We start from the raw sequence: 72,089 nt of genomic DNA, 5'->3' as shown, positions 1-72,089 counted from the left end.
ACTATTTCCATGTCTCCATAATTTAAGAAATCCAACTGATTCATTTTCATGAAGAGAATCCGAAATCCTCTTGTGTCACAAGCATTAAAAAAAAATAAAAACAATTTAGTTTCTGGCAGTGGCATGTTAGATATTCAGAAAAAAAAAAAAACCCTAGGAGTTCTGGATAAAATAAAACAAAGATTCTTTTAAATACATTGTTAATCTTGTATTGAATAGGGAATACTCCAGGGATTGAAAAAAAGTTTCTTAAAATCAAGATGCTTTGTTAACTATGCTGAATGAATCTGCCCATCTTGATCATAATAAAGATTCAGTATTCACATTCAATTATTAAGTGTTAGTTACTAATCCAAGAACAGCAGTAAAAACCTTGGGCAGCATGAACTAGAGAACTGAATCTGAAATAACTGCTTACAGTTGAAATAACTGCTCTCAAATAATGAGAGGCTAGAGTAGGAAAAAAAAGATATACAAAGATAAGTGTTGTTTTCTTTCTTTTTTGTTTTTTTCTGTCTCAAACTGAGCTCTGGCTGGGAAAAGATAATGTCTCTTAAAAATTATAACCGCAGGCTTGCCCTCACATATAGTTAGATGTCTAAATTTATACTACTTATATTATTATGGAAACCTCAAGCTGGTAAGTGAAGCTAACAACTGGATCTCTTACAGCAACTTTCCTGTGCTACCTGGCAGGAAAAAAAAATCTTATCTTGAGAAGCTTACCTTCAATTTTTGCATTATGATACTGTGATATATGAAGGTCCACTAAGCTTTAGTAGTCAATTCAAAATACAAAATCACAAAATATGAGGAAATATTTTGGGGACTGTCAGCATAAACTAAAGAGAGCAATGCAGATGACAAGACATTTATAAAATAAAGCAAATGAAGCATCAGATTTAAAAAGCATACCACACCCTAGCTTGATTCTAACAAATGAACTTAACACCACAGTGTTCTGATCCTACAGAACACTGAAGACAAAGCAAAGATCTTAAAAGAAACAAGAAAAAAAAAAAAGGAGAAAGCCATCACAAAGAGTGTACTTAGACTGAAGATAGAATTTTAACAAAATGGAAATATTCTAAAAGAGCTGAGAAGAGTAACTGAAAATTCATGATTTTTCTATCAAGGTAATATTATTCAAGGGAAGGTGTAGAAATATAGACATTTTCATATAATCAAAATTCAGAGAGATTATTGCTAATATTACCAGATGAAGGACCTTCCACAGATATTTCTGTAGAAGAGGACATTTTAAATTACATATAATATGGGTAAGTAGTAATCAGGATAAATTACTAAAAGACTAAAGGGTCACTATGTATCATTTCCAAATCAGAAAGAGAAAAAAAAAACCCTCTATCAATCTAAAGCAATACACAAAAAGGTGAAAAAAGACAAATAAAAAATTATAAGTAAAAATCACAAATGTAGAAACACACCCAGATATTTGGTGCTCACAATAAAATTAAATAAATTTAAGTCACCTGTTAAATGACAGAAGTTGTCAGAATGTATATGAAAAATATCTTCCATGGACATGCTGTTTATAGATACACGTGGAAAACACAGTGGGAAATACAGGTTGAAAGTATGGAAAAAATACATACCAGGTATATAGTAACCAAAATAAAACTTGTATAATTCTATTAATATCAAATTCTAATTTTAAGTCATCTTAAATATCAATAAACAAACAAGGACAGACAAGGGCAATTAAATATAACATGGTATAATTGGGGGACATAGCTGCTTTAATAAATTCTTTACACGGATGATGGATACCCAGGTAATTGTTAGATTCTTTATGTCTTTTTGTATACCTGCAGCAGGTCAGAACAATTCAATAGTAAAAAAGAAAAAGAAAAAATAGATTCTACAGTATAGGAGTTTCTCTGGTTTGTATAAATCTTTTTCTGATAATGATAATATTACCTGGCTTTCTTTGTGCCACGAAAGAGTAAGTCATTAGAGTCAATAGAACATTGATTTGGCAACAGCATTTTTTTTTTCTTCAATTAGCTGAAACTTGTCTAATAGGTAACTCTCAGGATGTGGTGTTATCCTTTTGAAGAAGTCACATTATTATTTTCTACAGACATTAATTTTATGTCGTTTTTTCTCAAGGTAATTAGAGTATTTTCAAATCCAATCTGTTATTCATTTGGGGGTTTATAAATTTTTTTATAGCTTGAACTGCCTTTCTAGATTTGAACTTGCTTTCAAGGGCCTTTATTCTCCCTTCCACCACAACTCTCAGAAGGTGTAGTTGAAAGAGAGCATAAATCTTTCTCTCTTAGGTTACAACTTTCAATATTATCTGCACAACCATAGGGAGAATGTTTCTGATAATATAGGAAATATAATAGTAGTGCATTATATATATAGTGCACACATGCATATATATAACAATATTATTATATAATTTTGATATTATATATGGACATATAAATATATGATTATATTATAATTATATTTTTTAGATATATATAGAGAGAGCGAGAGAGAGCAATCTTGACTAGGTTTAGTTCAGTTTTGCTTCATTTTAGTTTTTATTTCACCATAGGGATAATATTATAGGCTGGGTTTGAAGTTCCCAAAAATGTATCTTTCTTCTCTCTATCCTTCCTGTTTCAGCTCACCACTGCTTGTAGATTTTTATCTCAATATCACAATGATTGATGAATACTGTTACATATCACTGTGTGTCTATGTGTTCTTGTTCTTCTTTATATCTGATACTAATTTGATTGTTTCCTATGGTAAACCCACTGTGACGTCAGTTTACCAGGCCTGTCTCCAGGTCCCTGGCTACAAATGCAGGCATATGATCCCTGATAAATGAATAAAAGAACCCCATCATCCTCATTGATTCAATCAGTCTTTGCTATGATTTATCAGTTAAAAATATGAATACACAACCTCTCTAGCCCGAAGTATTTAAGTTCGTGTGATAAAAATATGAGACCACTGACAGCCATCTGGTTGGCTAAGAGAAGACAGACTGTCTGAGAGATAGAGATGTAGAGCGAGTGAGCGAGAGAGAGAGAGAGAGCAGGCAAGTGAGCCCTGGTGACAACATTTGAGACCCTGGACACAGTAAACGAAAAAAGATCAATAAATCTAGAGCTTCAAAGTCTGTACAAAGCCATATGGCCCAGATCTCTCTAAACCCAGCTGTGCCCTAGGAATTCCCAACCATGAGAGTAAATTTTTTTCTCAAGTTATTTAGGACTGGATTTCTGTCACTTGCTATCAAAGGGTTTAGAATGATACTGGTTATGATTTTTGTTTTATTTCTAAACTTTTAATTGAAGTATAGAACATATATACAGAAACAAACATAAATATTCAATTTGTTAGGTTTTTACTAGGTAAACTCTGCCAGTAACCCACAACCACATCAAGAAACAGAATACTCTTAACATCTCCCAAACCTCCATGTATCCCTTCTAGTTGTGCCCTTTCTAAGAGTAACTATAATGCCATTTTTCACTTTTTCAACATTTTATTATGAAAATTTTCAAACATACAAAGACTTTGAAAAACCTTTACCGTGGACACTTACATAATCACTACACAGATTCCATAATTTAAAATTTTACTATAGTTGCTTTATCACATATCTAGCCATCTGCATATCTCTCTATCCATCTTTTAATCCATCTTGCTTTTTTGATGCATCCAAGGAAAGCTGCTGACATCACTATGCTACCTTAAAGTTCTTCATCGTGCATAGCTTTAAGTAGAAACCGTATCTTCTTTTTAGGAAAAATTTACATAAAATGAAAGGTACAATCAATTCCAGTCAATTCTTGAACTCTCTCAGAAGAAAACATGCTTAGGTTTTGTTTTGTTTTGTTTCATAGTATTTGAAGGGATTATCTAAACAATTTTTTTTAGTAATTCAATAATTTATTCCTCTAAAACAGTGTGTAAAAGTATATAGCTCTCATTCACAAGGTATATGTGAATGACATTTAAAATGGAGACCTTTTAGTACTTTTTTCTCTTTATCAAAGTCTTTCAGTGCACTCACTATACCAGTGCTATACTGTAGTTTTTTAAAATGAACTTCACATATTTTTGTATGCTTTCAAATTGTTTGCTATATATAAAAAGCTCACTGCAAAATGCTTGGAGGAAAAAAAGGAAACAAAAGAAATTCAGAACTACCCAGGAATGTACAGCTTTTACGTTTAAAAACGGTTCTGAAATAAACATACAGGCATGCTGGACAAACCCACCCCTCTTCCTTCCCCATTTCCCCTCTTTAGTTCAAATCATGGTAAGAGTTCTAATTTTTGCAGACCTTCCAAAATAAAATTTTTTAAAAATCAAATAAAATTAAAAACAAGAAGCCAGAGGGGTGATATGTCTGCTGTTTTTGGCTAAAGCACATCTAAGCACTCAATGACTCCATTTCAAGTAATAATCACACTTTTTTCCTCGTTAAATAATCCAGGAAATGTCAAGGCTATTTATATTAATTATTAATCATATTTAATTGTGTTAGATGTTGACTAAGTTGACCTGCACCTTCCATTTTTACTGAATAGTTCTCTATATAAAAATTATCTCTGGGTGATCAATAATAAAGCCACAGCTGAGACCCAACGTGCTTAGTGATCAGCCTTCTTTCTATTCATGGCGCTACCTGCTGTCGATACCAGTTCACTCCAAAGATGACTAGTAAAGCAGTAGGCCTTTTGAGAAATTAATACAGTCTGTAGCCCTTGGCATTGTTACCCTAAAAGGTAAAGACCCCAGTTCTGGTCATACCCAAAAGATAAGTTTATATTCCGGAGACAGTGCATTGTGTAGCAAAAGATTTTAAACAATTTATTTAGAAAAGGACAAGCACACCTCCAAGAACGGGAGGCGGGCTGATCCAAGGGAGGAAACGAGGAGGTTTTTGTTGCCCCTTTCTCTTAGAGGCAGTCTCTTGATTGATTGACGGCTCTTGTCCCTAGAGTGCTTAGTCATGTGTGGCTCCTTTGCGCATGTCCTTGCCCGTGGTATACACAGAAAAACCCTTATGGAGAGGGGGGCCCTAAACCACAATATTAATTACAATACAACGAACACTGGGTTGTGTCCGGTTAAGCCCTTTCTGCTACTGCGCAGTCGTGGTTGTCGGGTTCGAACCAGTTTCTTGCTGGCGCCCATTTACAAAAACTAAAGGCAGTTTATGCTGGAGGTGGGCATAATACTACCTTCCATACCATCCTCCCTCCCTTCCACCTATCTGCCTGGTTCCCCAATTATCTAACTACCTAACAGTATAATATTTGGAAAGGAGTCAGAAATATCAGTACTTTATACATGAATCAGCCTTTTATTTATTGGGTTAATAATCAAGTTCAAATTATTTAAGTGAGTGTTATTCTTACTTAAGCTTTTATTCTCACTTCAAATTTCTAATAGGTGCAATATATTTATAACAGGAATGTTTTGATAATAAGATGTGTTGATAAAGCAGCATGCTTTTGAATGAGAAAATAATCTATTTCACTTCTGTCATCAGTAAGAAGTACATCAGATGTTAAATGCTAGAACGAATACTTACATCTGGTGCTCTGTTGCTATCCTTGATGGAGACACCCCTGAAAGTTAGGGATGCTGTGCTTTCATTCTCTAATATACCTGGCAAGATTCTTAGAGTATGGAATCTGGGTACTACTTCCCGATGGTATTGTAGCATTGAGTATACTCAGTGGAATCTATTGTACCTTAGAATCCATGTGCAGGTCACTTTGCCTTTCCATCCTCTTCTCTGATTCCCATTTCACTTTCTGCCTCCAACCAATGTGGTTACTTGAGTCTCTAACTTTGACTCTCTTCAGGCCCCATGATGCTTGTTTGTTATGTACTGCAGAATATGACTGTTTATGCTTGTATTCTTATTTTGCCTATATACAGTCCTTAATTGTACTTAATGAGACCATGTTTAGTACACAGGGCTAAAGTGCTATTTCACCAACAAACTTGAGTATCAAGAAGTACAGATTTCATGTGAGGGTTAAATTATAAAATCTGCTCATAATCAAAATTGCCACAACAATTCAAAGTTATGAAAAAAGATTGCCAATGAACTGGCTCCAAAACCAGCAAATTTTATCATATTGCTTTTGAACTAACTCATCCATTCATTTAGTCAGCCACTCAATTTAATTTATTCAATCAGCAAACTTTATTAAGCAACTTTTATGTGTTCAAGCACTGTTCAGAGCACTGAGGGTACAAAAGTGAAAATGATACAATGACTTTGCAATTACTATCTAAGGTAAGGAGTCTTATTCTCTGGTCATAACCAGATTGGTGGGGAAATCTACTGGGCAAAGCAAAACAATTAAAAACAAACAGCAACAGAAAAAAGATTATCTTCATGTCTTTCATTCTTTTACTCAATTGCAAAAGAGTTTTTTAAGCACCAACTAAGTGCCAGGAAGTTTAAGTCTAGATTTAAGAATCAACAAATGCAACCCATTTTTGGATACCATACTAAGTAACTCTCTTTTTTGTTCATAATTTAGATTTTATAAAGCTTTCCTACTGGAAAAAAATTGGCTATCCAAAGGACATGAGTTTGCAGGAGCCATCTTGGCATTTAGTTGCTCATTGCAACATAATTAATTTGCATTCTAGTTTTATATATCAGTGTCTTTAGCTTAGAAAATATGAATTTATCACAGATATATGGGGCCATTTGGAGATCTCTGAGCCTGAAAGACTGAGATTAGTGTACACTCAGGGGTTTTTATCACTCAGAAATTTATGGAAAATCCTTTCCATTGGTCAGATTGACGAAATGTTCACATATACATTAAGTGTAATGTCTTGAATGGAAAGCCATCTCAACTGAGAAATAAAACTGTAGTATCTCTATAAATATCCTCAAGGAAGCATTTTTGAACCATTCCACACCTGAGTTATTTTTAAAGTGTTAGGCATAGTTCACTTATCCCATGAATACCATTTAACATTATTAGAATTAACACTCACCCTTTCAGATCTTGTAGCTACTACCATTTAACTACCTTGTTGATTGGTTAATTCATCTTCCACTAATGTTTCCAGCATGCAGGCTTGACAGACTATTACCCGACTTGTAAATGGATTATTTGGTGCTTTAAAGTCAAAAGTGATTTGACATAGCATGACCTATAACTAAATAAACAATTTAAAAGCCATATGCCAACTCACTGTGCTATTTTGTTGATTTTTAGTTAGTGCTCAGTGACAGGTAAAAAGATTTTTTTTGAAATAGCCACTTCTACCACACTGAGGAATGATGTGGTGTGAATAATTTAGAAAATATTTTAGAGTAAAGGAGACCATAGATTCAATCACTGCCAGCCCCTGTCTGTCTCTGTACATCTCCTTTGGCTTCCTACACTGCACAGTTATTCTGAGGGTTAGGCATAATGTTTATAAACATCTATAGTGATCAGTAAATAATTATAAATAATAATAAAATTATGATTCCAAACAATTATTGTCATTTTCAGCAAAGCAGCTTCTGAAATCTTTTTCAGGAAAAGCACCATTTATCTGGTATTTGGGGCAGATCCAGGTTTTATAGGACTTGAATCTTATACAATTGTAGGTTTTTCTTTAAAAAAATTCACAATTACAAAGAACAAAATTAGGTACAGGGCCTTAGAAGAGGCCATGCTAACTAAGGAGCCCCAAAGCTTAAGCTTTATTAACTTCACAGTAAATAAACCTCTAATGAAAGCAGATGAGGGTTTATAATCTGGAAAATCCATACCATAACAGTAATTAATAGTTTCCACCCCTTGGGAGTGAAACAGAACTGCAGTTCAATGATGCTCATCTCTCCAGGGATGTCCATGCTCTTTCTCACATGCCTTCACTTAAATTTTGAAAATGACATCAGAGCAGAGCCCACTGGACACCTGAAGTCCCACTGATCCACATGAAGATATGCCTGCATATACAGTCTGAGACTTTAGTGACAAACATTCACCAAGAAAGTCTGGAGAGAAATCAGAGGGGGAAATTAATGAGAATTATGAGTTTAGATCTGGACTTGCATTCTGATGGGTGGAACAATTTAAAGTGTCAGTGGAACAATTTCAAATGTCATTTCAATTCAATTTAACAAACGTTATTTACTTTGCACCAAATAAACTGAACCCACAAGATATGAGGAAACGTCACAGAAAAAGTGAGTTTGGCATCTAAAGATGATTTGGATCCATCTAATTACTTTCCCCTTGCTATACCCACTGCCAAAATCGGCTTTCCTCTCCTCCTGAAGAAATTGCTGTAACAGCCCCCATGTTGTCTCTTAAATGCATCATAATAGAAGATCCTTCTTTATTCTCCACACTACTACCTACAGCTTAAAATTGTGAGATACAGGCACATTGAAATGACAATAAATCAGTATATTTAAAAAAACAAAGGAAGCAATGTCATGAGCTGGAGTGGCTACCCTGTTTACAAGATTGGGAAGTTGAGGTTCAGATGCCTGTGCCCCTTCAACTCACATGTGGCAGAGACACAAGTTAAATCCAAATTTCTGCATATCCCTCTGTTTCCAGAGCACATGCTTTTTCTACTCTCCAATTCAGTTCTCTGTCCTTCCTCATTATTTATCTGCTTCTCTCTCACCCAATAAGTATAAGCTGCTAGAATTTAAAAAATTTTATTGCACAAGTATTTAGAAAATTATCATCTTTGTTAAGATTTTTTTAGAGATATGTGTTCAAGAAGCTGATTCTCTAAACTGATTTTCTAACATGAGAACAATCTCATTGTTTAAAGTCATGTGATAAAAATTAAGATCCTTATATTGAAATTAAGGAAGTAAATTTTCTGTGAACTCTTGTTTGAGTTACCTTTCTTTAGGAAAAAGTTGACTCATTAAAAAATTTTAAGAAAATTATTTGATCAATGTAATATGCATATGTTTTCACTTGTGACTTTTGATGCATGTGACATCTTGGTAGGAAATCTAGTTTATCAGACAATCGTTAAAGTTACAGTTAGGGTTCTAAGCTAATACAGTTTTTCATGAGGAAGTGAATCAGACTTCACTATTATGCTGAACTTAGATTCATGAAATCAAGCCCTTGGTTTTTACTTTAGCTGCAGCCTTCTCTCTCTCTCTCTTTCTTTTTTTCCTTTTCTCTCAGTCATTGCTTTGGCTGATATTTTAATTCTACACAGGGGAAGGATCTTAATTTTTACTTGACTGATGGGAAAAAAAATTCTTACTAGAAGTAGGAAAAAATGTGATGTTCTTGAAAAAATGTTTCATGTCTATTTCCCAGTAGAAATCATTGAGGGAAAAAAAGGGAAGATGTGCAAATGAAGAGAAAAATCTGTTATCTGGAATATTCTATTAAATTTTTAAGACTACAGGAGGAACTCAAAATGAACTTTGGTGCTGTGCATGCCCAATAGCTACAAAGAAGAGGCACTTTACAGTGGAAAATCTGGATCTGAGGTCTCTCTGAAAACAAAATTTGTAAGGAGCAGGCAAGTGGAAAAAGAGAAGAAAGGCAACATGGTACTGTCATCGAAGCAGATGCCATAAATCATTTTCTTTGCTTTGGTAACTGTCTGGCTGGAAATCTTACTCTTTTTTTTCCCCCTCCACAGAGTGTTAGAGAAAAGAAAAATAGGTAATGGGTGAAATTATGTAAAGTGATATCACTAAATTTTGCAGTAGCCTTTTGTGAGAAAGTATAAAATCCTCACAGAAAAAAATGTCTAATTAACCCTCTGAGCATAGTTATGGGCCAAGGAGCTCACAAAATCAGCAAGTACAGTTGAAGTGATATAAATAGACACTGTGTTTTACTAAGAACTCAGATGCCGTCATGCACATCTCAACTCACTGATCCAGCCACTAGAGTTCACTGGCAGATGCCAGTGCAAGAGTGATGGCTCAGACAATGGAGATGGAAATGGTTTCTGGTTTTTTGTTTTTGTTTTTTTTTTTTTAGCATGGCTCATGCTGGGAAAGACCCAGAGTCTTACTAATTTTACTAAATTATCTACTTATTCTAGCAGTGTAGCTTTTTATTCTGAATCAACATGTAATATAGTGAAAGCTCATTGTTTTCCATTTCAATGGTTTGTATTTTGTAAATAATTTTGAAAGAGGTTGTACAGTTTCCTTTAGAGTATCTATAAAGAAAAACTTAGCAAGGAAATTAATATCAAACATAGCTTGCTTAAAAACATCACAGATGGCTATTTTTGCTTGTATATTCTTAATGTCAAAAGAGGTCTACATCATTTTAACTCATCTTGAAAAAGTGTGTTTGTGTTTATATAACCACAAAGCCACAATGTGTGTAGCTATGAATGTGTGGTTCTGTGAGAACAGAGGTCATTCTCCCATATCCCCAGGACACCCTAGATATGTTTCTTTGAGGCACTGAACACACTGGTCAGGCCCACAAGGGCAGGAACATTGCCTGGGCACTCTGATTGGGTTAGTTAGTTTCATGTTGTTGTTGTTATTATTATTTAGAAACAGCACATAATACAGGAAGAAAGAACACAGGACTAAATGAAGAAAGAAAAATGTCCTGCATCTAATAGAGCATATGTGACTTTTAAAAATAAGTCTTGACAATTAGCAAAACTTTGTCCCTTCGTGGCTCTTAAAGTATGAATTTTCCCCAGCCTGTTCTCCACTCACATACATGCATGTGCGTGAATACATGCATGTTTGAATACATTCATACACACACACAAACACACACTTCACTGTCTCACTGACTTACTGTTATCCAGAGAGGATAGGTGCTTATGATTTTCTTTGATTCCATTCAAACTTACTTGTTTACTTTTTGTATCGATTGTTACATCTCCTCCTTGCCATAATGTTGACATTTGTGCAGCACGGGCAAAAACAGAGCAGATGAGTAGGCTTGACTTCAATTTTCTGGTGATTAACTTTCCTCTGTGCAATCTGAGGGGATGTAGACTTTGTTCACTATCCAGAGAATTGCAGGATGTTAAAATTGTCACCTTTGTTTAGCTTTTAGCTCATCTATCTTTTACTTTTTGGTAATTAATGAAATAAGCTGGTATCATCATTAATAATACCATCAACTTACAGAGGCTTCTTGAAATCAAAGTACCTGGGAACTTGTGGCTGAGAATAAGGTCACACAAGTAGTGGGATCTGAAACCTCCCATCTCGTTCTCTCCAAAGCCTAAAGGTCTTCTTTGTGGTCCCTCTAGTAGACCTCGGAAAGTTCGAAATTCTAAATGGTATTTTGGATGCATTCTTCCATCATAATTCCTGGCACCTCTGGACCTTTGCTGTTCCCATACTACATTTGGGTCAGTCCTGACCCTCGCTGGGCCCTTCCTGGGGCAGCAGTGCTCAGCCTCTTTAGCCCTCAACCACCACAGATTTCTTACACAGACCTCTAGCCTCTGGCCGTCTTGCCTCCTCCTCTCTTGGGCTTTCTCTTCTCTTCTCTCGTTTCTTTCCTCTATCGTCCCTAAACGCTGGCTCCTCACTAAGCAGCACTGTTTGCTTATTGCCATTTTCACTTTGGCTGCCAAACAACCAAGCCACCTTCTTCCAAGTGATTTATCAAGACATTTTCCTTTGAAAACGACAGTTCTTTCCCCATAAGACAAATTCTATGTCCAACTCCTAAAATAGTAAATTTTCACCCTAAATGTTTAAAAAGACTTAACTCTAAAATGAAATACAAATGTATGGTAAGGTCCACTTTGAGGAGAGGATTTATGGTTTTACCCCCAAAGTCCAACCTCTCACCCCCTCCATCATCAGTTATTGAATAAACTCAGAAATCACATATATGAAAATATTTCACATTCTCTCTCTCCATCTACATATACCTTCTCATTTATTTCTAAGTCAGAATAATAAATATTGCAATATGTTGAACAGAGTACAGCATAGATACTGACTACTCAGAATGGGACCAACAACCGGTAGGAACTATAAACCAACTTTGGGCAACCTGTACTGGTATGTGATGACATAATATCTCTTCCTTTTAGTCAGCTTTTAAAGCTTTCTTCCTGTTTGTTCCACACATCTTTATAAATTAAAATGGTCCCTAAATACCTTTCTGTTTCCATTTTTAATGAGATGATTCTCTTTTATATTTTCTTACCTGAGTGTGAGTGTGTCAGTGTGTGTGTGTGTGTGTGTGTGTGTGTGTGTGTGTGTGTGTGTATCCAATTGTAAAAGAAAAAGGAGATCTGGGCAGTAAAGTTGTAAAAACAGATTTTATTCAGGGCTATTGCAATAGGGGGAAAGAGACCTTAGTATAGAACTGGCCTCAAATATGAATACAGCATGAGCAATGAGCAAGTGGGAGTTTATAGCCAAGGAGCAGGGAGGAGGTGAGTGAATGAAAAACTACCAAGAGGAAACCTGAGGGGTAAGGAGGGTTTCTGGCTAAACCTACCTACCAGCCCAGGGTGATCAGACATCACCTGGGGGATGCTGGAGAATGAAGAATTTGATCAGATACTGGGTTTGATCAGATATCGAGGGTAGAGGGTTCTGGTTAAACTGACTTAGCAGGGTTCTTACTAAGAATGGATTTTGTAAGGAAGTGCGCCGATGAGCCTAGGGGAAGTTTCAGGAGCTTGACTAAAGTTTGGTCAAGCAAAGAATCTTTGTCACCATATCACTCTAGATATATCCTTAATCGTTCACAATACTAATAGATTCTTTGGGTCTTTAAGATTTATTTGTATTATCTTCAGATTAAGAGTATTATTATCTTGATCTATGCAATACATGGTTATTCTTGGTCTATTTAAATATTAATTTTTAATTATTTAAATTAATAGTTAATTATCATTCAATATTTTCTGTTAACATTGACACATACATGTAAGAAAAAGAAAAAAACAAAAAGTCTCAGACTATAAGTGTGTTTACAGTGCAAAGAAAGTTACCCTGAAGGCTATATTCCAAAGAAGATGCAGCAATATATACTCCTACAAAGGAGGTTTGAAAGTGCCTCTTAAGAGAACTTCCCATGTATAATTAATGTTTGTAATCTTTATGAAAATAAACAGGATGTGATTGATACTATTCGCCTTTTTCAATATGAATGACAGTATATATTACATATGATTAAAATATGCATATTTCTATTTTGTATACTATCTCTGTCCTTCATATGTAAGTAATATGTGAATAATTACTGCTATAAAAATAAAATGCTACAGATAAAGCATATATCCCCTAGACCACCAGCCTCAATCCTATTATTTTCATTACAACAATGCACATATACACATACACATAGAACATAATACTATTTGTAAGTGAAGGTAAATATATTTCCATATGCTTAAGGATAATGTTAATATCTTTTTCTTAAAATTGTGTTAATTTATTTTGCCCATTTTTTTCTATAGGATTTTTGTACTTTTCCGTTAAATTAAAATTGTGTATTATGGATACTAATGTATTTCTATGATATCTGTTATAAATATGTTTTGAAAAGTTGTACCTTTTCAAGTTTATCTCTAGGCATGTGATTATTTTTGTTTCCAGTGCAAAGATTTTAAAATTATCTTAATTTAGTCAAATATTTTGATTTTTTGTTTGTCCATCTGGATTCTAGGTCATAGAAGCTTTTCCCAGTTCCAGGCTTAGAGGAATTCACCTACATTCTCTACAGGACGTACATGGTTTCATTTGTTACATTTAGATCTGTGACCTATTTAGAGGATATTATGGGATATGTTGTGATAGGGAATTTAATTTGCCCTTTTTCCAAGTGGCTATTCTGTTGTCTTAGTACCACTTATTAAAACATCTATCTTTTTCTTTATGATCAGAAATGTCTTCTTTATCATTTACTAAATTTGCATATATATACACACACACACACACACACACACACATATTTGGGACACTATGGACTCTCTGTTGATTTCACTGGTCTGTCTATTCATGTATCAGTACCACACTGTATTATTTATAGAGGTTTTAAACGCTTTAATATCTAGCAAGTCTAGCCTTCCTCTGCCCTTCCGCGTCACTTTTTTCCCATTGTTTTCTATATATTCTTATGTGTTTTTTCTTTCCATGTAAACTTCACCTTCAATTTGTCTGCTTTCTTTAAAAAGCGCTATTTCTATTGAGATTGTGTAAAATGTATAAGTTAAATTGGGGAGAACTGATCTCTTTATGACACAGAGTCGTATTATCCAAGAATGAAGGGATATTTTTCCATGTGTTCAAATCTACTTTTATGCCTTTCATAAGTGCTTTAAATTTTTCCTTATAGGTTTTGATGACTTCTTATTAAAGTTGTTCCAAACTATTTTATCCTTTTTGGTGATATTACAAGTGATACCTTTGCTATAACTACCTATCTATCTATCTATATATATGCATATGTACATATATACACACACATATGTATTTTATTGTTGCTGTTTGTTTACATTTTATTTCTGGTGCACAGTAGTAGATTTCCCATTAAAAACAGGCCTTTAATTCCTAAAATAAATTTAACATTGTCATAATGTATTTTTTCTTGCTGTGATAATATATATAATTTTTAAAATCAGTATTTATGAATGATGTTGGCTTATTAATTTTTTTGTATGTGTGCTAGCATGATCTCATTTTATTTTACTCAAAAAAAGAGTTTCTAAATTTCCCTTCATTTTCTGTTCTCTGGAACTACTTGTGTAGAGTTGCAATCATCTGGTTTCAGTGAAGTAGCAGAATCACCCTCTGAATTTACTTGGGCCTGATGATTTTTTGTAGGTAGCTCTTTAATAAAATTTTCTTCAGTGGAAATTGGTCTGTTTGAACTTTCTATCTCTAATGGGGTGGATTTTGACTAACAGCATATCTTCCTTTGAAATTATCCATTTTATCTATAGTTTTCAATTTCACTGCATACAGATCTGCAAAGTAGTGTCATAATTTATTTAATTTCTTGTGTTTTCAAAATTATATCAACCATGTATATTTTTGACTTCTCACTTTTTTAATTGATTTGGTTAGATATATGGCTTGCCTATTTTATATTTTTTCTAAAAATAAATAAGATTTTCAGTTATTTATTATACTTATTTGTTTATATTTCCTACTTTATGAATTCCTACTTTCTTCTAGAAAGATAAAAATTTCTGAAGAAAAGAAACTACTGCCAACAAAACTCAAGGGTATTACCTCACTCTGGATGAAACACTAATAAGCATTTACTCTTCTTTCACATTCTAAGGTTTTTGGGAGTTGGTGCCTATGAAAGGACATATTAGATTAAAGTGAATAAATTTTGCCAGTTTGGCAAAAAACATTCACATATCAGCAGTTTCATATGCTTAACCTTGGATGATAAAAATCTCCTTGGGACATATGCTCCACCTGCCTCAAAAAGCAGCTTCCACACATTGTTGTAAGAGTTGCCCTGTTAGTCTCGTTGTTAGATATCTTTGTTCTGTGAGTCAGAGAAGAAAGAAAAAGAAAGAGAAGGAGAGTGTTCACTTAGATTTTTTTTCCCTGAAAAACTTTTTTTTTTAATGTGCAAATGGGGTACATCAAGGAAAAAAATTATGGTTGTGCTTTGAAGATTATTTTCTCATTCTAGGTCCATATACCTTAATGCAAAGTCCTCCACTACTGAAGACAGTATCTATTTTTTCATACTGGATTTTTTATGATATTTATTTTATAATATTTTAGCAAGTTGAGAGAGGCTGTATCTAGTCTATGTCTCCTTGCCCCAGAAAACTGAAATTGGTGTCACCTGTAAGAAAAAGAGAAGCTTGTCACTACAATCAGTTTAGTAGTTGCATTTCTAGACCTGGCTGGTATTCACAGGAAAAAAAAAAACACATATGGAATTTTATAGAAAAAGAAAAATTTCCCCCAAATAGCTCTGGGAACTGGCATGATAAAGTTGGCTGCTTACATTGTTCAAAGAAACTAGGAAGGCCTCCATCTTCCTTTGCTGTATAATACTTTTTTTTTTTTGTATGTTTCATGCAATTGCAACCAGGAATTTGGAAGCAAACTCCCTTCTGTTGGAAGCATAATCCATATTGAGGTCATTGCAGATTTTCAGAAAGTCATTAGACAACTATCTTAGCATCAACTATAATTTTTATCTGTAGTACATCCATCACTGTGTTAGGAGAAAGGTGGCCTTTTGTAGAAATCCAGTAATGTGGCATTTACTTATTTCTTATGCCACGTCAAGTTTCTGAATTCTCTTAGTATTAGTACATATTGATATATAATTTGTAGGTATTGGGAATTAAGTTTATATGCATTAAATTCAAACTAACAAACATCCTTCATAGAAAATTTGTGGAAAGCATATAAAGAAGTCCATGAAATACAGAAGCAAATATGTCTTGTAAATTTTATTTTACCCTAAACTAGTATCAATCTAGAAATAACGTTTTATAGTACATTCATCTAACTATACTTTACAGCTATTTCATTTTTGGCCAGTGTTGAGGTAATGAAGTTTTGGTTTTTGTTTTTTTTTTTTTGCTTTTTATGGGTCCAGAGACCCATTGTCAAAATGGAATTGACTCTCTTAAATGAAGAGTTCTTTTAAAATGAAATAACAGAAAAGTGTAGAAATTTGGAACACAGGAAACAAACTCATAAAGTCCCATTTTATTTAGAAAGCTCTACATTTTATTTTCAATGTCTCTTTCTTTCCGCTAAATAAAAGGAAATAACTTACAATAGTCAATTTAATGTAGTGTTCTAAACGGCCAAGTGTCACAGACAATACTCTACATCATAAACAGAAGTGCACAGTAATTGTCCTTGGAATTTGGCAGTGAAGTGCATCATAACAAAGCAAAATTCATTATTCTTTCCACAGGCCTGGTAATGTTAACGTGTCTCCATTGTGTTTAAACCATAAGTAAAGAATAATTCTGCTGGGTTGACTTCCTTATGCTTGACTAAATGATTCAGGAACTAAAGCAGCTTGAACTTGATTAAGCAATTTGTTTGAATTATACAATGTAATAATTAGGATGATATATATATTTTTAAAATTTCACCTAAAAGTTTTTCCCATGATAGAAGAATTACTCTTAGTACAAAACAAAAGTAAAATGAGCAAAATGAAAGTAAAAATAATAAAGGAAGAAGGGAAAAAAGGATATTAATACCAGATACAGCACAGAATGTTTTCCAGATATCACACATACGTATTTTCCCTTTTCACCTTTTTGAGAAGGTACATCATTTCAATCTTTTTTATAGTCAAAACTGCCACTAACATTATGTAATGTATCCTTTGTTTTGTTGTCCCAGGTAATTTTTCATGTTTCCCAGTTTTCAAATTTAGTAAGTCTACTCTAAAGGAAAAACAAAATAACTAAAGACCGTCATATTAACACTACATATGGAAGAAAGTACTTGGAGGTTATTGCACCACGGCATGGAACATGGCAAATTCCCCACTGCCCTGAAAGGATGAAGTCCTTGCCAGTAAACTTCAAATAATGGGAACAATGTTTGAGAAAGTTGGTCATTAAGGTTTTCTATAGACAGTGTATGAACTCTCACCCACTTAGAGCCACTGAAGTGACAATGTAAGAGTTGGTAAAAATAACCATCAAAGAAACATATTCATCATCAACTGTGCTTCGAAGCACTGGCTTGATGATACATTGAAAAGACCTTCATCATCTGGTGGAAAGGTTTCATTGAGGCCTCATTTCTCCATAATAATTTGGTCCAGAGTTACTGGTACAGTCTAGCCCTCTGCCTTCAATTACTTCTCTTTCTGTGTGTTTTCTCCTTCAGTGGAGAAGAGGAGACTCTGACACAGGTCACAGGGATTACAGAGGGAAGACTTTATAGGGTGATAGGAATTCCACTGATTTTAGAAATGCAGCAATAATTAAAATGTGGAAGACAATTTCTCTTTTAAATGTATATTGATATTTTTTAAACATATTTTCCTCTGAGGTCACTAGGAATTATATTACATTGTATCACAGGTATTACATTTTATAAAAATGTTAAGTTTTGTTTTAATTTTTGTGTTAGATAGTAAATTGAAACAGACACTATTACTCACTGAGTATGATAACCAGCTCCCTCTGAAAGGGGCTCATTAGGTAAGTTAACATTCCGTGTAACCCACAGAATGAGCTTTACAGGTTTCCCTCTGTGAACCAATTATACCTTCTCTGTTATAAAATATGTGACTATGGAACTTGATGACTGAGTTGAATTTATCATAGATTGTATTCCACATTCAGTTGGCCTCAGGCAAACTAGGTGATTTCAATTTCTATTTTATTCCTTTCTTATACTAATGTGAGGATAATGATACTTCATATGGATGTTGTGAGGTTTAGTTAAAATTTATGTAGTTTTCTATCCAGGGCTGTAACGTTATGCATGGGAGTCTTGTTTGTTTATGTTGCTGATATGTTGTCCAAGTAGGTAAAGAAGATGAGGACACTATATTTCACACAGGACACTGTGGTTTTAGGGAAAATATTTTTGGACCTGAAATTGGAAGTCTTGGAATTGAGTCCTCATGATTTTATGAGTTAAGAAATGGAACCTACTTGAACAAGTTTTGAAGCCTACTTGGAACCTTGATTTTTCTTTTGTAAAGTTGATAAATTTTTACACTAACTTCACATGGCTTCTGTAAATCATAAACGTGGCAGCATTTATAAAAAAGAAAAATTACTTTAAGTGGCTATTACGATGTTAAAACACCTAAGGGCTCTCAGAGGTGAGGAATATGAAAGTCCAACCCAAGAGAGGATGAAGAGATGAGTCATCAGGTATACATCTATATACTCTCAGGGGAATTCAATCTATGATCTATAAAAATTAATGAACAGAAGCCTTTATTAAATAAAGTCAGGAGACCAGAATGGGGAGCTCTCGTGTTCTGCAATGACATCAGAACCCACCTGGAAGAAGAAAGAGTCCTTTTGTTCCCTATGAAAAGTCATGGACTCTGTTTACTACAGCCCCTCCATAGAAGCACTCCCCTTGTTTTACTGTGCAAGGACTTTCGAGTGGCTCCCCACGGTAGCCAACCTCCTCAGTGCAATTCTCTAATGATCTAGAATAAACCCATCTTTGCTGGAGAAATAACTGGCAGTCTGTCTGTTTTAGATCAGATCAATAATCTGATTAATCAGAAAATGAGAAGGGTTAAGAATGTAGGCTAGTGTCAGAACCACAGAAATTGCCTAGATCCTTTCAACTCAAAGAACAATCCACAAATCAGTAGCATCAGCAATAATTGGGAGCTTGTTAGAAATGCAGACTCTTGGGCCCCATCCCAGATATACAGAATCAGAATCTGCAAGTTAACAAGATGCCTGCTGAAATGAATAGTAACCAAATACCTGTAGGAGTACTGGTCCAATTAGGCTTGGTACTGTTTTAGTATTTTATTCTCCCTTCTCCTATCCTTAGAACTTCCTATTCATAAATTTCCCCAAGCACAGACCCATTTATGAACCCCTGTAACTAGTGACCAGTATATCAAGATAAGTAAGTCAGTTTAGGGATTTAGGTCTTTATGAAAACAAGGATCTCAAATAAGACTTACACCTGGTCCTATTGCCTGTTGGGTTTTTTTGTTTGGTTTTGTTTTATATTCTTATACAGGAAGACCAGCCACCTTGGTTGCTTCCTTACAACTACTCAAAAAAATATTTAAGAGTCTCAGGAAGCACTAGAGATTCCTGCAAGATCAGAGCATATTTTCAGGACATAAGAAACATAAAATGCAGATTCCAAGGCTCCAAACCCTCAAAGGTTGATTTTTCCAGAAATCTGCATTTTTAACAATGGACTGCTCTTTTTTCATTTATAGATAAGTTCACTACATCTGGTCTTATTCAACTCTGTAATGATGCCTATCTAGGAATTAGCTGAATAGACTAACCAATGAACACCGTCTTTTATTCTCTTACTAGAAATTCACCTCACAGTGTGTATGCATTAGGGGTATGCATTAGGGACTAATGTTCAGGGAAATGTTGTCCATTGAGGTCCATGAACCACCTGCATTAGAAATACCTGGTATACGTGTCAAAATTTCAGATTACTTGGCCATACCCAGCAAGCCAGGATCACTGGATGGATTTGGCATTGCTTCTGTTTTCCCAGGAATGTCTAAGGCACAACCATGTCTGGAAGCCACCTTTCTAGGTCATTCATTCTTAACCCTAGTTGCATATTAGAATCACTTGAGGACATCTTCAAACATATTTCTACCGTGCTTCAAGCCCAGTGCTCCTGATTTATTTGGTCTGGAGAGTGGAGATTGGCAGCCATCAGTATTAAATGTCCTACAGCGATTCTAACCAGTTTTCTGGCTAATATAGCTTGCAGTTGGTGATCACAAAGTGAGTCTCCCTACATGAAAATATTCAGGTCAACATTGGTGCTCTGCCATTCTGAGTAACAGCACTTTCTACTCCTTAAACCTTTTTCTGATGTTCACCTAATACTTCCCTCTCTGCTCACTGAAAGCTAAATAGATTCTATCGTTGTAATTGCAGACCAGTGAAGAAATGTCCATCTTCAACATCAAAGAAGAACTATTCCCAGATACATTCTCACATGTCTTGCTTTTGGTTCATTATCTTTAGCCACTGTTCCTTGCCTTCACAGGACTGTTACTGTATATCATTTTGGAGAAATGGAGCATATTCCAAGTGGAGGAAATGGTGCAGGAAGTGTAGTCTTCAGCAAAATGTCATAAGTGACTTCTTTTAATGCATGAAGCAGGTCATGAATAATAGTAGGAAGACGTGAGATTCTTACTCTATCCTTCTAAACCGTGTTAGCAACCATATCATGTAGCTTCTTTATCAAAAGAAAACAGGCAGAATTATCATTATAATTACAACAGGTGCACTTTGATGGATAGCTATCATATTAAAAAAGTTGTGTCTAAATCACAAAGATTATAAGTAAGAGCCCTACTAGAGGTACACATAAGAAGGAACGCTGTAGTTTATCCCTTTGTAAAGTGAAAAAGGAAATTGGCTTCTATTTTTTAAAATACATTAAAAAATTTTAGTGTAGTGTGTTGGTTTATGAAAAAAAAGATATGCTTTACTTATCCACAATAATTTTACATTATGTATTAGCAAAAAAAGATCTTAGAAATACTCTAGCACTCATTTACTTGTTTACATGTGAGAATAAGAAGAAAACCATTAGAGATTCTATGACCTTTTTCACACTGGAGTTAGAGGCAGATTCAAAACAAAAAGTCAAGTGTCCTGACTTCTAGCCAGTGTTCTTTCCTCCCCAACACCCCACATTGTCTTTGAAAGGATAAATGGAATTAAGTATAGGAATTTGAACATTTAGATTCATGCAATGAAATCAGGTTTTTTAAAGGTGTGATTGATATTTAAGGTTCAAAAGATCACTAATGCATGAGCATTTAAATATCTAAATTGAATGTAATAATACATTTTACTGAAGATTTTAAATAGCCTGGGCTTTCAATGTTAATAGTTTTCAAACATCTCCTAATAGGTAGGGCAATTAATGCAGAATGAATACTTAGCACCGTCATTTAAATAACATGAAAGTTAAATGTGCTTCTTATTTTTTTTTCTTTTCCTTTATTCTGAGACATTGTCTAAGTGGCAGTTTGCATCTGATAATTTTCCCTATTCACTTGTTGCTTTTGTAGTGCAGTTTGTAAATAAAGCAGAATTTGAAACAAAATTTAACTTTAAAAATTAAAAATCTATGGTCAACAGTCTCCTGCAAGGCTGACTGGAAGGCAAGGGAATAGATACAGGCTTGGCAAATTATCTATGCTTTCCTCTCCTCATTCCCTAATTTGTAAAATGGGACTTACAACTAATCCTTTTTTAAGAGATAATTTGGTTGAAGTTTCAATATTTACATTTTAAAGACCCCAAGCAAATTGTCAAGGGCAACATTTGTAGTTAATTGCTTTTCAGATGTTTTTTGAAGAACGAAAAAGAAAGGCAGCATCTTGACTAGCCTGGGTAGAGTCGGATTAAAATGTTATTAATGCAAAATAATTATATTGGAGTAAGCTTTTTGGATTCCATATGAAATTTTATCAACAATAATCGTTTAAATAAGTAAGACCTTGTTCAAAATAAAGATAACCCGTTTAAGGAAAGGTAAACCGCTTTCTCAAAAAAGTTAGACGTGTAAGATAAGAATAAGAGAACTGACGGTCTGATTCAGAATATTTACTAGATGCAAAAGGTTGGGAAATACGGATGTACATGGACCAGATGTCATAAAAGTAGGCCAGGACTCAAAAAGAAGGCAGTGTACTTAGAAGTATAATAGTCCAGAGCCAATTCATTATCCAGTGAAAAGAAATAAAAACAATCACCTCACTGATCTTAGTACTAATTGTTCTGCCTTTGCACATTTGTAGATTTAACATTTTCCCCCATAATTTGTGAGAGGCACATTTACCTAGTGAGTAAATCTAGCTAGCTGCCTGCCTGGCAACCAAAATGTCACATATCTTTTTTGTTCCATATGCATTATTTCATGTGCTACAATGCTTAGATAGTGATTTTAAAACAAAACAAATTTTAAAATATTTTTTTTGAAAAGCACACTAATAAATAATACAACTGACATTGATGCTGAGAGTAAATAAAAACCAAGAGTTTGAAGAAACTCTTAGAGAGTGGGTAAATCAAGGGATGGAGAGCTTCACGGGGGAGGCAGTGCTGAGGGCACAGCAGCAGAGGTGCACCAAGTGCCAGTGGACACTGCCTGGTGTGTCGCCTGCATGGTCACAGCGTGGCGCAAGTGGATGGCAAGCTGGTGGATGTAGAGGAAGTCATGCTGTGCCCAGGGAGAGCAGCTTGGTCAGGGTCTTCTGCATGAAGCTGAGGAGGAGCAGGGCGCTGGGAGAGGTGAACTTATAGTTCCTCATGTACGTGGTGTATGTTGGCTAGAGCACCAGGCATCCTTCTGGTGCCACAGACTCTTATGAGGACCCAGAGGGCCAGCACTCGCAGTCTCCCTTCACCCCTGCTCTGCAGGAAAACTGTCCCCTTGGGCAGCATGCAGCACTGACTGAATGACTGAGCTCAGGTAAGCCTGGAGGTCCAGAGGGAGCTACCTAGCCCCCCACACTGACTGCTGGATGGACGGCTGCAGCACCTGGCTGCTGTCCTTGGAGGCTTCTCCAAGAGCAGCTTCTAGGGGCAGCTGAAGAAGTCTCTGATGCAGTAGGTGACTGGAGCAATGAACACAACACTGCCCATGACCTGGAATTTGCTGGCCTCAGCACCCACCTGGTCTCCCTGGGTGGTGGCACGGATGGCTTGGAACACCTGCACAAACCTGTGGCACGACTCTGGAGTAAGGTGCTGCTTTGACTGCCGCCTCCTTCCATCTCTTGACCACAGTGAGGGTCACAGAGGCAGCACCCCTCTTCTTCACTCTGGGGACCTTGTCCTCATCCTCCTCATCTTCCTCTTCCTCACTTGCCTCTTCCCACACGTCTGGCAAGGAGTGGCACTGCTCCTCTTCACCCTCAGAGCTGTCCGAGTGGCTAAAGTTCAGGAGGCTTTGGTGGTTCTCCTGCAGGATCTTGTAGAACTTAAGGTCTTTGTCCTTCAGCCGGGACAGCTGGTCCTTGCGCTCAGAGGCATGGCCTTGACGCCAGCTGCCTGGGGGCTCCCGTCTGGCCAACAGGCTTCCCTGCAGCTCTGTACTTTCTCTGTCTCTAGTTTCATTATCAACTTGTTTGTTCTTTTGTTGTTGTTTACTTATCTATTGCTTACTTATTTATTAGTGATTAAACAATGAAGGCTTTTGGCCCATTTGTGTTTTTCTGTTGGCAGTAGTTGGTGTAAGGAGATGTAAAAAAATCAGAATTATAGACTTCAGCTTTACCTCAATTCCCAGCACAGTTTTCATAGTAAATGGAACATAATTGCATATTTAAAAAAATAGTTTTCATAGTGAACAGTATATGATCAGGTATATGTTTAATTAATGCTTAATACATAAATACTGCGTGGATTTTAAAATGCTGTACCTACTCACAGTTATTTTATAATATTTTATTATTTCAGCAAAGCAACATACTGCAGTTCCACAGAGCCGTATTCCAGCTTTCTTCACTGAAGGGTTTTCTGGCAGTTAAGGTAGAGTGACTTTCTTTTTCTACTACGTCATATCCCATTTCTAATAAATCAACTTCCCAAATTATCAAACGTAGGAATTATGGACACTGTTTCTAGTCAGGTGATTACAAAAATTAAGAAAATATAGAAAAATTAAAAGGAATGAAAGACACAGAAGAGTCATAAGCAACTTTTTTGATATCCTGATGTAATTCTTTTCACTCCTTTTTAGAAAAATGATGTAATTAGCCATCCTCTTTTTTGGACATGATTGTTTTCAGTTTCTAGAGGCTTACTCTCTGAGCAGCAAATTCTCTTCTAATTTTTAAAAAATGTTTGAAGGAGATCCTTTTAAATATACCATAAACCCCTTTATCTTCTTGAACAGAAAATAGAAAGTGTTGTTTTACCTTTTGTTGCAAAGTCTGTATCATCGCCATGAATGAATTACTACCCTGCAGCAATGCCCTCAGTAGTTATTGAGATGTGTAGACTTGCTCACCTTTTGCACAAGGGGGCAATCTGTTTCCAAGGATGTTTATGTGGATGTGTTTGAGTTTCAACACTGAAATAGCTATATCTTCCCATCGATTTCTTCTGAAATATATCATTTTGTTCACTCTAACATACATTAAAACAGTACTCATTTCTGGTGCTCTGGCTAGTTGGGCTCTGGGATCATTATCCATAAACTGATATTCCCAATCTCTAAAATCTTTTTATATACAGGAAAAATAGAGCTTCTTACCTAGTACTGCCTGGCTTAATAAGTACATAATGGGTGAGTGGTTTTTGTCTATGCACAAATGCATCACTTACGTCTTCAGATTATGCAGGTCATTATTCTTCTTGGTGCCAAACTTAATCAGATAACCTGAGCTTTGCTTTTTAGAGATGAAATATTACATTAGCTATAGGACATTAACAAGAAAAACAATGCAACTGTAGACTGAAATGCCTCTGATAACTTGATTTTCAAATGTATCGTGCTAATACTGCCAAGCAGATGTTACAGCTCTGTGGCTGTTCTGTATGAGCTGCTGGAGGAAAGACTGAGGATTCTTTCTAAATCAACAAAACATATGACAGTTATGATAAGGAGAGAATATCGATTCCAGTAACTTTTAAATGATGCTTCCTTTGGCAATGGCTGTTTTGGAGTATCTGTTAGGGAGATTTTCTTTCTTCTAAGTTAAAACCAAAGACGATTCTTTCTCATCCAACAATGAGCTGGATATGATTTTTATTCTTTGAAAAACTCCAGGGGCAGGGATATGAAGGTTTGAGCATTTCACAAATAATCACACATATTTGGTAAAATCCATTCTCACTTAGTTTAGTGTTAAGAGGGAAAGTATTGTTCTGGGTACATCTAATGACCTTCCCACTGTAGACAAGGGTGACTACTCTATGTGCAAAATATAATTGGATCAAAGGATTCAGACTCTTGAACTCCCTGATTATGACCGTTTCACAGATCCTAAGTCTCTAGCTGTTTGTTCAAGAAAGTGTCAGCTCTTCTCAGTTGACGGTGTGATATCACTCCGTGCATATCTTGTTTTATTTTAGTTTGTTTACTTTTTCTTATTGTTGTTCTTTTTAAATACTTTTGCCCTGCGACTTCACAAAAGACATTTAAAATTTTCTATGACACTGATTTCATAGTAATGGTAGTACCTGACCTTCTTTATATGCTATTTATTTTTCAAGTAGTTACTAATGATTAGCTGTATGATAACTGATCAGAGATAGTAAAGAATTCAAGACAATTTCAAACATCTTGCACTGTCATCTTGAAATGCTATTAACAGTAAAATATCAACCTAGGCAGAAGGAAACATGAAATTAGAAAATAACCATTTGGCAACCACCAGAGTACCAATTGTTTAGACAAGAGTCATCAACAGTTATTAAACTGGGAGGATTATAAGAAACAGGATTATCCTCAACAGCTCCCCTTTAGATACCTATTAATTACAAATGCAAAAACAGCATCTCTGCACTATAGAAACCTGACATATACTACCATAATCAGGTGATCACAACTAACTTTACCAGCAATGGAATAAATACATATCACGTGCCTCCTGATGAATGATTAACCAAAAGCACAACATCTCTTTTCTGGTGTTTCTGCCAAAAACATATAACTTGAATTATGAGGATACATCAGACAAACTTAAATTTATTCTATAAATAAAGAGCCTGCCTGCACTCTTCAAAAATGTCAAGGACATGATAGAAAAAGAAAGACTAAAGAACTGTTCCAAATTAAAAAAGACTAATGAGGAATGACAACCAAATGCAATGTGTGATCCTGGCTTGGACCCTGGACCAAAATTTGTTTCTTTTGCTCTAAAGAATATTTGTGGGACTACTGGAATTTGAAAAAACAGAATGTAACTTAGATAATAGTGCTGTTTTAATGTCAATTTCCTGAATTTGACTATAGTATTATGGTTATGCGTGATAATTTTGTGACTCTTAGGAACTATACACTGAAGTGTTTAGGGGTAAAAGGGCATCATGTCTGTGACTTACTGTCAAATGATTTAGGTACTATAATGGATGTGTGGACAGAGAAGGAAGGAGAATGAAAATATAAATGTCTACGTATCAGAAACAAATGGTTCGGGACAAAGCTACTCAGCACTAGGGCACTGAGGAGGCACAAACATGGAGACATACACAGCCCTAGGGACATTTCTATACCTATCCTCCCTGACTTGCTGCTCAAAGTATGCTCCATGAGCGAGCAATACTGACACTAGCTGGGCAACTGTTTGGCATGCAGAACTTCTGGCCTTACCCAAGACCTACTGTTTGAAAATCTGCATTTTAATAAGACCATCGGGTGATTGGTATATTGTGAACTTCTGAGAACCACTGCTCTGTGTCACACTCATGATAGGTATGGTTTGGCTGGAGTCATAGAAGTAAGGTAGCAAAAGCTGGAGTCTTGCTATGCTTAGATATGTCATGCTTGGAATATGTTTGGAATGCCAGGCTTTATTATTATTGTTATACAAGAGTATAATATATAAAAAATCAAAAGACCTAAAAATCATTTAGAGTCAGAATTTGTATGCTTTCCTTACCTTGAACTAGAATTTTCAACTGAAATCTACAATTAATGGCTTCTAAAATTAGTGTAGAAGGTTATGATCAGTATTATTTTAAATGAAATAGTATGGAATGGAACAGGAGATATGAAAATTCACTACACGTAGTGAGGTAAGTGCTGTGGTCACTCTGAAGTGGTGAAATGGCCCCCAAGTTTGGTTCAAATGTGGTGATTGATGATGCCACACATGCGACAGGAAAGTATGAAAACATTTATTACCCACATAATAGGCTTTCTGGGGAGAGCAGAGCAGCTCCCAAGCAGGTTGAAAAATGAGAAAGTCACAAAAGGAGAGTGGCTTGGGGTTTTCATGGTTGTTAAGGAGTGGAGATGTGGTAAAAATTCCCATGAGCAGACTGGGCCTTGAGCAGTTCGAAATCCCACACTTCTCTTGGCTCAAAAGCAAGGAATTTTCTTATTAGTTGGCCCAGATGTGGACTAAGAGATAAAGGGAGAATGATGGGGCATGAATGCTGTCAGCAGATAAATATCAAACAGAGTCTTATCACAATAGCATCATATCATGTGCACATGCAGATGGACTGGATTCTGAAAAACATATTATTTTGGTTTATGGTCCAAAAGTTTGAAAGTTTGAAAGCCAGAAACCTCAGAGTTATTGAACAGGTTACATTAAATTATAGCTCAACTTAAAGAACCTAGATTCCTAGATTTTTTTTCCCCCCGAGCTCATCACCAGATTAAGTGCAGAAATGAATTTTAATGGTCTCAATTCAAGCTCTTACTGTCTCCCTTTTCTTTTATTCCAGGGAATTTAAGGACTGGGAAATTTAAAGTCCATTTATTAACACTCTCCCCGCTTGCCAAGCCATTTGGTTCATCTGGACTGTATTACTAAAGTTATTTTATTTAATTTAACCTTGACAATTAGACCCTGTGCTCCACTCCCAACATAGATTTTGACTGCAGAACAAACTGATGGTATAAATACTTGAATCTCTCAGTCGTTATATTAATCTTTCTCATAGCATCTTACCTGATACTTCATTCTCATCCATTGTTTTGAACACTTTGGGATAGATTTTTGGAACTTTCAGAAATGACAAAAACAGAAATTCAAAATAACCTCCTTTGTCTATCCAGCAGAGGTTCTTACTATTACTCAGTTTAATGAGAGAGTGGTAAAATTTATGTAATACACTTTATTATCAAGCAGAATGAAATCAATACAAAACTATTTTATTTTGATCAGCCTAGAAATAAATGCAGAACTTGTTTTACTTCATGACTCTTCCTGCTGACTCCTCCTCCCAATGCTGACCCTGATTATAGCACATGTTGTTCCTACGCATTAGAGTGTACTGGCTTTTATCTAATTATCTAATTCTTTCCTTATCCCCATAGTTACTTATGAATTATGGTAACATGACTAGGATTTCTAAGAGATATCCCAACTTTCTGACATAATAAGAAGTACTTAAATTAATTACTTTTTGTTCTTGAGCTAAGGGTACTTTTGAAATGTGTATGACTTAGCCTTGGTTTACTATCTTATCAGTGCAATGAGTTGATGCCAACCACACAAATGTATGCACATACACACACACACACAGAGCCAGTCTCTTTGACAGACAGATGGAAAATGTTGATTAAAATGATGTCACTTTTCAATGCTAATTATACTGTGATCTCACTGTATAATAAGCTTCCATTTTCAAAAAGTCTACAATGTAAGGTGTTTTTGGACACTGCATTTTGGATTAGAACATAAATGAATATACAGTCCACTGCCTTAAAAAGCACAACTGCACAATTACCACTCTTGAAGAGAACCGCATCAATCACCGGGAAATCTGACATGTGAGTGCCTCGTGATACTGTTCATCCAGAAGCAGTGTCTCAGGCCTGGGAGTTGGGAGCAGTGTGAGGAGAGAGGGAGAGCAAAGACACACTTCTGTTTTGCTTGTTTCCCCCGGTACTTCTAAAGATTTGTATTAACAAATTGAGAATTTTTCTTTCCCTGTTTTTCTTTCTAAGCTTGTTTCTCCTTCCTGCTGCCACTTCTGCTTTTTAAAGTTATTTTTCTATTACTTTTGTCTTCTTGCTTCTTTTTTTCTATTTTTACCTATTTTCTTAAATGCTATAAAATTAAAAGATATAGATGGGCTTGTGGAACAATACTGATCAGATAAGAGGAAACAAGGGTGGGCCTTTTATGTCAACCTAAAAATCTGCTCAATATAGAGTTCTGTTACCTTGGTTTTTAAAAACGCCAAAGGTTTGTCTGAACATCTGTTTGGAAAAGAGTCAGAGGAAGTGCTTAGTCTGGCTCACAGAAGAGCAATAGAGATACATTAACTAGCTTTCGTGGTCTAAATGCCATATGGTCTTCAACTTACTAGAGTACAATCACCTTTGAAAAACCACCTTACTGACAAAAAGGAAGGGGTGTTATCTATTACTGTTGCGTTATCCTAGATAGAACCTCTATCACATGGCATTCAAGTGTACCACATGCCCCAAATTTCAGAAGAAACACGTTTCATTAAAAAACTTGGCTCATTTTCAAAGGCCTCATTTTTATTAACCTTGACTGCAATCTCACCACACATTTGGATTTGTTTTTGTATAATTGAGCTAAAACTTTGATTTCCAGAATGTTTGAGAAATACAAGCTGTCTATGGATAGTATAGATTAATTAAACAATAATGTGTGAAACTAATTAGTTTAATTAGTCAACAGTTGCCATTTAAAGTAATTTGCTATTTAAAATGATAAGTTTCAAAGGTTGAGGACAAAACGATAAATGAAAAATTATATTTAACTGGTAATTTAGTCAGAAAGCAAGTTAGACACTACAAAAAAGTAAAAATATATTAATGTATTATCTGCACATTAGACATACTTTTTCTTAAATCATCAATTAAAATGTTGAGTAAGAGTGAGTAATAAGTATTCCATGGGTGACTTCCTTCTATGCTGACACAATTATGATTAATATTTTTTATAACAATAGTCAACAAAATATGTCATACCACTGTCTTTCAGCACATATGTTAAGCCTAATCTGAAAATTGAGGGTACCAAAGAAACTGCTAAATGCCTTACTAATCTCACGATTAACATAATTGCTTTTATTGACAGTGATCTCTATTTAGATCCATATGTGCAGAGACATCTGTTTTTATTAATAATAGCCCACTTTGGATCCTCATTCTCATCATATTATTACTGAAATGTTAGTCAAAATATGCTTGCTAATTCATTCTAGCAATTCCAAAAAAAAAAAAAAAACCTCTTACCATTTAGCTCTGGTTTCAGAAGGCTCACTGTAAAAAAATCATGGTATTTACTAATCTTAATTCTTTTGACTATATTTCCATTCACTGTCATCTTTCAGGGATCACCCAACTCAGCACCGAGATTGCTTCAGCATGTCTCTTTATTATAGAAGAGTAAATTGAAAGAGATCAGATATCAGCGTGGGGTCTCCCCAAGATGGAAATTTTCAGACTAAAGAATCAAAACTGGGTTTTGCAAACCAAAGGCCTTCATTCATATTATTGAGATGAAGAAGGGTGGATTTACAAAGAGAATTTCTTTGGAGACAGCCATTGAAACTTGTACAGTAAGGGTAGAAATTATTCAAGCCTGGTGAGGAGACTTTTCAACAAAACTGCTGAGAAAGTTTAATAATGTGACCTACAGTACTGAATGGTGGGTTGCTGTCTGGCTTTTCACCTGAAAAATACAAGAGTTATAGATGATCTAGCCAGCAGCTGACAGATGAGTTGAACAAGAGGTGTCCGCACTTCCAGAGTTCATTGGAGCAAAAAATAGGCGAATGGTTCCCAGAATGGGTGGTGTGCTACAAGGTGGGTGAGGGTTGGCCTGGTAATATTTTATTCTGAAGGGTCTCTTTAGAGTAGAGTGGATCAGCAAAAAAACAAGATGAGAAGAGTGAAAGTGAGAGGAAAATGCTTCACGGGCAGCGCAGTAGATATTCCCAGTGGGACCTCTGAAAAATCCATAAAAAAGGAGCCCTGTAAGAATAGGCTTTCAACACCAGCAATGCCCAGAGCCTGCAAAGCCATCTAGCTATAGCACTAGTCACGTAAGAATTCTCCTGTTCCCCCTTACTCTCCTCTCTAAACGCAAAACTGAGAGAGATCAGAATCTTCTTTTTGCAAAAGGACAAGTGAATAAGAAAAGAAAAATGAACCACAGTGCCACCCTACCCTATTTGCTGGCCTCTTCCCCACAGAATGTCATAACTAGGGAGGGAAAGATTTAATTTTATAATACAAGAGGTTTATCATTATACAGGGTCTTGCAATGATAATTTCTGAATTGAGACATAATTTCCTGACTTAAAGCAACACTATGATTTTGATTGCCTATGAGTAGCCAGAAAAGTTAGGGGACTGAGAGTTTTCTTGCACACGCAAGGAAAAATTTGGGCCACTGGATTCAGTTTTTAAACTGTTCATTACAGAAAATTTCAAATATTTAGAAGCATAGAGTTCATTGTAAAATGAGTTTGCATGTATCTGTCACCAAGGAGAACAGTCATCAGTTCATGCCCAGCTTGTTCCTTCTACACTGCCACATTTGGATTTATTGAAGCAAATCTCAATCAACTGAATTAATTTTAAAGAGACAAAGGGGGTCAAAGTTACTTTAAGATTATACTTCAACAGTCTTATAAGTCTAACAGTTGTGGAGCAAAAGATATATGAGTGTTTCTGTGCCATGTCAGGGACAGAGCTGCCTGGATTTTAAATCATGCTTAAAGACAGCTGGATTTATCAGATCCAAGAAAGTGGAATTGATTTAAAGTGACCTGAGACTATTGTCTCCTAACCTATCTGGGGCTTCTGGGCAGTAATTCATTCTCTCTCTTAGAATTTATTGGGAAACATTTCATAATACATGGGAATGTTTTAATAACTTTGTAAGACACAGATAATAAAATAATTCACATAATTAAATTAGCAATGGTAGAGAAACACTCTGTGTACTTCTCACCCTGGTCCATTTCTCCTCCTCTCTGTGATGATCATGATCCCCACTTTTGTATGCATCACACAATTGCTTTTTTTACAAAATCTGGGCTGGCATTTATTTATGGGTAGCCTTTGGGTTATTGACAGTTTTCTATCTGTTGAGGTGGATAAAACAAATAGGTGTTAGTTTTATAAATATTATTTTGCACCGTACCTACATATTCATTTTTATGTAAGCATGTTATCTAATGTTTTAAAAATAAAAAAGAAAAATACTGGGGGAAATATATACATACATATGTCTATACATACACACACACACACACACACACACACACACATATTTCTCCACAGAAGCCTATCGATGTACTGCACTAATAATCCATTAGTTAGATGGAGAAAATCCACATGTTCCTATCAATAAATTCAGAAAAATCTATTGATAATATTCAATCTTCTTTCATGATAAATGTTTTAAAATATTTTAATGTATTTTTAAAAGTACGTTGTTGACCTGATACCCTGTCATCTCCTAATTTCTTTATGTACTTCCTACTAACAAGAGCGTTCTTCCACATAAGTGCAATGTAAACCATCCCTCTTTCTTTCTCTCCTCCAAACACACACACACACAATTATTTCTACATTTATCTATATCTACATATTGAAAATCACAAGTTCATATCAATACCACATAGTTTATTCTGCTTTTCTCCCTTTCCAAATGTGGTAATCCCTTCTCCTTCAGTGAGAAACCAGCTTTCACTATTTCTCACAGCTACACATTCTGTTGTGCCCCATGTATATCCCCTATATGGATGCCTTGCTCTCCCTGCTTCAGGCTCCAGCGCACTGTGCCGGGTTCCCTTTTCAAGCCACTTGGACTCTCACCTCACACACGGCCACCCTGACCCGATGCACGGACGCTCTCCTCACCCTGCTCCAGCTCTCTACCCCACCATCCTCTGTAGGGGACACTCTCCTTACCCTGCCCAGGCTCCGACACCAAACACAGATGCCCTCCCTACCCTACTTAGTCACCATTATCCCACTCAGAGCATCTGCAATTCTGCCCCAGAGGACATGTTTTAAATACAGAAAGTAGATTTGTGAAGGGTAGTGAAAATTGGCTTTTCAATGAAGAAAAAGGGATTAAAAAATTTGGAAAGGGAGAGAAGTAAAATAAACTATGTGGTATTGGATTAGAATTGAATGTATTGGAATAAATTGTGGTTTTCAATATATAGATATTTAAAATATCTAACTTTCTCTGTCCTATCTAATGATTTTGAGTCCAAATTGTCCAGGAATGGAAAAGAAGAGGAAGAAGAAGAATCAAAATTTTGATTCTATAATTGAAGTATAGTCAGTTTACAATGTTGTGTTAATTTCTGGTGTGCAGCATAGAAATTCAGTTATATCCGGAGGAAACTCTAATTCACACTTATAATTTTTAATAGCTGCATTCTTTTTTGTGTTTGTGCCATCATTTTTAAGTCATTCTTCTGGTCTTGGATGTCTTAAGAGTCTTGAATTTTTCTCTGTTGTACTGTAATATGTTTTGGATCCTCAGCTTATTAAAGAAGATTGCTAAAAGTGAAATTACTAGATGGTAACATGTAAAATTCTTAAACCTTTATAATATGACAAGAAAAAAGCCCTCTCTCATTTTTATAATCTCTATTTCCTTAATTACCAATACAATTGCACATTTTTTTCTTGTTTAGCTCCCATTTTTTTCTGTGAATTGTTTTTCCATGTTAACTGACACTATTTCTTATAGTGCTTTCCTGATGATTTTTAAAAAGCTGTTTAAACTTGTCATACTTCTTGCAAATATGATTCCCACTTTTCCTTTTAGCTTTTATAATATATTTTAATGTATCATAATTTAATACAGTTTTAATATTATTGAATAATTTTTGTCATATTTAGAAAATTCTATCTCAATGGTAATTTAACTGTTTATCTAAAGCTTTCTTCTAGGGCTTTTATGGTTTCATCTTTCATATTTAGCTCTTTAATACATCCATCAAAGATTTATTTATTTTGTGGTTTCTGGTGAAGATTTTAATAATTTCTTTTCTAAATAGAGCTCAATTTTCCCAATATTATTAGTTGAACTTATTTGCTTTATTTAAATATTAAGTAATTATGTATATTAATATTCATTTGGAGGCAGTTTCTTTCATTCTGTTCACTTCTCAGGTCTTACACCAGTACCGCAGTGTTTTAATTATTGTATGTTTAAATAGCCAATAGACCATGTAAATTCCTTTTATGCCTCACTTTAAAGGGTTCTGGACCAAATTCTGATGTGGTGGAAGGGCGGCAGGGGGAGCACCAACAGGGTGCCCAAGAATTTAGCTCAGTTCAACTCAGTTCTGACACTATCTACCTGAAGATAGCATCAGATTCCACAGGTTAAGGGTTCAGTCCTACAGGACTTTCCTCCACCCCTCCCTTCAGATACCAGTCATAGGCTCAGGTTGTTACCTGTGCTGCTGACTCTCTGCTATAAGTCAGAGGTTCCCAAGGCTCTCTCCTTTCTTGGGTTCAATTAATTTGCTAGAATGGCTCCCAGAACTCAAGAGAAACATTTCACTTATTATATACCAGTTTATTATAAAAGTATATAACTCAGGAACAGCCAGATTGAAAAGATGCACAGGACAAGCTGTGAGGAAAGAGTGAGGGGCTTCCATGCCCTCTCCAGGAGCACCACTCTCCCCAAACTCTATGTGCTTACAGAGGTTCTCCAAACCCCGTCCTTTTGGGTTTTTATGTAGGCTTCATTACATAGTCATGATTGATTAATCATTGGCTATTGGCAGTTGATTTAACCTCCAGCCCCTTTTCCCCCCTGGAGATCAAGGGGTAGAATTGAAAGTTCCAACCCTCTAATCACATGGTTGGTTCTCCTGGCAACAACCCCCACCCTTTGGTGGGTCTAAAAGTCACTTAATTAACATAACAAGAGATATTTGTCACTCTCATCACTTAGAAAATTGCGAAGGTTTTAGGAGCTGTGAGCTGGGAACTCTGGATGAAGATGAAATATATATTTTGGTCACTTGAATGTATATATTTCTTATAACTCACAATACTGTACTTATTGTATTCAATAAGCCTGAACTATGATATTCTGAGTGTTCTTCCAAATGGTTTTAGAATCATCTTTCTTGTTTTTCCCAAAGAGGCTTTAAAACATGCTTAACCTATTATATGTTATCACTCATTCAAGCCTATGATGTGTCTTGCCTTTTATTCAGTCTTTTTGTTTCTTGGTAAAGTTTTCATCTTTTCCTGTCACTCCTATTCCTAGTTATTATATATACTTTGTTGTCATTTTGAATAGATGCACATTTTTCTTATAATTTCTGCTGTCTGTTATATAGGGAAATCATTGATTTTTGTGCATGTATCTCATGCCAAGCTATTTTACTGTAGCCTTTTGTGCTACAAATATTATATAATAGTTTTCTTGATATTTTAGGAACAAAATGATATTGTCTGAAAATCCCCCATGTGTCTTTTCCCAAATAAACTACTATATTCAAATAAATTTATCAGCAAATTATGAGAGATAAACTTTCCTAACCACATTCTCCTCTGGGATGACAAATTTACATTAGTGACACTTTACTGGAAAACGTGCTCTCTGTCTGGCTTTCGGAAAATTTCAACTACTACAAAATCCATGTCCATAAGAAGGGATGTAAATGGTTATTTAAATATATACTTTTACTAATACAAATAATACTGTAAAACAAAGACTGTTTCTCATCATTTGGTTCTACAAGGATTAAGTCATGAGTCACTGCAGTTGCTGACTTACAGTACACCCTGAAAGGAATTCAGGAGGAAAAACAGCATGAGGCCCTCTGTGCTTTTGAAAACAGGTCCCTTGGATAGTTAGATATATCTCAGGAAGAATTTTAATGAACCCGGATTCTTGAATCTTCCCATACACAGAAAAAGCATTAAAACCATTAACTGAGATAGCTGTTCCTCGTGACTAGCAGTAACCTTTTGCAGACATTTATGCTTGACTGCATGTGTTCCCTAGCCAAAATCATACTGTATCTACAGTGTAATGTATATATACTGACTCCTCCCCCTACCTCTTGGGAGCAGTTCTGAGTTACTTCACTGAGAGGCTGTTCCCCAAGCTATAGTCCTCAGTAAGACCTGAACAAAACTCAACTCACAGCTCTTATGTTGTGCATTTTTCTTTCAGTTGACAATACTCAGCCACAGTATTAACTGGAAGATCTATCAGTACAGGCTGAACGTCCACTTACCATTCAGTGAGGTTCACTAAGGATATGACCTTCTCTCCTCTCTGTTCTGTTCCTATTCTACTGACCTTATTCCAGGTTTGCCTCACTACTCTGTGCCAGGACAAAAACAGTAAGTAGTGAAGCATTACCCAAGAATGACTTAGATTTTTTTGTAACTTGAAGGAAATACATCTGAAAATAATTTTTTTCTTTGTAAATAATGTGTTATCATGAGAGTGATTTTGTTTTGCTCTTGTCTAAATATGCCAATTGCATAACCTTGTAGGTCTCTGAATTCCATGAGAACTATTAACTTATCCTTGAAAACGTAGTCTACGGACATCTGAGTGTTTATGCCACCTTACTACAGGAAATCCTAATGGGTCCACTGGCATTTTCTTGAAGATAAATGTCTTTATTTATATACTTTGATTTTATCTACTCAGTAAAGTTTTAGTTAGTCTATATTTAGCTTCTTCAAATATGTAGTGAAACTCACTAATTATCTTGAAACATTAGGCTGTGTAGAAAAACTGATGAAAATTTCTGTGCACAGTATCAATTTTCAACATGTTTCCAAGGAAGGGCTTGGGGTGCGATTTACCTGTGTAACAGCTACCTGGAATGAGCTGATATGCAGCACTCACTCTGCAGATACTCTTCTCTTCACCTTCAGCAAGATGTTAAATGCTTTTAAATAGCTATTCTATACTGTTTTATTGGTGTTAACAGAACTATTACGGCTGTTGCTGGCCATCTTTATAGCCCTTTGCTGCTTCACTTCCACAGCATGCAAGCTTAGCTACCAAAAATGTCATTGATCATAGTTTTAAGCATCATCCTTAGATGATAAAATTGGTGATATCATTGAATGGCAGATTCAAAACTATCATAAAAAGTCTCTCAAACAGATGGCAAATATACCACCGTTTACATTTTTAAAATGAATGCTACAGATGGTAAGAAATTATTCCACCATGTTTAAAAGGAAAATTCCACAGCATTTCTACAAAGGCGCTTTTCTTTTTACTGCAAGGAAATATATTCAGTAATTTAGCAACCAACTACCCTTTTGCCTTCCAAATTGTATATTGGAAGCATATGGGAAAGATGTCTAAAGAGCCTGTATTCTCTTTTTCTTTATGTGTCTCTAAATTTATTGAATAATAAAAATAAATATGAATGAGAAAGGTGTATGGAAGTGTTCATTCTTTAGGATAAAAATTATAATTCTTAAAGGCATTTTTAGGTAATTTACTCATTCCATTACAACCCATTTCATGATTAAGAACTTTTGGCTATAAAGAAAACATTAAAATGTCATATGTTAACATTTTAAAAATATCATTTCTAATGTGTGATAATCTGTATTGTATACTAATTTTATGTTTATTTTATAAAATGATGGTATACTAAAGTATCTTGAGTGACAGGAGCAATTTAATAAATTAAAGATTTGAAAACAAGAATTTAAATTTTCTATTTGATTATAAACATGATTATAGTTATAGTAGTTGATTATCAGAGATTATTGCACTTTATATACACAGCTGTCCATACCTCAAAATATTTCATTCTGTTCTCTCAATAATGTACACATATATTCCTTGGATTTTGATGAGGAAATCAGCCTTTCCATAATCAAACTTACTCTTGTCAAATTTTCTAAAAACATAAAAATTTAATTCTAAAGTCAGGATCCCTCTATAGAACTTCAAAATTATTCACATTTTTTTTCCTTTTGAAGAGTTACTATAACTGTCTTCTTTTCAAAATAATTAAACTTCTAAAAAATGTAAATTTGACCTATTTGAAAATATACATTATCAGATTTTTCCCTTCAAATAGCTCACTGTGAGCATAAGGTTGACAGTAGAGGTGATCTCTGGTTCCATCACATATGAAAAATAATCTGTTATATCTATGTGTCAAGAGTTGAGGTAAAGTGTTTCTTGCCTTCTGGCTGTTGTTTGTTCCCATTATTTCTTCTCCACTTAGAATTTTAATAAATATAAAAAGCATTGTTAAAATTCACAGTCTGTAATCTTTTTTTACCAAGGTAATATAGAAGTTGAAATGAATGAAAGGTGGACTTAGAAACTGAATTTTTATAGGTCAAAATTTTAACACTTTATAGTACAACTTCTGTTTTGTGACAAGATGGTGCCCAGTGGCCTTCCAGAGGCAGGACATAGATGTCACCTCAGTGTACCAAAACCAAGGCCATGTAAGACATCACTGTTAGAATTGTTTTAAAGTCTTGATCTCTGTTTTCTAAACAGTAGTCCTCAAATGTTCTGTTGTATGAGAATCACTTAGAAGGCTTTTTAAACAAAGATTGCTGAGTCCCGGACTCAGAGTTTGGGATCCAACAAGTCAGAGGTGGGGCTAGAAAATGTGCATTTCTAACAAGTTCCCAGTTGATTTTGATGTTGCTGGTCCAGAGACCACACTTTGAGAACTACTGTTTTAGCATCAAGACAGAGGGGAAAAACACTGAACTGAGATCATGTTTTAAACTTACTTCTGCTTTATTTGTGTGCTCCTGGAAATGGCATCACTGTTTTTCTTTTTCAAATGAGAGTGTTGGCCTAGGTGATTGCTCATTTCCTTATGTGTTACCCCCAAATCTATGAATATAAACCAAGAACCACAAAAGAGCACACAATCCCTTTTAATTAGGGTGATTCAAAGGTCTTACAGAAGACAGAGCTCTGAAAACACTTTTTAAATTACATAGGAGCTCTGCCCTTCACCCTTGCCTCCTCTGCAAAGGTGACTAAACTTGAGCTCAAATGTCTCTGCTTGAGTTACACAGACAAGCAAACAAGTGAACAAACAAAACTAAACTATTCTTTAATGGGTATGTGATTCTAAATTCAGTTTCTTCATTATCACATTATAAAATTATTGCTAAGGCCCCCACGATGATGTTGTTGGAGATTTCTTTGCCTCGGGCTGCTCTTTGAGTTCAATGCCGTAAACTTAGTTCTTTACCACTCTACATTGATTTAAAACTCGAGGGTATTTAGAGCCTCTTGCCAAGCCACCTATGGTGTAAGTCGTTCAATAATTACTATTTTCTGTTAATTATAACAGTGGCTCTTTCTGTCCCTGTATTTCAGAGCCTTTAAATCCTCTGAATTACAGAATTGGAGAGAATGGCCAAGGCTTGGAAACACACAAATGTTCTCTCCATGATTGATCTGACTAGGTTCTACGTAGGTTAGACTAATTTAGGTCCACTTGACCTCTCTTGAGTTATATTATTCCATTTCAATTACAGCTGAGATAGTTTCAGTCACTGATGAAAACAGACTGGAAAGATGATTGACTATTCGAATCAATAAAGAGCATGAGAGGTTTTATATTTTGAGGGAGCAATCGAATGTTAGGAAAATGGTTTTCTAATTCATACCCTTGACAGTTCCCGAAGTTTTACCAAAGGGGCTACTAAAGCATTAATAGTTTTAAAGAAGTCAGAGATTATATTTTTAAATTTTATTTGCTGTCTATTATAAAACTGATCAAGCTGAAAAGTTGTCTGCCCTGCAGGTTCTCCTTTCCATGCCCCCTTTAACAATGATCCTTAAAAAAAAAAAAGAAAAAGGTACATAGCAATCTCAAAAGTCAGGTCAGTGCTTGGTTTGATGTGAAAAAAATCTCCAGAATGGCAAATAAGGGAGCATTTCCACAATTGCTTCAAATGAGTCATCCACAATCATCTCATAAATTTTTTAAAATGAATTTTACTTTAAAAATAGTATTTATTAAAAATTCATAATATATTATGCTGTTTTAAATAAATTAGGTACAAATAATAACTACAATGAAAAGTCAGTCTAAAAGATACATAGACCCTTATGGCTATAGGAAATTAAATTTTAAAAATAAATATCTGTAGAGAAGTATGATAAGATGTTCAATAGAAGAACTTCAAGTTTAAAATTATATTATATTAGGATAAATTAGGGTTGCAAAATTAGAGTGGGAATAAAGTTAAGGAGACAAAATTAATGGTATAAAATTCCTTACTATTAAATAATAACTTTTTGTGTATTTTTAAATGAATCATGATGATATCAATTTATTATGGTATTTATGTCCCATTGGTGTCAATACGTAAATAATATCATAATTTCAACAACCTGTACTTAAGATGAAGCATTTAGATCTCACTTTAAAATTTTTGAGGAGTAGAATGTTTTTTAGTCATTCATTTTGGAGTAACAATATTATGTGCACACCTGTGTTCCATTATTGAATACAGTATAAAATTGACAACTCTTATAATAATAGTAATGATTAAAATAATGATAATAAAGTAGTTTAAAAAACATATCTGAAATATATTGAATTGAAATGTTCACATAATAATGAAAGTAAGCATTATTATCTGCTATTTATACATGAGGAAACCAGCCATTGGGATAACATAGGCAAGTCACTTGCTCAAAGTGAAAATAATGTGAAAGCCAAGACAAAAATCTGATCCAGTGATTCCTATGTTTGTTCTTTCCACCTACTTCTACCTAAGCATAAAAAGTGATTGGCCATGACAGTGATGTTCAAGTTTCTTTCTGTTCATCTATACAGCTGCATTTCATACATCTACATTTTGTTCATCTACAGATGTGCATCTACATTATACTGGGTCTGAAGAACTCTGTAGAAGATCTCTGTGTTTGGATCTCATCAAAATTGTACCAGTTTATGATTCTTTAAGAATTACTATATTGTAATATCAAACGTTTCCTTCCTAGAACACTAATATCTTTCCATCTTGAACAGTTCTTCGTCTGTAATTACTTTAGGTCACTCTTCCATCTTTTGTTAAAATACTATTAGTGAAGCACCAGTGGATTCAATGTCATCAAATCCAATGAAGTTAAATTATCACTTGTGACTGACTATTCTTAGTAGCAAATTATCTCTGAATTCATCAGGGAGATTAACACTTATAATCACCTTTATAAAAAAAAAGAAGTCTAAATTAGTTCAACTGAGAAAGTGATAAAATATTTTTTATTTGACTAAAATATTGCAGTTGGCTGTAATAGTAGAAAATGAGTGTCTGGGCTGCCAAGAATATTTGTTACATTGCAACTGTCTTGCTCTCCCATTTCCCTCTACTAAAAGGTGTTGGACTCATTCTTCATCTTAATAACTTGGCAGTCACAAAGCTTAAATCAACATTTGCAACCAAAAACTTTGTTAATCATTCTGACTTGAAAAGAAAATCTTGAGTGTTTCAAGTGTCAGCCATCAGCCAACATTTTGCCCCCAAATATCTATTAAAAGGGTATTATCAACTATTCACCTAGCATTTTGGGGGGAAAGAAATATAACCTACTCTGTTACATTATATGAACTCACTGATATAATGTAATCTAACACATTAGTTGCAATACCTCAAATCTATGTCCCTTCTGAGTACCTAAAATGTCTTCAAGTCACAACACGGTTATAGTTCAGCCCCTAAGGGGGGAAACAGTTCTTCAACTCACTTCTAGCTATTTCCAATATTTACATTTATGACATATGATGCCACATAATTGGAAAATGTCTCAAGAAAATTTATTCTATCTTGCCATATCAGAAAGATAGGCTTTTTTCAAATTTGCCATGTATCCATTTGTCAAATAGTATTTTTAAAACATCTTTACTAATTTCCCCAATACTAAATAATTTTATCTGTGATAAGCAACCTTCACTCAAACCTGAAGAACAGCATCATAACGAGGCTCAAATGTAAATGATACATTATCTACATTTAATATCACAGATGATTAGTGATGGAAGCTTGGGATTTTGAAGGCTGCATTTTTCATTTCGTTCCTCTTTTAAATACAAAACACTGTACTGGCTGTAGATGCCAAAGAATTTTTTTTAAGTTATACATTTGTTATTAAGCCAGTTACATGTTATCCCTAAAGAATTTGGAAAATAATAATGATAGCACATATTTATTTAAAAGAAAAAAAGAGTAAGAACTAAAGAAAGAACACATAGATGAAAGCTTGCCCTTTCTTAGTGAACCTGGTGACACACATGGATTACAAAACTGAGTGGGGAGAAAAGTATTCTCCAGAATAAGTTTTTCTGGAGTAGGGTTTTTCTCTACTTATTAATCAGAGTAGTACTCATGACATTTCTAAGCCTTAGAGGCGTAGGACTGCATAAGAGACCCAGTCACACCTTTACACAGTCATGCAGTCAGAGGGTGCCAAAATGGAGGCATTTTTAGAAGTTCAGAATAGAGTAAAATTCACTTTCTAAATATTGGATAACTCTATCTGAAAATCTAAATAGTCCTTTCCAAGTTATCAGAATGAAAGCATTTCTTCAACAAATTTTACCTGATGAAATGTGTTTTTAAGAAGATGTTCATGTTTTTATACAAATACAGTTCATCTAAAGCTCATCGCATTGCCAGTAAAGTCAATTACTCTTTTCTTGGTCACACGTTATTTGGCAGGAAGTCTATTGTTGCTGCAACATTTAGGTTTTACAAGCAGGCCTATTTTATAGGAAGCTATGGTAGTATTTTTTAAAGAGAAGCTATATAACGCATTTTAGAGTCTCTGAGGTGAAGATTTATTGTATTCAATGGTGCCAAGGATAGATAGCATGGGCTGGCAATATACAAACATGTCCATGGTCATGATACTGACGTACAAAATGTCTCCTATTTCAGCCCCTGACATCTCAATGGGGATTGGCAGTTCAATTCCACACTAACTCATCCACACATAAGGGACAATTCCAAAATATGAATCTACATGTGCAAATACAAACTCTAAATATATTTACTAATATAGATTTTTTCCATAAAAAGAGCCCAATATTTTGTTTAAATATGTAAATATAACATCCTCATAATAATTTTAGTTCTCAGAATTTTATTAAACCAGCTGGTTACCATGTGTAAGATATTTACTTAAATAGTATTTTATGATCATCTTAGAATGTATGCTATCTAAATTCAATTTTACGAATTTTTATTGAAAAGCTTTGAGCTTTTCAATAAAATATAACTCCCTTATATTGTCAGAAGTAATTTGGTCAAAGGGCAAAACATGGTAACTTTCCTGACAGAAATATTAATGTTTTCAATGAATGTGTGTTTGAGAATCACAGAGTAATTTTATGTATTTTGATAATTTGCTTGCCTCACTGTATAGTAGAACAACTTTAGTAGTAATCTGACGTATCATGCCAGAGAAGAGTGACTGCTTCTTACTGCCTTTGCTTAGAGAAAGCAATATAATTGTGTACAATTTTAATAAAGTTTTATTTTTATTTTATTTTTTTAAATTTAAATTTAAAAAAAATCTCTGCAAAGGTAATTAGATTTTATGTACGTATTTATTTATATGGAGGTATTGGGGATTGAACTCAGGACCTCATGCATACTAAGCACATACTCTACCACTGAGCTATGCCCTCCCCTCACAATAAAGTTTTTAGATTAAGAAAAAAAATATGTCATTTCCACCTCACTATATTCAACTATAATATGTGCAGGAAGATACTAAGTTATGTATTGAGCATAACTGATATTATAAATTACTTGTCATAGTAATGATCCCATCAATCAAAGAAAATGTAGCGAAAGTATGGAAGGAAAAATACCCTATAAGAGTCTTTAACAAACAGACTCAATAGCATAGGATCCTACGAAGGCTGTAATATTAATATATATATATATATATATAATATATATAATATATATATATATTATATATATATATATATATGCCAGGATTCTGCCTAATCGAGGTACGCTACTTTATAGAAGGGAAACATAATGAATGAATGGATACAGAAACAAACTACCAAACAGATAAGTTTACAACTTGATGAAATTACAACATTTTGAACTTCTGGTTACTTTTACAGCTTTGATGTCTACTATAATCACCCTTGGACACAGTGATTCCTACTAAGCATAGATTCAAATCATCCTCACCAAAAATGGTATTACTTTACATAACTAATGCCTGTCATCCAATTTCATATGAAAGTTTCTCTCAAATCAGTAAATTTTGGCATTAACAACATGCTGACACATTAGCTGCTGAGTTATGCATTTTGAAGTTCATTTTAATGCAACTTGTATTGATTAACCTATCATAATAATATTTAGGTTTCAAAATTGTGAACTATATTGAATGAAAAACAATGTAAGGTGAAGTGATACATTAGGTTTCACTGCTTCCAAGGAACAAAAACAAATGACTATGTTATTAACCCTAGAAATCTGTCATTTTGAGTGTCTAATTTTCCTCTCCAATCTACTGATGTTTAGTCTCCTATTAAATATACAACACAGATGAAACTTACACATTATAGTTACCTGCATTGGTAGTATTTTTCTTATGTCAGAAAAGGAGCATACATAATTGAGTATCACATCACATCATATATGGTTACTTAGAATAATGTTATATTCAGGGCATATGGATGCCTAACAATAGTCAGATTTATTTAATGTTGTATGACAAATCTTTCAAATCCTTACCAATTTTGGACACTGTTAGGAAAGTGTAGCATCGTTTCTAGACGAACTATGTGAAAGGAAATGACACATTTTGGAAGACAATTTTTTTTTCACAAAAATGCCTATAAACCACATTAGGAAAGAAGAAAATGGTTACCATTCTAAATTTAAAAATTACATATATCAATAGATAGACAGATACCTGATTATTTTTCTATTAACAAAAATGAAAGTGATAGCTGAAAGGGAATGAAGACTTTTAAGTTTTTTTTTTTAATTTCAGAGCAATGTAATGAACAATATTTTATAGAATACTAAATAATAATAATAGAAAATTCTAATGAGAAAATGTAGGAACAGAGGTACTTGACAAAATATTTTGAGGCAATTAAGGAAGACAATTAGCATAGGAAAAAAGTGCAAAATTACTTTTATGTGATCATATTTAAAACAAAAAAGACAAAAATGAGAAAAAGAGGCAAATTATTTGAAATTGAGAATCAATTTAGAGCAAAACAAGAGCCAATTAAGGAACATAAGAGTCAGGAGAAGGCCCTTGATAATAAAACTGAAGTACAGTGATAGTGAAAAGTGAAAGAGGAGGCAGATTTCAAATAGAACCAAGTAAATCTAATAGAACTTCAAGAGTGAATATATTTATATATGGATATAATTTGTAATAGAAATTCAATGGATAGATTTACTCAGCATATTAAGCTCAAGAAAAGAAAGTATAAATTTATTCATAGATAGATATGAGTAACTGATCCATCTTGAAGCCAGTCTTGGAACACATGAAAGTTCTCATCATACATAAAAAGAGAAGTTTCAACATAGATGTGATTGGAGTTTCAGAAAAACTTAATTTCATATATTGGATTTCACATGCTGTTGGTGAATGTGAATATTGGTAACCTCAATGGAAACAATTTGAGATTTCACTATATGTTTACACATGTGTATCACTGGTTTCCAGCAATCCAACTTCTAGGTATGAAATGATCATAGAGGAATTTTTTCAAATGCATCAAGGTACTTACAGGAACATGCTTATTCAAAAAGCAATAGCAAAAACATCCCAAATCTTCATCAGTATTATACATAATAAATGATGATGAACACAAGCAATAGAATGTTATGTAGTATTGGAACTGACTATAGCTACATCAGATAGAAAGAACGAATTTCAAAAATACATTGATCAAAAAGGAAAGCCTCAGAAAAAGACACACAGTATTATGCCATTTACAGAAATTAGGTATAAGCAACATTAAATACTATATTGTTTATATCTATATATTTATGTAGCAAATCTATAGAAAGCAAGGAAATTATCATAAAATTTAGGAAAGACGTTTTCTTTAGGAAGGAAGGAGATGTGATAGGGTGGAGGGAGAATATAGCGGCTTGAATTTGGATGATGTGGTATCAAAGGAACATGAAAGTTCTGTTCCTTGATCAGCAGGGTAACAGCAGTGTTCACATTAGCAATTTTCTTTAAACAATACATACAGTCTTCATACAGTTTTTCTGTATATTTCATTATTAAAAAGTTTGAAAATAAGAAATAGCTGTGCAATCAATGTAACATTTCTGAAAATGGATTATTCATATTTGCTTGGTAACAAAACCTATGCAACTGTACAAAATATAGACCCATAACTTAAAATAAAGAAATAAAATGTGATCCTTAAATAAGGTGTTTGTATGGACCATTGTGTCCCCTCAAAATTCATGTGTTGAAGCTCCTGCCCCTGGTGTGACAGTATCTGGAGATAGGGTGTTTAAGAAAGTAATTAAGGATAAATGAGGGTAAGGGTTTGGCCCTAATCTGATAGGACTGATGTCCTCATAAGAATAGGAAGAGCACCAGAGAGAGCTCTTTCTTTTCATATGTGCACAGAGGAAAGGTTATGTGAGAACACCTGGAACGTGGGAATCTGCAAGCCAGGAAGAGCAGTCTCACCAATCAACTCTGCTAGCGCCATGACCTTGAACTTTCTCAGAACTGTGAGAAAGTAAGTTTCTTTTGTTTAAGCCACCCAGTCTGTGGTATTTTTTGTTGTGGCAGCCCAAGAAAACTATTAAAATATCATATATAAAATCTTTGAGGAGTAAAACTTATTTTCCTAATCATATCATTATTAATGGAATTGCTAATACTTGAAGGATTATTATTAATGGTTCTTAATTTGCCACTTGTTTTCAGGAGCAAAACACCAATCACATAGTGGGCAATATCTCTGCTGCTATTAACGCTGAGTAAACTAGCTATACTATCTAATTGCTTCATTAAAGTATCTCTTAATACTTTTAAGAAAGAATAAATCAGAGCTAGCACATAGAAAAAGGAAAGAACCAAACACTTAAGGTGTGTTAAATTAGTCAAGCCAAATAAAGAATTAATGGATGTCTTCTGTCACTTTTAATCTCATTGCCAGTCATTTATATTTTTCAAATTCCATCCAGCACACTTTCTCTCTTATTTTTGCTCCGTAAAATTTCTTTTAAATCATACTTCTTCATAAAGCTCTATCTAGATCAAATCTGTCACTTAAAAAATTATTCTCTGGGACTTCCTCTTTTGGCCACAAAGATTAACTACAGGAACTGAACTAGCCCTTTCCCATCAACAACCATAAAACTGAACAAAATAAGTGAAAAATAAATCCTGTTTTCCAGCATTGGACAAAGGCAACATAAGACTATGAACCCTCAGAGTAGAGAACAAGTGAAGTAAGCCCTGAACTGTCTAACTTTTTGATGAGAGGGTTTTACCAAAGCACAGACAGGAAGGGGAACTCACGCAGAACACAGAGGTCTTATTAAGCTGAACAGTCAGAGTTCAAGTGAACTAAAGCATCTGGAATGCAGAGCAAACCATTTATCAAGCGGAAGATACACAGAGAAGTACCCACCAAATCTGCATAGGTATTCCTTTGAATTGCTGCAGAATCCTGATGTGGGTATCTCAAGGCAAGACTCTATGTGGCCATAAAAAGAAAAATGACCAGGGGAAAAACAATGACCAATAATTTATAAGTGGAACATTTCCTATAGCTTGCACAGGATTGAGAGGTGTTAGAGACCTGACAAAACAGAAAAGAGAGACCTAGTTAAACATTTGAGACATTTAGTAGAGAATCTCAAAAGGCCCTTTTCCTTTTCTTTGAGAGGAGGATTAAACTCTTCCTGGAGAAAAGCTACTTTAGGGTAAAGTTGTCATTATCATCATCTCATCATCATTATCATCATCATCATCATCATCAAGATGACACAGAAGTAAAATAACTGAAAAATCAAACTGTAAACCAAAACAAATTAATATCTATGAGGAAAAGCAAGCAAGCAAACAAACGTTCAACATCCTTTAAAGAAAGATAATGAAATCAAGACACAAAACAGTGTTCAGCATCCTGTAAAAAATTATCACACATATAAGGAAGCAGAAATTATGACACATAACTGATTATCACGATGGTCGATACAGATGGTAGTTTTACCAGATGCACTGCATGAAAGCAAATCCCTATCCAGAGTAAATGCCTATTCCAGTAAGAACAAAACACTTCCTATGATGGAAGTGGTCCAATGTAATCAATCTGACACCAGGTAGCTGGTTGATCATCCCAGTAAGGGTGCCATATTGGAGACTCAGTGTTTATCTCTGCTTTGGTAGATGGAACATTTGGTGGTAGCTATAGATTGATGAGCCTTGCTGAGTAGAAGTCCATGTTATTATCTCATAAATATGAAAATTAAAAACTTAAGGATATTATTCTTAACAATAAATATGTAGATGGGTAATTAACAAGTCTATATTGTAAAAAGTTACCAAAGTCAGATGCAATTTCATAAGAAATTGAAAATATATCAAGATTAAGGGGCATATCTTTAACTAATTTCTATCTTACAAGAACCTAAATACTTCTGATAACATGACATTTGTCTATAAAGAAGCATACACATGTAATTTATTCTTCACATTGCTTGTTATATCATGAGACTGGAGTATCAAATTGTTTGTGAACTGTATTTCACACATCCATTGTGTAATTTCACATTTTTGTGTGTGTGGTAACATGCCAATTGAGTTACTGTGACATGAAACAAGGGGACATTTTATTCCTGTTAGTTATCAGTAACCACATTAAATAGAAGATATCACCCACCTGGCACTCTTGTCAGGGGGCTAACATTTATTCATGAAGCAATAAAGGATTTGGGTGTTAGAAGGGCATCTTTGCAAGGCCCTGCTTCTAACTAGTGAGCTGGATGTCAGAGACCAGAGTCCTAATTATCTCCCCACAGTATCTGCTCTGGTCAGAGGGTTGTGTCTTCAGCATAATTGGCTCAAGATTTAACTTCTGAGGAAAGTTTACCTCCTGTCTGGTCAATAAACCTCCACTAACAATGTCTGAATTCCCAACCAAACTGAGGTATATTTTCAAGTTGTACAAAATAGATTTTTCTTTTCTACAAATGACATACTATATGAATTTCTAAATGCCATCAAGCTTTTCTGCAGACACACAGGTGAAAAAGAAGAGCAAAACAAATAAAACAAAGTGAGGTAGCTTTATAAATAATTTGATAATGGTGCCTACTTTGGAAGAATTTTGAAATATGATGATTATCTAGATGCTTCATGATGAAAATGATTTATTTGCAGCATAAACGACGGATGCATACATGATCTTTAAAGATATTATTCATACAGATAAAATTTTAATACTAGATCAAACCATATGAAATTGGCATCTTTTTAGGGAAAAACTAGTTGGATATTAGCAATTTCATATAGTACAACCTAAATTTTGTGTGGTTTTACCTTTTTATCATTGTGTAGTTAGTCGCACTGCTTTAAGTTTATAATACTTTTTTTTACTTACAGGATTTTTTTTTTCTGTAGCAACAGGAATTACATTAAAATGATCATATCTGCTGTTTTAGAGAGTCATGTTATTGAAGCTTAAGTCATTTTTAGTGACTGAATTTTTTCTATTCTTGACTGTGATGATTATTTTTTGCTGTTCTGTCATGTATTACAGGACTTACAGCATGACAGCATGTTCCAAAAAAGTTCTGGCTCATCAGAACCTGCTGAGGCTCCATCATGGTCTTGCAGATATAAATGGTGGTAAGTGTGAGACAGTGCTGAGACGGGCCAATGGCAATGTGCTACTTTTCAAGGAGTTTTCAGGAAGACTCGTTCGCAGGAGAGTCAAATCCCATGTAGATCCAGCAGTTTCCTCCCTTAGCTCGGATTGCTATGCCTCTCACACTGCTTGAAGAGGAGCTGACACTCAACTTGATATTCAGTTTTGTTTTCCTTTATCCCTTTGAAGCTTAACAGACACCCAGGATGGGAAAAGGAAACAACACAGAACACACAGCTGAGTGACAGACGACACACAAGACAGAGATACAAACAAGCTTGTGCGACTTCAGTTCAGGGAGGGCCCTGCCAACAAAATACACCTAAAACGTTGCATTTGCTTTTACCGATGAGGAGTTTTCAAGGACTGGAGTGAGAGGGTGGATATCACTTTCACAGGTATTTTTAACAAAATACTTTTGTTTTCAACGCAATCTTTTCCTCCACCTAGTATCAGTTTAAAAGATTTACCTTTGCTTGTCCTTGATACTCTCCCATGAAAGGAGAGAGTGAAGAACCATTTTTTAAAAAGTCACTCATTGAAATGTCTGTTAATATCAGTCTTTACCCTTGTGTGACAAGACCTGTCAAACTGACATACAGTGGACATACTGATGTGCCTGTGCTGTAGCCACTCATGATTGGAGGCTTATTTTGTCATTTGATCTTTATATCTGATGGGTCCTTGCTGAACCTGAATGAGTGACTAGAAATGACAGAAAGAGCAAGTCAGTACCTTGCATCTCAATGGAAGGTTGCACAGCACCTCGGTCGAGGAGGCTTTGTGCTGATGTGAATCTTGATGCGGTGCCGGCACGAGCCTGCCGTAACATGTGCTTGCCCTTCTTCGACATGCTTTTCAAATTCCTGATTTATCACTCTGACACTTGACAGAGCATTGGGGGAAAAAAAACAGAAGCAAAATTCAATGACAGCTAACAACTTCCTCTTCCTTTAAAGATTTTGTAGCTTTGCCTGAGGAGACCTGAATCTTGACTATTTGATTGTTAATTAGAAGGTTGTATGAAGACTACAAAATCAAATTAAACATAATCTGGCTTATGTCATCTTACGTTAGCGATGGTGGGGCAGAATCATCAGTTTATTGCAGTTCATAAATAACTGCCTCAAGGTCTGTGGGAGTGATTTGTCTCAAAGAGGATTTCGAATGTATTCTAATTTCAGATTTTTTTATATCATACTACAGAGTAGTAATAAATTTAAATACAAACATGTGCAGATAGGTTAAACTCAGGCTGTCCTTAACAGCCCTTCTTAACTAAAATTGGTTTAGACAGAATGCCATTTGTACTGAAAGTCAAAGATTGAAACTGTATTCGGTTTTTGGTTTGCTGACATTAAAATACTTGCTTTTTTTGTGTAAGTTAATATGAAGAGCTTGACAACCTTTTTTGAAATTTTCCCAGCTCTTTTACTGAAGAACAGATCATTATGGAGACAGCACTAACATCTAAATTCACATTTTAAACACAGATGACCAACACTGGCAATGCCATGTGAGAAACCTCAGAAGTATTACTAGATGTGATTAAATTATATGCAAAGATAGCTTTAAAAGGTGCTGTGTCACACTCCTAGAGACTGCCACAGCTCTTAAGTATTACAATGATAATATCATCTTACCTAGTTGGTAGTTTAAGAGTAGATGCATGTAGTTTTCTTTGTCAATGGGTCATAAAACAGTAAATGTAATGTTTTTTTAAAAATCTGTCTTTTTTCCTGATTTACTGATTATGTTTTTTTTTTATTTTTTATGTCTTCATTTTATTACATTACTTTTAAAGTGTATCAGGCATAAAAATGTTACCCTTTTAACCCCTCACCTGTTAGCACTAGTCACTTAGTGTGTATAAGGGGGCACTGGAAGTTCTGTTCCTTGATATGTATTATTTGTTAGTCTCTCTGAGTTATGTTTTCAATCACTCACTTTATAATCTCTCAATATTTTAATTTAACTTATATTGTGATTTTTTTCAATATGTTTCCATTTTGTTTTGAACTTTCTTTCAGCTTCTCTAATACAATAGTCGTCATTTACTGAGATTTTTTTTTTAAAATACTCTATATCCCAATTTCCTTTCATTTTTCTAATAGTCCTGGGAGGTAGATAACATTATTGTATCTGTTTCATGGATTAGGCACAGGAAGGTTAAGTTACTTGTCCAAGTTCACATAGCAAGTGATAAAATCAGAATTCTGAACAAAAGCCGTTAGGTTTTAGAACAGCTGCGCTGTTTTGTTTCCCAGAGCACACTGCTTCTGGCGGTCTCGGCTTCACCAGTTAACTGCCTAACTCAACAGGCTTCTCTCCAAGAAGGACATCAGAGCAAGAATCTGCTTTTCCTGGCCTCTCCCCTAAACATATGTGATATTCTATGTCCCCTTCTGGCTTTTTTTTTTTCAAAATTCTCTATTAACTGACACAAAATTATTCATCACAACTTACAAACTAAAGAGGTAAGCCATTTGCATACACAAGAGTCTATTGAAAATAATTACTTATTCTAAATGAATAACTCTAGTAGAATAATTCACGTGGGTCCTTTAAAAAAAGATATTGTATACAAGGAAACCTTTGAGAAAATACTGTATTATGACAGTAACTGCTTACTTCAGTTTTATACTGGAAACAAACAAAATTCATCTCTCTCTCTTTTTTTTCTCCCTACTCCCTGATTTAACCAAGATATTAACAGGAAAGAATTATTCTTTCTTCAGATATTTAGTAAAAAACAAAAATACTGAGATTCAAAAGGTCACTTAATGCTATCCATAAGTTATTTGAAAAAAAGGTGAAATATAATATGAAAAGAAAAACATGCTAAATGAGGATTATGTATTTTTCTGCTTTCTGTTCCCTTTACTGTATTTACCTGGTAAATAAAATTGTTCCCTTTATTTCTCACTCGATATGCCATAACTTTAATATCTATGGTCTGATGTAATAATCTTCATATTAGTATCTTACCTTTTCTCTTGAGTTACGCAGTTATTGCTATAGTCTCCAAATTAATGTATCAAATAGATCCCCGCTCCTCTCAATCATTCCCTTTTATTCCATTCTCACCTACTCCTCTCTATCGTCTATTATCAGCTTTAACCTTAATTCTATCAATACCCTCCTTAATGACTTTCTGTTTGTAGCCACTCAGACCATCAATCAATCGTTAATCACAATGGCTACAAACTGCATTTCCAAACACACAGATGGTATCATGCCACTTATCTTCTCAGAATCAATTCCAAACTCCTTAGCAATGAATATATTTTAGTCCTTTCCTTAATTCTTTCATACTTATCAAGATTACATCAAAGTATGCTACAAAATTGAATTACTTTATTTTCCTTAACAGCCATATTATATATATATATTTCCCTTCTCATGACAAGTCTTTGCAAATATTGGTTGTAGAATACCTTAAATAGTTTCCTTATTTACTTTGTCCTTATTTTTTGTCTGTGGGCATCATAGATTTTTATGAAAATTAGTTGTCTTTTCGAATGCAGAACATGCTCACAATAGAATTTGAAGTGCAAAAGAAAGAGTACATATGCAAAATGAGAATGGCAAGCGGGCGAGATTCATGAAAAATCTCCGTTAGAATTTTTAGCAAGCCCTACAAAGAACAGAAAAATAGAGCCAAGGAGCCGATAGATTAAAATGAATACTGAAAATGAAGTAACCCAAGAGAGGGAAGAGAAAGAGGTACAAGTACTCAAAAAGCAGTAGGGATAAACAGAAAAACAAATAATAAAATAGTAGACCTAAATCAAAGTATGGTAGGAGTTACATTAACTACTCATTGATTAAACACTATAATTAAACATAGAGAATGAAAGATTTGATAAAAAGTAAGATCCAACTATATACAGCTTACTAAAAATAACAGGTAGATTGCAATGAAATGTGTAGAAAGAGATACACCATGCAAATAAAAAGTGTAAGAAGGCTGGCTATATTAACATCAAATTAAATAGACTTCAAGACAAAGATTACTATTAACAAAACCAGGTGATTTCATAATAATAAAAGGCACATCTCATCAGGAAGACATAGCAATTATAAACTCGTATGTGTCTAATAACAAAACTTCAAAATCAATGAAGCAAACATTGATAGATTTCAACTGCAAAACAGAAAGTATCATAATCATGATAGAAAATTTGAACATCTTTCTCTCAAAATGATAGAACAACTAGAAAAAATTAGTAAACATACAGAAAATCTGAACAACATTAATGACCTCCTAGATCTAAATGACATTTATAGAGCTCTATGCTTTTCAAGGGCACACAGCATATTTACTAAAATCAACCAAATAATGGGCCTTATAATAAGTCTTAATAAGTTTAAAAGATTAAAATCCTACAGAGTGTATCCTCTGACTACAAAGTAATTAAACTAATAGTCAATATTGATAAGGCATGTAGGAAAATATCCAATATCTGGAATTTAAATAACATGCTTCTAAGTAATTCATAGGTCAATGATGAAATAAAAAAGGATGTTAAAAAGTATTTTGAACTGAATGACAAGGTAAATGCATCATTTTACACCAGTTTACCAAAGGAGTGCATGATGGCTAAATGACAAACACAATTTGTGCTAATGCTATATTTTAAATGCATAAAGAAAGCTGGACATTCTAAAGAAATCTGATGTCAATGGAAAACAATAATTTTTGGTATAAATAATTGTTCCTCCTTTTACTTACACATTTGGATTTTTTTTAATGTGAATGTGTGTACACGCACACATATATCTGTATATAAAAATATATATAAGAAACTTCTCTGAACTTAATATTGGCTTATAAGAAATCTCTACACAAGCATTTATGTGAATAATTAAAGAAACTAATTCCCATTTAATAGAATCTGAACAAAGGTCATTTGGAATTGGTTTTATTAATGTCCAAATTAATTATCATAATTAACTATAAGGAAAACAAAGATAGGCACACTCATATGGTTGAAAGACAGCAAGACTCTGGAAGGAGGTAAAACTTATTATGGAATTTGTTTAAATTCAATTTTTTAATCATTCTTATCAAGATGACATTCTTAAACTTCCCACCATAACAGAAAGAGTGAAAATTACTTCATGTCTCAAGTTCAAATCTTTACTTCCTGACTATTCATTCATCGTGCATTATCTTTACCTGCTAGTTACCAAAGCCCTTAGCAGGATCCTGAGCCTAGGCATCCTGTTTGTACACTGTATTTGGTGCAGCACTGTGGAGAACCTGCATTTTTATATGTTCACAACTGAAGCAACAACAGGGGTAACTATTCAGTGTCAGTATCTTGTCACAGATAAAGACAATAATCAGTCATGACCAGTCTATTCTAGACATGTATTTCTTTTCTTATACATAGAGAAATAATTGATTCTGCCAGTCCACAGAGACATAAAAAAGTACCTAAGAAAACAAGAATCATTATTAGCTCTTAAGGAATTTGATGTTAGAAGATTTAATTATATGTTAAGATAGTTTCTTGAAATAATGTTTTATATTCAAGGAAAAGTTGGGATCATTTTAGCAGGAGTATACGTAACAATTGATTTTTAAATTTCTGCTGTTTATTTATTTATGGCCAACATTTACAAAATTATTTGTTTCATATTAAGAAATCATCTTTGCTCTTAATTGTTTTATATTTCAGCTTCTGAACCTTCCTGAGCCTTAAAATATCCCTGATCTAATGAAACCACATTAAGGCAATTTTGTCCATTCAGTGCTAGGATCAGCCCACACCTTTCTGTAGAGGTGCATTTATCATTAAGCAAACTATATATGTACAATTTTTCAGGTAATCAAAGGTTATTTATCCTCTTTGCATAATTATTTTGCACTTTGGAAATTAATTTGCAGAATTTCTTTATGTAGCCTGCCATGCCACTGAGTTTAAGGTGTTTCATTGCAAAGCATTTTTTTCACACTTTCTTAGGAAATTATCCACTGTAAATGCAGCAAGTGATTTATCTAAAGTAGATAATCACTCATTCATTCACACATAATTATACTGATGAAGCTCCAAGGATGTAATTTTGCAAAGTGGATGCCCTGATATTTACATTTAATTTGCTAAAGACAGCTAAAATTTGATTCTGAACTCTTTGACCACACTAAAATGGAGTATTACATTATATACAAGAACAGAGCAATGGCGTTCTAAGAATTATTTTGGGCATTTTTGCAGTCAGTGAGAGGAAAGAAAGCCATTTGCATCTCTCTGAGGGTTGTTTATGGGCTCATTCTTTTCATTCTTTCAACAATTTTTTTCTTTTTTCTGTATTGTCAGTCTATATTATAACATATAATTATCGGCAATCAATTCAATAGATGTTTATTGTGTACCAACTATGCATTATGCATTAATCTAGGCACTGGATTTATAAAGATAAGCCAGTACTCAAGGAATTATACAGTTGGGCAGATACAGAAGTAAAAGGTAATTATAGTAGAGTGTGACAAAAGCAATAATTACAGTATGAATAGAATCATATGGGAGGACAAAAGGGAGACTGAACAATTACTCTGGCTAGAACTGTTTCAGACAGCTTTATAGAGATGATGTTGAACCGGTTCCTGGCATATAAACAACAGATTTTTGCTCCTGATTTTTGTTTGTTTGTTTTTTCTCATTTTTTTATTGCAGTAAAATACACATAACATAAAATTTACCATTTTATCCACTTTTCAATGTAGTGTTTAATGCTATTAAATATTTATAACACTGTGCAACAATCACCATCATCCATCTCCATAACTCTATATCTTTTAAAACTGAAACTTTACACCTGTTAAACAATAATTCCTCATTCCATTCTCCTCCCAGCTCCTTATAACCAGCATTCTACTTCCCGTCTCTGTGATTTTGACTATTCTAAGTACCTCATATAAGTGGAATCATACAGTATTTGTCTTTTTGTGACTGGCTTATTTCACGTAGCATAATGTCCTCAAGATTTATCAAGGTTGTAGCATATGTCAGGATTTTCCTCCTTCCTAAGGCTGAATAATATTTCCTTGTATATATATACCACATTTTACTTAACCATTCATCCATCCATGGACTTGTGTTGCTTCCACGTTTTAACTATTACAAATAACACTGCTGTGAACGTGGGTATACAAAATCTTCTAAGACTTTGTTTTCAATTCTTTTGGATATATACCCAGAAGCAGAATTGCTGGATCATATGGCAATTCTATGTTTAACTTTTTGAGGAACTGCCATAATGTTTTCTGCAGCAATTGCGCTATTTTACTTTCCCACTAATGGTGCACAATGGTTCCAATTCTTCCATATTCCCTCCAACACTTGTTATTTTGTTATTTTTTTTAATAGTAGCCAACCTAATGGGTATTAAGAGGTATCTCACTGTACTTTTGATTTATGTTTGTTTTAGTTTTTTATTTGATTTGATTTTTTCGGTTAATTTTCCTCAGACCAGTGTTTCTCAAAGTGTGTTCCAAGAATCACATGACCAGAATTACATTGTAATAAACTAAAGTGTTTGTTTATTAAAAGTATAGTTTCTTATTTTACCAAACATTTATTTGGAAGTTATGATATTGTATGTAGAATCTTCAGTTTTGGAACTCCTCAGGTATAGCAGAATAAACCTTGCTACCGAAACAAGTGAAAATTATTTCCTTTTTCATAAATATTACTATCATATTCATAATCATATTATCTATTACCATCATCTCTAAAATTGTATTAGCAAGAGCATTTATTTAGATTTCACTAATATACTGCATACCGTCAAAAGCCTGGTTTTCTTAGGGATGTATTAGATTCAACGAGCCAAGGATCCTGGGATTGGGCACTTTATAGGTCAAAGTGGTTTCCGTCCCCATTTAATCTTCAGCCCCTTCTGCAAAACCCTACTATATCATCCAGCTTGTGCCATTTCTTTGAAGATACAGGTTCTTTTTTCTGGAAGATATTTGAACCCTCACTCACTGCAGGGAACCTGCTCATGTTTCACATCCATCCAGCCCAAGTGCCTCCTCCGTGAAGCCATCCATAAACCATCCAGCCATGCAGAGATGATGTTTCCTCCCACTGTACTATCACCAGACCTACCTCAGCTCTTGTACTTATACTATTTTGCAAATTTTGTTGGCAAGTTTGCCCTAAACTCCTTAAGGATAGAAATTATTCTAATTATTATTATTTTGCCTTAGGCAGTGCCTTATTCTTGGTATATAAAAATATGTTCTTTATTTGAAATGGAATTTTAACAAGTCTTTAAAAAAGTATGTTAACCAAGCAGTCCTTCATATATTGACACTGATGATAATTTTATTCACACAAAGGGCTAAGGGTAAGAGTTAAATAGATCTTTTCAGGCTAAAAAATATTAGAACTTGAATTCCATGATAAAAAGTCTATAGTGATACAGACAAAATAAAATATCAAAAGTCTGTCTATGTAAGAAAAATGTGAATTTAAAATAAGTTTACAGTGATAAACAGGTACATTTTTAATAGGTAGAAAATAAATACATAAAGATGTTTTATTTTTCCCTTTGACATGAGCTGCAGAATTTCAGTTTCCAGATCAAATAGGGATAGTTAAGTGTTGGAAAATATCCTGTATATAAGGTATTAATACAGACATCTTGTAGTGTCCAGTGTACAATTTCAAGACAAATGATTAATTTATGAGTTTTTTCTGTAAAGAAAATTTTTCAGTTTTACAATATTGATAGATTTTGTCTTTGAGATACCACTTGGGTATCATTTTCTAAGCAGTAAAATAGGAAAAATAATTATGGGATATAGTTTTCCTTGGGAAGCTATATGGTGTTCTCAATGATAGCTATTTTCTTGAGAAGACAATGAAATCTCGGAGCCACTGAGGCTCTCACAGATGACACACACGAATTCCAAAGACAACCAGAACCGCTTTACCATTTATCCCTCTTGGTCTCTCAGGTAATTAGTTGCAGGTAAAATCAATAGTTGTTTCCTCCAGGGAATGTCATTGCAGTGACCAATAAAATAACCCTTTTCATTATATTTACTGACCTATTCTTTCAATTTGATGCATTAGTCCAAGGACTAGACATTCTGAAGAACATGTTTATAAAATAACATCTAAACAACAACAAAAAATACAATCTGTAGTGCCTATTAAATGGTGAAAATTTCATGCATGGCTATAGATAATAAGCAATACGTTACTGAGCCAGTGCCAACATTCAAAACCTCAGTTGTGCCTTCTAAAGATTTTTGACAATCTGATGACACACAAATGGTGCAATAAGATAACAATTTACCAGGTACTTCACAATAATGAATCTAGCCTTTTCCAGAAAGTCTAGGGAAAACAGAGGTCAAACCTGCCCAGAAATGCAGATAATGAGGAAGTGAAATGCCTATGGCGGTAGTAACCTAATCATCACCTGATTCATTATCCAGGTTCAAAAATCCTTGTGAGAAGCCCCATTAAAAATTAATGAATGTTGGCTTTTTACCCCCAAATCTGCCTCCTGAGAAACATCTGAGTGTTTCAATGTGAGATTACAAGCAAGAAAAAGAAAGAATTTTTATTTCTGAGTAAAAGAAAGATCTCAGCATCTTCATGTAAAGTTTTAGGACTGCTTTGAGCCATCCCAGAAATGTTTACATTGGTGACACTCAGAATGTAAACTTTGCTCTTATGAGTGCACTGACATGTTCTCCTGTATCCTGTTCTTTTTCTTACCCGAATCATTCCTGAATCACCACCTACATGGGCCCTCTGGGAATGTTCCCACATTTTTAATTCTGAGAGCAGGGGAAACTCACAATCTTTATCTTAATAGAATGATACATAGAAAAAGAGAAAGAAAATAAAATTACTCAAACTTTGCCAATGTACTAAAGGTGATGGTTTAAAATTATTTGTCAGACCATTCTGTAGACTTCAAATGTCAAATTGGCTGGCTAGCAATTCTAAAGTGACACTTCACTGACTATTTTCTTCTGGGAAAGTGCCTGAAAATGTTGTTCTCTGGGGTTAAGCCTCTGTCAGAGAGCAGCCCCCAACCCCCTTCAGTTGGGTAAAGTTGTACTGAATGTTCTTTCTTCATAGCCAGTAAGTGAGTGGTGGATGATTGTCAGTTTTGATCTATTAAACATTTTGATTGTCCTCCCCTCAGTGACATCAGTTGTCTGGTCAAGACTGTGTAGCCAGCACTCAGAGGTGACTTCTTTTGACAGATGGACAGGCAGGGGCTGAAGGTAGCTTGACAGCACCTGAGATTCTATTGTGTGTTGGAGTCAGCCTACAGATTGGCACCAGATGAAGGCAAATGCAGAAGAGACTACCCGCTAGAGTGAGAGTGTCCTTATGCACTCTGCTCTTTGGTTCATTTGCTGTTTTATTTCACCTCCTTCTTTGATGTTTTTCATTTTTACATGCTATGACTAGAGTACAGGGAAGAACTCCATCTTTGATGTCTTGGAATCTTACAGGAATTGAGCATGTGGGTCTGCGGAAAGCCAGACACACAGGCAATCAGGAGACACTGTGATTCAGTTTATACAGTGTTTGTATCTGTCGGAGAATTTTTACTTTGCTAATTTCCTTTAGAAACTTAAAGACCCAGTGACTGATACCCAAACATACTATGCTTGAAATAGAAGATAACATGTCTTGTCATGACTATAATAATTAAGTTACATAATTATAATAACTAAGTAGAATATGCTGGTTCTAATTCTCTGCTAAGGACTCTGGAAGTGCAGTTACAGAGGCACAGTGCAGATGTGCTCTGATCCCACATCTATGCTAAGCTCCCACCACTCACACGCTGCTGCCCACAAAGAACTGTATTATACATTCAGGGCATCATGTAAAGTTTCTGTCATGTTTTTAGGTCTGAAAACACACAGCTTTACCTCCACAGGCCAGAAGTCACAAGAAGAAGAGCAGTGGGTGCACAGGGCCCCCATCTCACAGTCTCCTAGGGGCAGGGCTAGATGTACCGCGCTTCAGCACAACCTTCTACAGGGTGTTGTAATGAACTCTGCCGGTACTCCGTTCAGGTCTCCTCAAATGTGTCTGACCATTTCAACGCTGCCCTGCTCCAGCTTCAGCGTGCTTTTGCTTCTGACAGCTGATACCTGAGGCCCCTCTTCATCACACAGCCCTTTGGCTACTAGAGTTGTTTTCACAAATGTGAAAAAGAGCAAAAAGTACCTGCAAGGTTACATCCCACCACACTATCTTGATCCCCAACCAAGCTGCCCTTAGTCAATGACTAACAGCTGTGAGCGTATGAAGGCCCACCTCTCTGGCCTTTGTGCAGGACAAATCTGAGGAGAACATAGTTCCAAGTTCTGTGGGACCAGGCTAAAGCCACTCTCCTGCAGACTTTGCCTGGAATCGTATGGCTTGTCTTCTTCTTCCCTAACTAGCTTTCACCACTTCTTTACTTGCTTCTGCAGGAGGACTTCTTTAGTAAATCACTTGCACAAGTTAATCTTTAACCCATGTCAGGATCTGCTTGTAAATGGCTTCACCTAAACATGGGGCAAGTATGAAAGCTGCCTTCTACCAAGAGATTTACTGGTCACCAGCCTATCTGAACATAATGTCAGCAAGTTTTCAGTTGTGAGGCAGGAGCTGCCTAGCACTTGGAAAGCTGAGGAACCCGCAGGAGGTTAGGTGGGTGTATTAGTTATCTATTGCTAGATAACAAAGTCCCCCAGAGCTTAACTATTTAAACAATATGCACTTGTGATCTCACAGTTCCTGCGTGCCAGCAATCCTGGCACAACTAAGCAGGGCTGTCTTCTTCAGGATCCCGCACAGGCTGTAACGAAGGTATCAGCCAGGCTCGTAGCCATCTCCAGGTTTAAGTACTATGGGACGCACTTCCGTGCTCCCTTAGTGATTGTTGGTAGGATTCAGTCATTTGCAGAATGTTGAGTTTCTTTCCTCACTAGCTGCTGGGCAGAGGCCCCTTTCAGATCTTCACCACATAAGCCTCTTCAAGCAGATGGCTTCAGAGAGGCGAAAAAAAGACCAGAAAGCAAGAGAGTGAGAGAGAGGTCCAGCAAAAGAGAGAGAGATCTAGAAAGAGAGGAGTCACAGTCTTTTGTAACCTTATCTTAGAAGTGATATGTTATCAGTTTTGCCACTAGTCTCTTGGTTAGAAGCAAGTCACTAGGCGCAGCCCATGCTCAGAGGGAGGAGACTGCACGAGGGCTGGCATACAAGGAAGTGGAAAGTGGACTCTCTCTTCCCTCTAGAACCTGAATCCTTCTAGGCAACCTGACATATGTATCTGGGGTCATTTCTGCAGATTCTTGATTGTCCCTCCACTTTCCTTTCATTAAAACTTTAATTTATACCTCAGTGATCATATTCAAAAGTAAATTCTATGGAGTTCATTGTTCTATATAAAGAAGTAAAGCACATATTTACACACAAATGCCACTTAAATGTCAGCATAAGGGAGGAATACTTGTAATAGTTTCATCATTGGAATAAGTTATAAAAAATAAAATGGTTAAAATTCTCTTATGACAAGTCATGCACTTTAGAAACTCAAAAATCTCTGCTGCCACTTGGTTGGCATTTCTTTTGACACATTCTGAAATGATGCTCAGATAATTTGCTTCTTTGCTCAATCTGGCTTGACAACTGGAAGGTATTTTATGCTGGTCTTCTATGAAAAGCCCTGTGTCCACTTCAGTGGCTCCAAAATGAATCAGTTCAACTCCTGGATATGAATGATTCATTGGATCTTATCTCCCTCATGCTGGCTGCCTTGGCTCTCAATTCACTAATATAATGATTTCTAAATACTGAGTCAGATGTCCTGTGGGATAAGCAGGGCAGCAAGAATTCAAGTGTGTGAAAGGATGAACTGTGTTTTATTTTGAATTTTTAATTTAAAATAATTCTAGTTACAGTTTATGGGCAGACCAGGCTAAAGCTTTTAACGCAGTGGTATAGACAACCCTTTTCTCTCCACCTGCGTGATTATATATGAATATATAGATGTACATTGTGTCTCTGTTATACAGGTAACAAATAAGGTCTAATCAGCAGAGCTGGCAAGACAGCCATTATTTTGAAGTTGGCCTTAACGCTTGTATAAAATTTCAGAAAAGACGGAGACGTCCCTGACCTCACTAGTTAATAAGGAAAGCAAATGGCATTAAATAAAAAGGGATTCAATGCCAGATCAAGTGGCCTTTTACGCTCACTGACTGGAGTGAGCTGTAACTACTGACAGGCACCACTGACCTTGTTTTAATATCAAGTATGCATGAAGGTTATTTCTTTGGTTTCCAGAAATTCTTATTCAATGTATAATCGCATTGACTTTAATTTAAATCATCATTGTGGTTAATCTTTAATTATATATATATATTTCAAGCTAATATATATAATTATAATTACATATAATTATAAATTATAATTAAATATATATATATTAGCTAGTAGCTAAAAAAAAAAAAAAAAGGCTTGCTTTGTGCTGGAATGTTTAAATCGCACTAAAATCCCAGGACACTGTCAGGCAGCCAGCCACTCAGATAGCTGAACAAAATAGCCCTGCAATTCATATAAATACACACAGATGCAACACTGGAAATCCATTATGTTTCTTGCTGTATACATTCTGTCTCAACAGTAATAAAATTTATACAGTTGTTACATCAAACAGATGTAGCTTACATTGTGTCTAAAGGCCACCAAATCTGGATTCTGGGAGAATTAGATAAGAGAGAAAACGCTTGCGTCAAAACTGTAAGCCTTGCACTAGCTCCACAGCCCTTTATGCTGCTATGAAGGGATAAATAGAAGGTGAAGTCAGATCTCTATCTACAGTTTAAACTTTCCCAAATGAAATGATGTGTTTGCTGAGCGAGAAACATCTAACACCTCTTACCCCAGTTAAGAAACTCTCAGGGCTGCATGCAGAAGATGGAAATTTTGGTAGATGGGACACTAAGATACTAGGTGAGAAGAGAAAGCCTTTCAAAAGACCTGGACCATTTTCTAAAAATCGAATGAAATCTGATCCAACAAAATATGTCAATTTTATTTTTTTTAATATTATAAATCCAGTATTTAAAATAGAGTTGAGGTTAAAAAAAGTCACCCATCATTTCATTTAACATAGAGAACCACATACATTTTCATTCATAAAGACACATGTGTGCATAATACACACACACACACACACACACACTAAATTCTTTTGAAAGACAAAATCATACTATACATATTATTTGTAAACTGCTTTTTACTTGAAAATATATCATGAATATCTTGTAGGTTATGGTAGAAATTGCTAATTACCTACAAACTAGTTACCTAACATTCATCCTTTTTCCCTACCGAAAGCTAAAAGGGATATACTGTGAAGCAGCTGTGTATTTGTAAAATCCAGGAGGCTGGATGAGAATTGGAGCAAGCACCACTCACGATGATCCTGTTTCTTGATTTTCCAGCTTCCTTAGCAGCCGGGGTGAGCACATGATCCAGTTCAGACCAACAAGGTTTAACAGAAGTGAGTTGAGCCATTCCAGGGAAACTTTTGATTTTGTAATTAAATAAGATGTATGCAACTGGCTTGCTTCTTTCTCTTCCCCTCCCTTAACTTCTTCTGACTTGCATACGAATGTGAAGGCTGATGCTATGGCAGCCATCTTGGGAAAATGAGAAGCAGGCAAAGAGGACCACAGAAATATCATCCCTGATCCTGAGCCAGCATTGCCTACCTTTAGGTTCCTTTATTTATTTTATGTTTTTGAAGAGAAAAATAAAATATACATTATTAAAGCCATTGTGATTGAGTTTTCTGATACTTGGAGTCAAACATATGTCTTTTACTTTTAATCTACCTCAGATTTTCCTTAAAAATAGTATACATATTGCTGATACTGTGGTTACAAAATTGAATTTCAAGCTGTTTAGGACAAGGCACTAAATAATATTAAATCATATAATAAAACTTTATGCCACTTTCTGTTTTATTTCAATTATTCTGATCATTCAGATAATATAAAGAAGGTCTTAATCTGACTCAAATAATTTTTGCTAATTATCCTTTTGTAAAATAACAGGCTTGTTAGCTCAAAATTAATAATATTATTTTGACTATTTTTATCATTCCTCTTCATTCATATCAATCAATGTTGATGAAACCAATGTTGGTTTCTACTTTTGATAAGAGGGTTATATTCTGGGGTAATATTTAGAACATGTAACAACTGATACGTTGTGGGTACCAACCATCACCCAATGACCATAAAGCAAATAACAGAAAAGATGCTAACATAAACTGGGATTGCTGCTGACTACCAGCTACATGTTTGTCATGGTCATATCGCCAGTGCATTTAATCAATTAACCTCTTAGTAAATATTTAAGTTATGACACACTAATGCCTAAATCTTTGCTAAATGTATTTGCCAAATAAATGTTTGAATTATTTCCTCAGGATAAATGACTAGAAGTTAAACTTCTGGGAAACAAGCATAAATATTTTAAGTATTTCATATGTGTTTGACTAATTATCCCCAGAATGCTTGTACCAATTACATTCCCACAAATATAGAAAATTGCATTTTTTTCTGAATCTTTCTAACATGATTTTTATACCACTCAAAATAGAGAGGATTAAAATAATAACAAATTAAAATTAACTTACACAAGTGTTTTCTCCCTCTCTCACTCTCTTTCTCACATGCACACACACACATGGAGTGGCACATTTTCTTTTGGTTTTGTTTTTGAAATGAGACTGTTTATAATACTATTCATTTTGTTTAATTCATAGAATATTGTGTCTTAGCAATCTTCCAGTTTAATATAACTGATCTAGCCAATTATTTCAAACTTTCAGTCTATTTTAAATTATGAGTCATACATGCAGTTTCTAACAAGCCAAACAACCTTGAGATATAAAAATAAAATGGTAATAATCTCACTCCCCTCTCCAAACATAACTACCTTTAACTTATCTTTATTAACATAGGTCTCTCATACCTTTCTCTGTGTTTAAGCACAAATGTGCCAACATATACAGGCATATAAAGGCATGTCACCTACTGCTGCCTTATAAAAACAGGATTTTATAAATATATAGTGCGCCAGTTTTTTCTTTAGTGTTTCATTTATATTCTTACCCTTCAATAGTGAGAGGTATAACTCATTTTTAATAGCTGAGTAATATTTCATAATATTAATATTCTACAATTAATTCAATTATTATTGGCACATATGCATCCTGTTTCCAAATCTTACTCCTATTAAAAAATGTTCCTATAAAACATACACTTTCCCACTTTGTTCTCTAGGATAGAGATTCCTCCTCACATCCCACACATCAAGATAGGATCATTAAGTCAGATATATAAATTTTAACTACAGAATACGTGAGGAGATTACATTTCCCCACAAAAGATTCCAGTATACACATCTCCACATTTTATACTTTGCTAATCTGATATGTTAAAAAAAAAAAGGTATTTCACTCTGATTTATCTACCATGAGGTTGAGGATTTCTTTCTTTCTATTATTTTTTAATTGTAATTTTCAGTTCTCTTTTAAGTTTTTTCTGCGTTTTAATGTATAGAGCTTTGTATACATGTGTTAGCAATATTAACTTTCATTTTTAATAAATGCCCTAGGTTCTTTCCTAGTCTATTGTTTGTCTTTTAGCTTTTCTCAATGTCTGTTTGCCTTTTTAGTTATCAAGTTTTACTTTTATCATGTAATAAAATATGGATTTTTACACATAGATTATTAAACAATAGAGATTTTATTTGGGGGTAAAGTGTGTTGTCATTTAACTATATTTTCTTTAACTTAAACAGGATATCATTCCAGCTCCATTTATTAAGCAAATTATTTTCCAAATGAACTGAAGTAACACCTTTTCTGTACATACCAATTGCTTAATTTTTAGGAGTTTTGCAATCTGATTGATATCACATTGGTACCTTAATATTGGCCAAGGTAGGAATATTTATACCACAGAAACTAGCAATCACTACATCAGGCTTCCCCTATACCATTTCAGCCCCAGAGAGCTCGGGGAACTATTAAATATCTTGTAATAACCTATAATAGAAAGTAATCTGAAAAAAAAAAATATATATATATATATATAATTGAATCACTTTGCTATATACCTGAAACTAACATATTGTTGTAAATCAACTATACTTCAATAAAAAAAATGCAGACTCTGCCAAGAGTTAAGAGTGTCCCAATTTCTGCAAATGTTTTACAGAATCTGAAGTACACACTGTTAAGCTGAGAGCTAGTACCAGGTAGAGTGCAAATATGGGGACTAGAGTCTAACTGGCTGGGTTCAAACACGAATTCCCCACTATCTTCTCTGGTTTCCTCCTCTGCTTCTCTCTGACATGATCCTCTGCCTCTCTCTGGGGCTCACTGTACTTCAGCCATACTGGCCCGCTCCTGTTACGTTTAGTGTGTCTGCCTGACAGACTCCCAACTCAAGAACTTTGAACTTGCTATTCAATTTTCTAGAATGTCCTTCCCTTAATATTCTTAGGGATCACATGATTTGGGTCTCTATCAATGGCTCCTTTTCTGGAAGGCTTTGTCTGAGCACCCCATAATTTTCTAGCCTTTTACCTTTTACCATTTCTTAACATTTCATTTAAAAAAAGGAAAAGAAAAAAAAATGATGGAGAGAGTTTTTTCTTACCTGGAGTTTACTAAATATTCAATAACTACTGTATAATTAATATTTGTTGAAGAGACCAGTAACTCCTAATATTCGATTCCCTCCTCCACTCCCCACATCCTCCAGACTGAGACAGGGAAAGGCAGGACCCTAAAATGAGGTCTGTTTAAGTTGCCAGTTACACAGCCCCATGGTCATACTTCTGTTCTTCATTTTCTTCTCCTGGTATCACTTTGCACTGTGGATAGTCCACTCCTGGTTAAAACCATTTTCCTCAGTTGGCTTCTGTGACTCTGTTTCTTTGAGGATGAATGTATGCCTGGTCTGTTTTATTAGCATCTTTTCTTGTATCTGGCCTCTAACTGTTAGGGTGACACCAATGACTCTTCTCACTCCATCTGCTTTTCCTGGGAAACATCAACCATTCTGATGATTTTAAATACCACATTATGCTAATAGTGCCTAGCCTTGACTCCAGTTTCATGCACTATATGACTTTTATATGACTATAACTTTTCTAGGCATCACTTCTGTCTGAGGTTCCACACCCTGCTCAAATTCATAATCACTTGGCTTTAACTGAGATAGTTATGCTCCCCACCAATCTGGTCTTCTTCAGGTGTTCTCTAGCTCCCTTGGTTATGAGAGCACACATCCATTCAGCAGAAATGTGTGCTAGCCAGAAAACTGTAGGATGGAGTGGATCACTTCTCTTAAAAGAAAAAAAAAAAAAGAGAAGGAAATGAGGCAGGGAGGAGAGAAAAGAGAGAGACAGAAAGAATGAGAAAAGAAAGATAACACATATGCTTCGGAAGAAAGGATAAAAACTTATACAAGAAGTTTCAAAAATCATGATGAAATCACCATTTATATGTTCATAGCCCAAGCAAAGATACAGAATATTAAACTTCTGAAGCTTACCCAGAGGTAATCATTCTTTTGAAATCTGTGTAAATTTGCTTTTGGCTATAATCAACACCTATGTACAGCTTCAAAATAAATTATTAATTTTTGTCTGTATTAATACATGTACATAAAATCATATAACATACACTCTTCAGTGACTTTATTTTTCATTTCTATATTAGGTTTTTAGGGCCTATCCATGGAAATGCATAGAGCTGTGGTTAATTCAATTTCACTGCTGTATAATATATCATGGCAAGAATAAACCATAATTTATTTTTCAATTATATTATCAATGGATATTTGAGTTGTTTCCCACATTTCTATGTGTTTGTTTTGCTATTAATTGAATGATGTCATTTAGAAAAATTCTTATCTATGTCACATGGTACACGTGTGCAAGAGTTTCATGTCTGTATCTTGTAGTAGAGTTGCTGGCTCACAGCACAAACACATACTCAACTTAACGAAGAACTGCCAAAATGATTTCTAAAATCTTCTTTTAATATACACTTGTCCCAGCAGAGGAGGAAAGTTGCTGTTGTTTCAATTTCTTGCCAAAAGTTGGTAATAATATTTTTATTGATTGATAGTTTGTTGGATATGAAATAGTGTCTCTCTGTATGTTAATTTGCATTTAGCTGGCACACATTTTTATATATGACAAAGGAATTCTAAATTTGTCTTTTCACTATCTTTATATAATGTCTTTTGATGAAGAAAAATTTTTAATTTAATGTAACCAAATTTATAATTCTTTTTCTTAAGGTCAAGGATATCTGAGTTGTGTGCATTTGTTGGCAATTTTGAATAAAGCCATTATAAATATTTGTGTATAGTTTTTTTGGTTTTATCTCTGTGGAATGAATATTCAGCACTGGGATTGCTGGGTCACATGTTAAGTGTATGTTTAACTTTAAAGAAACTGTTAAACAGTGTTCCAAAATGGTTCCACTAGTTTACATTTCTACTGGCAAGAATGAAGGCTCTGATGGCTGCATATCCCTTCCAGCACTTGGAACTGTCTATTTACCTGTTGTTTTGTGTACGTGTGTTTAGGCACATGTAAGTTAGGTAAGTGGTGGCAAGTTGTGATTTTTAACTTTCATTTTCCTAATTACTACTGATGTTGAACATCTTTTCATGTGCTGTTTACCATCCATGTATCTTCTTTTCATAAGGTGTCTGAGCAAATATTCTGCCATTTAAAAAAAAATTGGCTTATTTGTTTCCTTATTATAGAACTTGGACTGTTCTTCATATATTCTGGATCCAAGCCCCTTCTTAGACCTATATTTTGCAAATGATTTTTTCCTAATCCGTAGCTTGTTTTTCAATCCTCTTATTTTTCAAAGAGCAGAGGTTTTTATTTTGATGAAGACCAATTTGTCACTTTAAAAAATTTTTTTTATGGACCATGCATACAGGTAGTATCTGTGAAAACTTTGCCTAAGTCAAGATGTTTGTATTTCTTCTAGATGTTTTATCATTATACATTTATAATTAAGCCTATGATACATTTTGAGTTAATTTTTGCATAAAGTTTGAAAAAATGGACTGAGGTTGAATTTATTGGTTTGCAAAAGTGATGCATGATGTTTATTCATTATCCTTTTAATGTCTAGATCTCCCATTTTTCTTTTCCTGATATATTTCTGCTCTCTTTTTTCTTGGTCAGTCAGGTTAGACATTTATCAAGATTATATAGATCTTTTCAAAGAAACAGTACTTGGTTTGATTTTTTTCTATTCAAAATAAAATGTTTTAATTAATGAAATTAATCATGAACTAGTAGAAACTTAATACTATAAAGATAATGCAAGTTAAAATTCAATGAATTAACAGTTTAATGTTTTTAGAGTATATATTTATATATTTGTGTATAATATGCATAATGTTTGATATCTTAATAATTAAGTAATTTCCTTGATCTGTGCCTTTGATACATGCTAACCTATACAGACATCTCATCCCAGCCTCTGTTAACAGTAAGTTGAAAATGACAGCCTTTATAAGAAAAAGTCTTTCTTCCTTCATTGCTGCTTTGCTCAGTGCCAGGATTTGCTTGACTTCTGACCTCTAATTCTTATTTCTATCTTCAACCCCATCCTTATCCTTTGGCCTAATGAAAGATAAGGCTTTTCTTCTTACTGTTTTTTGATACTTCTTACAAAATATGATTTTCCAACAGTCCTCTGTCTTGTACCGGTTTCAGGTATATTTGACTAATTGCCCTACCATTTCTGCATTTGCATGCTAGAATTCTCATACCAATTTTGGCTTTGTTTTGGTATTCTCAGACATGCCCTAGGCTCATGGTAAAGTGCAGATGAAATTGGATTAGTCATCTAAAACTTGGCACAACCAAAGAGAATGCACTCATTGACCTGAAATCACAGTGACTATTCTTACAGTTAATAAAGATGAACCCAGAGAAAAAACTCATAATTAGATTATATACTTTGGTAGCATAAGAATAAGAGTATATATTCTGCTTTGGTAGAAGTAATATAGAAGTAATTGTGGAGATGATTTTTCAAGGATAAAAAAGCAGATTAAAAATTATATAATTAAAAAGTAAAGAAATATAAATTATATATAATATGTGCATCCATATTTCTGAGTGTACAATTCTATTTACTATGATTGAAAAGTAAGGCAACTTCTTAATATAATCTTCAAGTCCTAATGAATCTGTATCAGGTACTTAACGTATATTGGCAAACTATATAAATTGTCTATATTACATCAAAATAATAAATGTTTGCTCATACTATTGATTTCTGACATCTGTTATCTATTTTTTAAATTACTAAATAAACTGATGTCTTATTCATAGAAGTAAAATATGACTCATGGGAAATATTCACAGTGCACTCAACGTCCTTTAAGGCAATAAATTATGTAGGTTATATTCAAATAACACAAAAATAATTTACATTATACAGAATTCTGTATGACTTACTTGGTTGCACTTTTTTCTCTTTTTTAGTCTTTCACATGTCATGTAACTAGACCCAGAGTGCGATATGGTATATTACTATTAGTCGATCAGCATTGAAAATGTCATGAGACATTTAAGCACTTCTCAGTTTGCAGCATCAAAAGTTTACAAGCATTTCATTCTCTAATATATTTAGCAGAAGGTGAATTCATTAATTTTTTTCTTCAAAAATTAACATTGGAATTTGCTGCAACAGGCTCCTCTGTTGTCACATATTAGCCTTATAATTGGTTTATCAAATACCAGACCACATGTTCCCCTCCCCTCAATGGTACTTAGGATTCCACCTTAAGC

At 34.6% G+C, this 72,089-nt stretch overlaps 1 pseudogene; it reads right to left on the bottom strand.

Moving 5' to 3' along the window:
• Positions 1–23,125: 23,125 nt before the first annotated feature.
• Positions 23,126–51,031, bottom strand: LOC102538978 (nucleolar complex protein 2 homolog pseudogene; annotated as a pseudogene).
• Positions 51,032–72,089: the final 21,058 nt, after the last annotated feature.

The sequence above is a fragment of the Vicugna pacos genome, chromosome 7 (assembly GCF_048564905.1).
Source record: "Vicugna pacos chromosome 7, VicPac4, whole genome shotgun sequence".
Taxonomy (NCBI): Eukaryota; Metazoa; Chordata; class Mammalia; order Artiodactyla; family Camelidae; genus Vicugna; species Vicugna pacos.
This window is presented reverse-complemented; position numbering and strand designations above follow the sequence as displayed.